The sequence below is a fragment of the Citrus clementina genome, unplaced genomic scaffold (genome assembly GCF_000493195.1).
Source record: "Citrus clementina cultivar Clemenules unplaced genomic scaffold, Citrus_clementina_v1.0 scaffold_7, whole genome shotgun sequence".
NCBI lineage: Eukaryota > Viridiplantae > Streptophyta > Magnoliopsida > Sapindales > Rutaceae > Citrus > Citrus x clementina.
Window position 1 is genome coordinate 18,830,068 of NW_006262075.1, and position 72,089 is coordinate 18,902,156.

General features: G+C 36.3%; 6 protein-coding genes across 12 annotated transcripts; 5 read left to right on the forward strand and 1 right to left on the reverse strand.

The window, feature by feature from the left end:
* Positions 1-7,200: 7,200 nt before the first annotated feature.
* On the forward strand, positions 7,201-9,251 carry LOC112097009. Its single transcript, XM_024181268.1, has 3 exons — positions 7,201-8,070; positions 8,227-8,294; positions 9,119-9,251. The coding sequence occupies exons 1-3, from the start codon at positions 7,201-7,203 to the stop codon at positions 9,249-9,251; spliced, it is 1,071 nt and encodes a 356-aa protein (XP_024037036.1).
* Positions 9,252-11,501: 2,250 nt separating this feature from the next.
* LOC112097010 lies at positions 11,502-14,080 on the forward strand. Its single transcript, XM_024181269.1, has 5 exons — positions 11,502-11,771; positions 12,174-12,365; positions 12,495-13,151; positions 13,239-13,294; positions 13,402-14,080. The coding sequence occupies exons 1-5, from the start codon at positions 11,502-11,504 to the stop codon at positions 14,078-14,080; spliced, it is 1,854 nt and encodes a 617-aa protein (XP_024037037.1).
* Positions 14,081-15,575: 1,495 nt separating this feature from the next.
* Positions 15,576-16,496, forward strand: LOC112097011 (L10-interacting MYB domain-containing protein-like). The gene is made up of 2 exons (XM_024181270.1): positions 15,576-15,893; positions 15,975-16,496. Exons 1-2 carry the CDS (start codon positions 15,576-15,578, stop codon positions 16,494-16,496), a joined length of 840 nt encoding a protein of 279 aa, XP_024037038.1.
* Positions 16,497-16,815: 319 nt separating this feature from the next.
* LOC112097012 lies at positions 16,816-18,184 on the forward strand. Its single transcript, XM_024181271.1, has 3 exons — positions 16,816-17,310; positions 17,395-17,629; positions 17,721-18,184. Exons 1-3 carry the CDS (start codon positions 16,816-16,818, stop codon positions 18,182-18,184), a joined length of 1,194 nt encoding a protein of 397 aa, XP_024037039.1.
* A 9,281-nt stretch (positions 18,185-27,465) lies between these two features.
* LOC18036656 lies at positions 27,466-31,620 on the reverse strand. Its single transcript, XM_024181004.1, has 2 exons — positions 28,555-31,620; positions 27,466-28,419 (listed from the first exon to the last, which is right to left on the reverse strand). Exons 1-2 carry the CDS (start codon positions 31,246-31,248, stop codon positions 27,715-27,717), a joined length of 3,399 nt encoding a protein of 1,132 aa, XP_024036772.1. The 5' UTR covers positions 31,249-31,620; the 3' UTR covers positions 27,466-27,714.
* A 15,742-nt stretch (positions 31,621-47,362) lies between these two features.
* On the forward strand, positions 47,363-52,022 carry LOC112097062. Of its 7 annotated transcripts, XM_024181411.1 has the most exons (12): positions 47,363-47,540; positions 48,216-48,342; positions 48,461-48,518; positions 48,613-49,320; positions 49,575-49,712; positions 49,887-50,121; positions 50,197-50,296; positions 50,440-50,532; positions 50,798-50,893; positions 50,973-51,116; positions 51,243-51,428; positions 51,508-52,022. In XM_024181411.1, the coding sequence occupies exons 2-6, from the start codon at positions 48,218-48,220 to the stop codon at positions 49,974-49,976; spliced, it is 1,119 nt and encodes a 372-aa protein (XP_024037179.1). In that variant the 5' UTR covers positions 47,363-47,540; positions 48,216-48,217; the 3' UTR covers positions 49,977-50,121; positions 50,197-50,296; positions 50,440-50,532; positions 50,798-50,893; positions 50,973-51,116; positions 51,243-51,428; positions 51,508-52,022. The 7 variants fall into 7 exon arrangements, with proteins under 7 accessions (XP_024037179.1, XP_024037174.1, XP_024037181.1 ...); XM_024181406.1 differs by having other exon boundaries at positions 49,887-50,296; XM_024181413.1 differs by having other exon boundaries at positions 49,887-50,296; positions 51,330-51,428.
* Positions 52,023-72,089: the final 20,067 nt, after the last annotated feature.

Here is a 72,089-nt window from a genome sequence, read left to right on the forward strand (position 1 = left end):
GTAGCACGCCAAACTCTGGTCGTTATAGACTGGGATTCCTAGCTAAAATAGTAGTTTTCAATTCCCTTTTAACTTAGATTTGCTAATGAAGAAATCTTCTTAAATTGCCACTCTATACTCTTGCTCTATGAAGTTACACCTGAATGCCTGTTCTACCTCCTCATTGCCGCTGCATTGAAGTTTAAGATCACTGATATATGTACAAAACGCTGACTAAACCCTGACAGTATAAAATAATAAAACTTGCTCATTTTATAAGATCATAAATAGTTTGGTTAATATTTAACTGGGCGGGACAATTCTATGCTGTGCCTTATCTGCCTTCAAAACAGAATAATGATATAAGTGCCGAAACGAGTATAAAAATAAGTATAAAATTTATAAGAGATCGTAAAAAAAATTTCTTGTAGTGAAAAAAAAATTATCATTTAGTGAATATATATACTAATTTTTGTACTTCTATCGCTATTGTTCAAAACATCATGCTAATACTATATTGTGGTTTATTATTAAAAACACAAATCAATGACCTAGCATGCATGACGTTATCCATGCCAGCTGATTGTTTTAGTTCAGGAAACTTATTGTTTATTTCGAAAGTTATAGTAAACTTTTTCATTGAAGTTACTGTAATATTCACTAATTGGACAGTGAGATAAACAATATCATGGCATGGAGATATATATATATATATATAGTGTAAGTAAACGGCGACAAAGTGAGGGAATTAATTTATTAAAACAAAGAAGAAAATACTGAAGAGAAATAAAAATTAAAGGGTTAAATGAGCCTAATCCTAAACACAAATAGAGCAGGAAGCTCCCAAAGAAGCCAATCCCTCGAAGAGATTATAACGCATCGTGAGGCGGAACTATCTCATCCACATGTCAGAAATCCTTAATCGCTTTCTTGATAATAGCTTTTTATTTTTTCTTTCATTGAGATTTACTTTTTATAATTTGGAATCCATCTTCCATTAAAGATTTATTAAGGATAGATGACCACTTGATGCAGTGAGAAAACGACAATCGATACGTTCTACCTCACATCTCAAATACGTGAGAAATGATAGCTTTCAAAAAGAGAAAATGTTCAAATTACTGATAAAGATAAATCTGAAAATGAATAATTTAAAATATTATTAATGAAAGATATTGTCAGGTATCCCAATAAATTATGAATAACAAACTTATTTATTCTAGTAGTTATTAAATCTTAATCCTTTTCATATAAAAAAATAATCTAAGATATTAGATTGGTTGATACTCTAAAAGGGCTTCAGTGGAATATAGGAAATGGAAAGAGGGTCCGCTTTTGGTTGGATTGTTGGGTTACTAAGAACAAACCCTTGAGCTCTTATGCGGTGGCTCCTATTTCTGTCGAGAGTTTAATGAATTTAGTCATCGATTTTGTCGATGCCAATGGCAACTGGCGCTGGGCCTCTTTTGAGCATCTCCTCCCAAATTGCATTATTCTAAGAATCGCAGTTGTTCAACCGCCAATGGAAAGAAAGGGTGATGATAAGTTTTTTGGGGCCAATTCTCAACGGGGGGATTTCTCTGTCAAGTCTGCCTATATGGCTGTTATTGAAAATGAAACTGGTATTGAAAATTCTAGGTGGAACATTGCTTGGAAATAGAAGGGACCGCCTCGTGTGCAGACCTTTATATGGCTTGCACTCCATGATCGATTGAAGACAAAAGTTGAGATTGGACGAAGACACATCCATATTGACTGGACCTGTGACCAGTGTGGGGTGGCGTCAGAGACTACTCTTCATGTTCTCCGTGATTGTTTTATGGCAAGAAGATAATGGAACCAACTTCTCCCAAGTGGGTGGCGACAACCTTTTTTCTCTTCAAATATGAGTGACTGGTTAACTGTTAATTTGCGAAGTAACCAATGCATGGTGAATGGTTTGGAGTGGTCTTATGTGTTTGGAGTCATGATATGGAGACTATGGTTTTGGCGGAATCAGAACCAGTTTAATAAGATATCAACAGATTCAACCAGCATGGCTCAAGATGTTCTTATGCGTGCAGATGAGATCACTAGCTCGAACAAGTCTGGTCTAAATGGTCCCGCTTAAAAAGTGAAAAAATGGATTGGGTGGCAACCCCCTGTATGGCCTTGGTGCAAGCTTAACTCTGATGGGGCATGTAAAGGAAATGGGGGTTCTTTTGCTGGAGGAGTTCTCCGGGACTCCAACGGGAATTGGGTTAGTGGTTTTGCAATGAATATTAGGTATTGTTCGGTCACAGTAGCGGAACTATAGGGGGTTTATCAAGGTTTGGTTATGGCTTGGGACCATGGTGTTCGCTGGCTACTTGTTGAAATCGATAATCAGTGCGTTGTTCAAATGCTGAGTAATCTTAAAGAAATGACTAATGAATACTCTCCGTTGGTGTTGTCCATCAAAGAGCTTATAAACAAGAATTGGCACATTTCTGTGAACCATATTTACAGGGAGGCAAATTATGTTGCTGACTCAATTGTGAATTATGCTTCTGACCTTCCGATTGGCCTTCACAGATTGGATAGTCCCCCGGCTTGTGTTACTCATTTTCTTTTGCATGATATGTATGGGGTGGCTCACCCTTTTTACAATTATATTCTCTCGTTTCTGATGATGAAGATGATTCCAAAACCAACTCTTATACATTGTATTATGGGTTTGTTACTCTTCTTGTTTTCCCACCAAAACCAACTACCTATAACAGCCTCACACACGTGCAAGTATTGTGACTCATTAAGTGACTCCAAAATGCTAATGTCGTTTTGAGCTGTACTTAATGAGTCTTCATTACGTGCTCTGCATGTGTATTATTAAAGCCTTTGTATGACAGCTTCAATCCTGTGGTCTTCAAGTTAAGCACCTGACAGACGACATATCATACACACATACATTAAGCATCCTGCATGTCGGTCGTGAGTATTGAGTTCATACTCCACCAATCTCCACTTTGAACTCAATACTCTAGCTCCACCTCACTACTTTCTTTCTCAATATCTACATTTCCTTAAAGCTTGCAGATTCTTGCTAAGTTCATGCAGAAACTGAACTTGGCAAATGGTACTGCCTTTGTTAGCATATCAATTGGATTCTCTTTAGTGTTTATCTTCAGTAGCTTTACAGTACCTTTTGACACCTTAAGCCTTACAAAATGTAGTCTCACATCAATATGTTTAGTCTTCTCATGATGTGTTTGATTTTTACTGAGATGTATGGCGCTTTGGTTATCATAATACACAGTTATTGAGCCCTATTCGGCCCCTAATTCTACAATCATTCCCCTTAGACAAATAGCCTCTTTGAATGCCTCTGTAGCTGCTGTTTATTCAACTTCTGTAGTTGACAGGGTAACTACACTCTGAAGTGTTGCCCTCCAATTTACAGTATAGCCCCCTAAAGTAAACAAATAGCCAGTTTATGACCTTCTTTTGTCAAGATCCCCAGTAAAGTCAGAATCAATATAGCCAACCAAGACATTTCCTCCCTCATTCAATCCACCATATACTAGACCATACACTAAAGAAGACTTTTTTAACAGAAAACGTTAGTTCTATACTTCAACACAAAATTCCTCTAAAATGCAAAGACCGAGGCTCTCCCACTATCTCATGTAGCATAGGGAACCACACAATTGAGAATGCTTTGATGGATTTACGAGTTAGTGTAAATCTGTTACTTTACTCAGTGTTTGTGAAACTTGGACCAGAAGAATTATACCCAACTCCAGTAGTGTTACAGCTTGCAGATCAGTCCACAAAAATACCTCGCGGTATTGTGGAGGACGTGCTTATCCAAGTAGACAAGTTTTATTTTTCTGTTGATTTCATTGTAATTGACACTCAACCAATACATGATTTAATAAAGCACATCCTCATTATTCTAGGCCGGCCTTTCTTGGCAACTGTCGATACTCTTATTCATGAAAAATTGATGATTGTGAAAGTATTACCGTGGCATGCTGATATAGTTAATTATCTTTTTACAGGTCAACTTCCAAAGCATTGGACCAAGCAAGATAAAGCTAAATTTTTTGTAGAAATAAAGAATTTTTTTTGGGAGAATCCTTATTTGTTCAAGTATTGTGCAGATCAAATTGTTAGACGATGTGTCCTAAAAAGTGAAATTCAGAATATTCTTTCATTCTACCATGAACAAACTTGTGGAGGCCATTTCAGTATTAAGAAAATAGCAACTAAAGTTTTGTAATGTGGTTTCTATTGGCCAACTATATTTCGAGATACTTACAATTTTTGCTCTTTATGTGATAGGTGTCAACAAATGAGGAGTACTACACGAAGGAATATGATGCCACTAAATCCAATTTTAGTGGTTGAGATTTTTTATGTATGGGGTATCGACTTCATGGGACCTTTTCCTCCTTCTTTTGGCAATCAATATATATTGGTTGCTGTTGACTATGTATCGAAATAGGTAGAAACAATTCCATGTAGAACCAATGATCACAAGGTGGTGGTAGGATTTTTGAAAAGCAACATTATTTCACGCTTTGGATTCCCTTGAGAAATAATCAGTGATGGTGGTACCTACTTTTGCAATAAATCATTCAAAGCTCTTTTGACAAAGTATTCAATCACTCACAAAGTGGTGACCCCATATCATCCGCAAACCAATGGCCAAGTTGAGATCTCCAATCGAGAAATAAAGCACATATTAGAAAAGACAGTGAGGCCAGACAAAAAGGATTGGTCATTAAGACTCGATAATGTATTATGGGCATATAGAATGGCTTTCAAGACCCCGATTGAGATGTCACCCTACAGGCTAGTGTATGGAAAAACTTACCACTTACCTGTGGAACTCGAGTATCGTGCGTACTGGGCCATCAATTATCAGAAAATCATTTACTCCAAGTCAGAAAGTGCTTTTATTCAATTCTAGCTTGCACCTATTCTCAAATAAGTTACGCTCTCGATGGTCTGGGCCTTTTATTGTTCACATTGTTTTTCCACATGGGGCAATTGTAATTAATGACCTAAAAAATGGTCTCACTTTTAAAGTTAATGGCCAAAGATTAAAGTCATATCTAGAGTACCAACCACATGGAGAGGACACTGAAATAAATTTGAGTGACCCACCAAATTTGAATTGAAATTTTTCTTTCTTTTCGGTGATTTGATTTGATTTTTTCTCTTTCTTTTTATTAATTTTTTTGCTAATTGAAATAAATTTGTGTGTTTGTTTAACCATTAAGTTTTCTCTTATCATTGTTAATCATGAGTGCTTTGGCTAAACAGATCCTCCTGGATATTCTTAGACCACTTCAACGTGTAAAATTTCATCTCAAAAGGCAGATTCAATTTTGTAAAGGGAAATTTACAGTCGTCTACCTATTTGTTTCGCCTTTTGCAAAAATACACAAACACTTTTTTTTTTCAACGCGCCTCCTGAAGTTACCCTTTTATTTCACTTTTCCACTTCTGTCTAGTCTCCGTTGGAACATTGCTGATGTTAAAGGGGTAAAATCGATATTTCCTTTGGATACTTAAAACTACACCGTATCGCAGTATCCAGCTAAAAGAGTAAAACGATGTCGTTTTACTTCTATGGAAAAATTAAAAAAAAAAAAGAAATCCACAGTCGTTTAATGCAATTGATACATAGAATTTCCTAAGTCCAACAAGTAAGAAACATTTCCTAACATTCCCGGCATCCACCTTTGTCTTTGACCGTGTTGCTTGAAAAAGCTTAATCAAGCTAGTTAATCTCCAATTTCCATCTATTTTCATCAAAGACATAAGCTTGGGTTTGTTCATATGAAGATTCAAAAGTGTTGACGAAACAGACGAATTGTTACAAGCCTGGACGTTTTGATTTAGGAGGTTTCAGCCAAATTTCAAGTGAGTTTCATTGAATTTGTTTGCTATTAAGTCTCAATGTTTTGTTAATTATTATTCCATTGGTGATTCTTGTTAATCATTGTTGTTGGAAACCCTAGAATTTATTTTCACAAAACCAAAAGAACATTTACTATAATACATGTATTTTATAGGATGACACAACTAGATCGTTTAGGATGACACAACTAGAGTTGGTAATATCCTTTAGAGATAAGACGTAGAATTTTAGGTTGCTTGGACCTGATTGTACCATAGCCAAAATAAAGGATGCTGCATTGACGATTACAGGTGCATACGGATTAGGCTCGAGCTCACAGATTCTGTTAAACGTTACAAACCCAAAGAATAAGCTTAAGATTGTGCTAGATTCAGAGTTTAGGTTGGAGTGTTTATTGGCACTATATAAGCGTTTGGGTGCCTGTGTATTTGAAGTTGACGTTGTACTAGTTCTTTGCCCCCAGTTCAAAGATGCTGCTTTATTTCAGGCGTTGTTAACTAACTTAGGAGTTGTATTATCTGATGAGCTTATTACTAAGGTAAATGACTCAATTGAGGGACATGCTTCTATTGAGGAAAATCTTGTTGTTGGGGGGCCATGCTGCTATGGGGGGGCATGCTTCTGTGGTGGAACAAGTTGAGAAAAATATATTTGTTAGGGATGATGAATGTGATGAGGATGCACTGCTATCTGATTGTTCGGACAGAAGGCTTAGTAGTGATGATGATCTTTATGTGAACTTCATGCAAGCTGATCTTGATAGAGCTGTTGATGGAGCTAGTGATGGAGCTACTGAAAGACTTAAAAGCAGTCACTTGGAAACTGATTCAAATGATAATTTATCTGATGTTGATAAAGAGGTAAAAAAGGTGATTAACTCTTCTGATGATGACATTGAGCTTGGCACTGCCCAATTGACTAATTATATAGAGGAACATGAGTACAAAATAGGTGTTGATGGGAAACATAGGCTAAAAGTAGGGCATGTTTTCAGAGATGTAGTTCATTTTAGAAAGATATTAAATGAGGTGATGGTTAGGAAAATGTTCGCTATTAAAATAGTATATAGTGAGCCGAGACGATTTGTGGCTACTTGTAAGCAATCTGGCTGTCCATATTATGTGGTTGGTGCAAAAATGAACTATGGAAGTGGTTTCATATTGCGAGAGTACAAAAAAATGTATAGCTGCAGACTTACTAATAAAACAGTGAAAGTAACTTCCACGTGGGTTGCTGGTAAAATAAAGAATCAAGTTGTTATTGATCCCAATGTAAAGATTGATATCTTGAAGAATTATTTGTAAGAGACTTTTGGGTTGAAGATTGGAAAGATGACATTGTATAGGGCCAGAGCGAAGGCAAGACTTGAGGTATTTGAGGATCATTCCAAGGGATATCAAAAACTGTTTCAGTATGCTGCAGCTATTCAGAAAGTTGATCTAGGAGCAATTTGCAAAGTGTTGTGTGATGTTGTCTCTATACCTGACAAAGTTTTATTCCAAAGGTTTTTTGTTTCCTTTCCTGCACAGAAAAATGCTTTTCTCAATGGCTATAGGCCTTTTATTGAAGTGGATGGATGTCACCTGAAGGGTAAGTATGGTGGAGTGCTATTAGCTGCCGTTGGTATGGATGCTAACAATGGGATTGTTCCGTTGGCATTATGTGTTTGTGAAATTGAGAATACAGAGTCATGCGGCTGGTTTATGGAGCACCTGCATAATTACTTGGATGATGGCAGACTAGTGACATTTATCAGTGACAAACAAAAGGGACTTATTAATGCAATTGCAAATACATGGCCTACTGCCTATCATAGGGCATGTATTAGGCATGTTTATGCAAATTTTTCTAAGTTGTTTGTTGGTTCACAGTTGAAACAACTATTTTGGAGGGCTGCTAAGAGTAGTAACAAGCATGATTTCAACGAGACAATGGCAGAGATCAAGACTGAAAAAGAAGCTGCATATCAGTGGTTGGAAAAAGAGCTTTTGTGGTATAATTGGTCGATGCATACGTATGACAGAAATTGTATGGTAGATCGAACTGATAATAACACATCAGAATGCTTCAAAAGCTGGATATTAGCTTATCGAGACAGACCTTGCTTGACAATACTTGAAGAAATCAGATGTAGACTTATGAAACGGTTTACAAAGAGAAAAAATGAAGCAGCCACTTGGAAAAGCCCTTTGACGCCTAAGGTATTGAAACATCTGGACAAAAAAAGCACAATTGCACAAAAAATGATTGTGCAAGCTTCTGGCGATCTTAATTTTCAAGTAATGGATAAAGCTTATTATCCAGCTAGGAGGTTTGTAGTGATGTTAGAGTGAAGAAAATGTGATTGTGGTTATTAGGAAGTTGCTGGCCTCCCTTGTGCACATGCTATGGCTGCCATGGGATATGCAAGACATGAAGTTCAGGAGTATGTTCTAATGTGCTTCAGCAAACAAGCTTACCTTAGCACGTATTTGTTGATGTTTAATCATATTCCAGACCAGTGTACATGGGGGCCTACTGGAAGACAATTAATTGATCCTTTAATTGTGCAAAGGAAGATTGGAAGGCCCAAGAAATGTAGAAAAAGAGCCACATAAAGAAAAAAGAATTTTTTTTATCATTTGCTCATTCTGTGGTGGATCTAATCATAATGTCAAGTCTTGCCCATTAAGGTCATCCGTTGCAAAGGCAGCTCGAGCTAGAAAAAATAATTCTAATGTATGTTTATACTATTATTATTTATTACAAAAAATTATTAGTATTTATTATGTTTATTGTTCAACATTTACTACATTTATCATGTTTTGCAGGCATCACCAACAACAAATCAGCCACTGAATGCTTCAGAGCAGAGAATGAGAAGGAGAAAACATGTGCATTTCCCATTTTTTATTTATTGTGCATTACTTGTGAAATTCGATACTCATTCACAACATGTTTCCCAGGCATCAGCATCACTTCAATTGCTTCAGGCCAACTAGCAACCTCATCTCAACCAACAACTGCCTCATCCCAAACACTAAGATCATCCCAACCAGCAACCTCATCTCAACCAGTAACTGTCTCATCCCAAGCACTAAGATCATCCCAACCAGCAACCTCATCCCAACCAGCAACCTCATCTCAACCAGCAACTACCTTATCCTAAGCACTAAGAAAGTGAAAACATGTGCATATAAAAATGCTTCCATGTTTTGATATTTTTGTTGTTGTGTTCGAGCTTGTTTAACTAACATTTCATGTATTCAGATACGAAGTGGTCCAGGAGAAACTTTTGAAGCTAGAACAAAGAAAAGAAAGGCTGGATCTAGCGGTGGACATGCTGGAACAAGAGGACGAACAACTTCGGCATGAGCAAAATGGAAGTAAACTTGACTTTTAACTTGTTTTGTAGGCTATTGTTTAAGATTATGATGGTTATTTTGGCTTCAGTTTGGATAATTATGATATGTTACTTTGGAAATCACATAGACTATTTATGATGTCTTAGCAGTTGCCCTCTTGGATAGTTACCATTTTGGATATTATGTTATGATGGAACTTAGTTAAACATTGATTTTGCTTCTTTTCTTACAAGGATTTTGTTGTTGTGTTAAAAAGCTTGCATTTGTTCTCATATGCATTTTTCTAAATCAAGATATGGTAGTGTTGTGCATTTTAGGTAGTGTTCAGTAGTTACATTTTCGAGCTGCATCTGTTAATGCTGTTGATGCTAAAAGTATCACTAATTTATAGCTTATAAAACCAACATGATTGTTGTGGAGTATGCCACTTTTAAGTTTTAAGCTAAATTATAATTGTTTTAGTAAATAAGTAGGTATTACCATGTAACAATTATTTTTAATTGAATACTTTCATTAATTGTCAGTGATAGAAGTTAATTACATTAATGTATATAAAAAGAAGCTACATTACATTTTAAAAAGCACAATTGCACAGACACAAAGCAGCATAATTATGATATATTTAAGCTTCCCCTCAATGAGTTTAAGTCTTTTCTTTATCTTCACTACATCATCATTCAGCTCAATATTTTGATTATCCGTCATTTGATCAATACTAGGGTATATGAGAGCTTCAGTAGTAAACCATTGCCAAAACTTCCATTTATTCAACTTACATGACCAAAACATTGCATTAGGATTCTGTTGTGTAGTAGAAACCATAGCACATTCCTGCACACCACACCAATAGTTCTTAGGAATGCATTTAACTTTTCTATGTGGCTGTCCACTAACTGCAGAACTTGAGCTATAACTCGATGCCATTTGTAAAAGAGAAAAGGAAAAGTTGTGAGCTTGAATGTGTGGATTATGTATAAGCAGGTTTTTAACTTTAATTTGGCTGGTAATGGTTGTAATTAGGACAAATGGATGGCATAATTGTCTGCTTTAATGTGCAGTTATGGGTTTGATGGATTATATGAGGCAGATTAGGTTGATGTATAAGCAAGTTTTTGGTTTCAATTTGGTTGGTTCTGAGCTTTAAAAATGGCAAATGAATGGTATAAATGGTGTGTTTGAAGATGACGTCTTTGAGCATTGTGAGTTGTTTAACATGTTTCTTGTTATTTCTTGTGTTTATATATAGCCGAAATTATAGTCGTTTGAGAGCTAACAGTTACATTTTTTTAATCTCATTTTCTTGTCTTTTATTTCGGTTAAATTATAATTTTCCCTTGAGGGTTAAAAAAGTCATTTCATGAATATTCTATTAACTCTATTAACGGAGACTAGTCGGAAGTGGAAAAGTGAAATAAAAGGGTAACTACAGGTGGCGCGTTGAAAAAAAATGTTTGTATATTTTTGCAAAAGGCTAAACAAATAGGTAGACGGCTGTAAATTTTCCTTTTGTAAAATACATCATATTTGATCTCTACAACCACCAGAGTTAGTATCCCATGTTGAGGATTTAGAAAGCCAGCTCAGAGACATTGAGAGAGGTGTCTACAACATCCAGTTGGAGCTTGAGGTAAATTCAATAAGAGGACGCTTGTATTTTTCTTGGTGTGTTTTAGTTTGTTTTTCTGTTTTTCTGTTTGTGTGCTTTAGTTTGTTACCCCGGTGAAGCAGTGGATAACGGTACTTCGTGACAATCAAGTCGATCACTTCAGTTTCCCATAATAACAGATATTCTGAGGCGAAGGTATGGACAGAAACGAGATGTAGTTTGTGTTTGTGTGCTTTAGTTTGTGTGTTTTAGTTTGTTTTTCTGTTTTTCTGTTTGTGTACTTTAGTTTGTTATCTCGGTGAAGTAGTGGATAACAGTACTCCGTGACAATCAAGTCGGTTATTTCAGTTTCCCATAATAACAGATATTCTGAGGCGAAGGTATGGACAGAAACGAGATTTTAGCAAAGCTTCACAATCGATTCCCTTCACTTCCTCAGAATGCCCTCTTTATAATCTATAAAGCTCGGTCCGAACGCATGCGATTGCTTATGAGGAATAACATATCTGCTGACATCCGTTGGTTAATCGAGGCCAAAGTACGATTGGCAGGTGAGTTACCTCACAAATTTATTGCATACATGCCTAGTTGTGGTAAAAGAAATGCCGTTCGGTCTTAAAAATGCGGGGGCCACATACCAGAGGTTAGTGAACAAAATTTTAAGCCACTGATTGGGAGAACAATGGAGGTGTATGTGGACGACATGATAACCAAATCAAAATTCCCGAAGGAACATGTCGAGCATCTCGAGGAGACATTTGGACTTTTGAGGAAGTATAAGATGAAGCTCAACCCGGAGAAGTGTGCTTTTGGGGTCGAGTCGGGCAAATTCCTCAGGTTCATGGTGAGTCATAGGGGGATCGAGGCGAATCCCGAAAAGATCCAGGCGATCGTGCAGATGAGGTCTCTTCGTAACCTGAAGGAGACGCAGAGCCTTACGGGGAGGTTGGCGGTATTGAGCCGATTCATATCCAAGGCAACAGATAAGTGCCAGCCATTCTTTCAAGTGATAAGGAGAGGAAAGAAAACAGAATGGACCCCATAATGCGAAGAAGCCTTCTACACCTTGAAGCAATAGTTGCAGCAAGTACCTCTGTTGTCCACACCGCGGGATGGGGACATGTTATTCTTATATATAGCGGTATCAGATCATGCCACAAGTTCTGTTCTAGTGAGAGAGGAAGAAGGGGTTCAATATCCGATATACTACACCAACAAGGCCCTGCTTGACGCCGAGACTAGATACCCACCGTTGGAGAAATAGACACTCGCCCTCGTGGTTGCTGCTCGGAAGTTGAGGCTATACTTTCAAGCATTCCCCGTCTGGGTAATAACAAACCAGCCATTGCGGCAGACTCTGCACAAGCCGGATGCTTCTGGTTGGCTCGTGAAGTGGGCTATAGAGTTGAGTAAGTTCGACATAGATTCCAAACCCCGAGCAGCAATAAAGGCCCAGGCAGTTAGCAATGAAGACCGGGTAGGTTTCTCAGAACCCGAAGTAGGTTTTGACCAACTGGATGCTGTAACAGTCAGCAATGAAGACCGGGTATGGCAGATGTCAATGGATGGATCCTCAGGGGAGTAGGGGTCTGGAGCAGGGATTGTTTTGGAAGGCCCAGAAGGGAAGGAAATCTCTTATGCTGTAAAGTTAGAATTCACAGCCACAAATAACCAGGCAGAATATGAAGTTTTAATAGCGGGCTTGGGATTGGCTAAGGCAGTGAAAGCGGATAGGGTGAAAATCCGAACTGATTCTCAGCTGGTTGCAAATCATGTCAGTGAAAGATTTCAACCGAGAGATGGGAAGATGAAGCAGTACCTGAAGAAAGTCAGGCAGATGATGGGGAAGTTCGAAGCGGTTGAGGTGATACAAATCCCAATGGAGCAGAATAGTCGAGCAGATATTCTGGCCAAGATGGTAGCTGTGACAGACCCAAAAATGCCTAAGTCGATCCCTTTGGAGGTGAAGACCAGCCCTAGCATCAAGCAGAATTTGGAGGTGATGCTGATAGAACAGAAATGCTCGTGGATGGACCCGATAATCTCATACATTAGAGACGGAGTATTACCACCAAATAAGCTACGAGCTCGGAAGATCAGAGCTCAGGCCTCAAGGTACACGATGATTGATGGGGTGCTATATCGGCGAGGATATACGCTATCGTTCATTCGGTGTTTGGATGAGGACGACGCGGACTACGTACTGAGAGAAATACATGAAGGAGTTTGCAAAAACCATTCTGGTGCGAGATCCCTTGCCCACAAGGTTCTAAGGCAGGGATATTTCTGGCCGACAATGCACCAGGATGCACAGGAGAAGACCAGGAGCTGCGTAAGCTGCCAGAGTTTTACAAATTTCTCTAACCAACCACCAGAGAAGCTCACCTCTATGGCCTCCCCTTGGCCATTTGCTCAATAGGGAATTGATTTGATCAAGCCATTGCCAAAGGGACGAGGAACAGCAACACATGCAAAGTAGTAATAGACTATTTCACGAAGTAGATAGAGGTAGAAGCCTTCAGCAGGATCACAGAGAAAAAGACAACTGACTTCGTATGGAGAAACCTGGTCTGTTGGTACAGGATCCCTTATGCCTTGAAAACAGATAATGGCAGGCAGTTTGATAACCACAACTTCAGGGATTTTTGTCAAAACCTCGGGATAGAGTTGAAGTATTGCTCGCCTGCTCACCTTCAGTCTAACGGACAAGTAGAAGTAGCCAATAAGACAATCAAGAGGCTTTTGAAAACCAGGCTTGGAGCAAAAAAGTGTGTATGGGTTGATGAGTTATCAGGTGTATTATGGGCATACAAGACAACCCACAAAACAGCAACTGGCAAAACTCCGTTTGCCTTGGCCTTCAGACATGAAGCGGTTGTACAAATCGAGATAGGGATGACCACGCACCGAACAGATCATTTCGATGAGCAGGAGAACAACGACCAGATGTGCTTGAATCCGGATTTGCTAACCAAGAAAAGGGAGCAAACATCGAAGCGATCAGCCGTCTACCAACAAAGGGTTGCTCGGTATTACAACCAGAAGGTGAATATACGGCAGTTCAAGGTCGGAGATTGGGTGTTAAGGAGAGTGAATCAGAACATGAAAGACTCGACTCAAGGAGTACTTAGACCAAATTGGGAGGGGCCATATAGGGTCAAGCAGATAGTTAGACCCGGAGCTTACAAGCTTGTTCGCACGGATGGCCACGAGGTGAAACGCCCATGGAAAGCAGCGCACCTCAAGAAATATTTCCAGTAAGACTTGTTCATGTTTTAAAGTTATTTCTATTTCTCACTCCTTATTATTTATTTTATGTCAAAGCAATCTCGTGTAAGCCGAATTCATCAATTAATGAATCGATGAGGAATTTCAGTCAGCTGTAATGTTACAAAAATTTCTAAGGCACGCAAAAGCTAAGTCTCAAAGCCTGTCTTATGGCAAGACCAGAAGCCAAGCGTGTCAGGATCTGCTCGACCAAGCGAGGGCGAGCAGACCCCCAAGCATTGAAAAGCTTCTAAAGTATGCAAAGGCTCACTAAGTCTCAAAGCCTGTTTTATGGCGAGACCAGAAGCCAAGCATGCCAGGATCTGCTCGACCAAGCGAGGGCGAGCAGACCCCCAAGCATTAAAAAGTTTCTAAGGTATGCAAAGGCTCACTAAGTCTCAAAGCCTATTTTATGGCGAGACCAAAAGCCAAGCGTGCCAGGATCTGCTCGACCAAGGGAAGGCGAGCAGACCCCCAAGCATTGAAAAGTTTTTAAGCCATGCAAAGGCTCACTAAGTCTCAAAGTCTGTTTTATGGCGAGACTAGAAGCCAAGCATGCCAGGATCTGCTCGACCAAGCGAGGGCGAGCAGACCCCCAAGCATTGAAAAGCTTCTAAGGTATGCAAAGGCTCACTAAGGTGGCGTTTGTTTTTTAACTTAATAACTTAAAGTGACTTAACTTAATTAATTAAGTTAATTAGAAGTGTTTGTTTTTATAACTTAATAGGACTTTTTAAATAATTTTGACTTAATAAAATAAGCTAATTTTTTTAGCTTTTTACTGAATGGAAAAATCTGAATTAAGTCAGTTACTTTCTAATGTCAAAAATATCCCTACTTTATAATTTATTTTTCATATCTATCCTAAAACTCACCTAAAAAAATTTATCCCACATAATAATCTTATCATTATTTTTTTAGCCGTCATGCAATCTCCCCTCACTTTGCTTCTCTCGTCCAGTTCTTGAATTTCCCATTAATTTCTCTTGAATCTCCCATTAATTGCTCACCAGGCAAGCACTTGACTTGGGCCTTTCTTTTTTACTTTTCAATTACCTTTTCTAGCATTCACTTTTATTATATTTGACTTTTCAATTACGTTTTCTAGCATTCACTTTTAATAATTAATAGCTTTGCTACTCTTTTTGGATCTGACACACTTCGTTATGCGTTTTGGGTATTGTTTTATTTATATGAATATATTTTGTTAATCTGACAGTGATTTATTTGGGAGAATTTTCGCTCATCTGTTTGATTTCATTTTTCTTTTTTATAATTGAGATGATGTTGTGTATAATCAATTGACTGAATGCAGATATGACATTGCATTTTTTTTTTTAATGTAATTGGTTGAAGTAGTTTTAATAGAGCTATCTTGGGTGGTTACGAATTTTTCAGTCTCCTTGGGTGAAATTAATAATGGCAATTGCTGAAATTAATAATCCACAATTGGTTCCATTTGATTGTTTTTTGCGGAACTTTCTCATAGATGTCGTCACAAGGGGAGAGAGCAAATTGGACTGATCCAACTTATAGGAAATATTTTATTGATCTCTGCATGCGTGAAGCAAACAATGGAAATAGATCTGGGGCAACCTTGAAGCCTACTGCTTGGAATAGGATTTCTCAAGAACTGAAAACATTGACAGGAAAATCTATTACCCCGAAACAACTTAAAAATGGATGGGATTATATGAAAAGGCAATACCTCACATGGCTGAAATTAACAATGACAATAGGACATGGTTACAATTCTACAACTCGTACTTTTGATTGGCCACCTGAAAGATGGGAAGAATACTTGAAGGTAACATTTTTTTTTATTTAAGTAAATTATTTAATATTTTTACATATAAGTATAATCAATTATTATGTTTTGATTGAACAGAAATATCCAGAAGCTAAACAATTTCGCAATAAACCTTTAGCAAATGCTGAAGAGTTGGTGGCATTGTTCTCAGGTGCAGTAGCAACAGGAGCTTATAACTGGAGTTCTGGAATGGAAGGGATACCAGAAATGGGGAATCTATCATCGATGCTATCTGAAACTCCAATTAACGTAGAAGATAATGATTGTGAGGTAAAAACACCAGATTCATACACCAATGTGGATGAACCGCTTTCCGATGACATGCAAAGGTGTAAAAAGAAACAAAAGAAAAGCAAATCGGATGAAACTCGCGAAGATATCAACAAATTAGTGGCTGTATTAGAGAAGACCGATGACAAAGGACCTTCAATTACTCAGTGCATGCCGATTTTGAGAAAGCTACTAACTTATGACAATCCCATGTATTATGTGGCTACTAATGCACTCTGCAATAAGAGAGAGTATCGAGAACTATGGATGGGCATGGAGTGTGATGAAGAACGAATTGGATGGATTTATAGTTTACCAAAAGGGCCTTAATATCTTATTCCTAGTTCATTTGTCAATGTTTTATTTGGTGTGTTTTGGTTATTTGAATATTTAATGAATATCTTGCTGCTCAATGTGTGGTTTACATTGCTTATCTATGTTTTTTTTTTTACTTTATTTTTGTCTTTATAATTTCTTATAAATTTGTTTATATGGTCAGGTTGTTATATCCTATCACAAATAAATTGCAGCCTAAGCAATACTTTGGACTTTAATAGTAGGTATGTCAACATTCAATTAATATTAAATATTCTTCTTTAAATGCTACATATATAATATATATATATATTTTTTTTTTCGTATAATAGATATGGCTATGGCTGACGAAGAAGTTGACATAAAGATTGGGGTTAGACGAATATTACGGAAACAATTGATTATGTTGGTAAAAAAATTATTGAAAGGGTCGACCAAAAGGCAACGAGTATCTACATCATCTCTGACAGGTTCTCTTTACATTCAAGAACTTTTAAATGGATCACCAATAGTCTGCTATGATCTTATGCGGATGGATAAGAATGGGTTCATATCTCTATGTCAATTGTTCAAAGAAAAAGGATGGCTTTCTTATAGTAAGCATTTAACTGTTGAAGAGAAAATGGCTATGTTCTTATTTACAATTAGCCATAATCTTCGAAATCGGTTCATTAAAATTAGATTCCAGCACTCAGGTCATACAGTGCATAGGTATTTTCATGAAGTACTGTCGGCAATGATGAAGTTTTCGAAAGAAATGATCACTCCTCCGTCATTTACAGATAATTCAAGAGGCATCCGTAATACTCGATTAAGGCAAATTTTTAAGGTATAAAACTTTATGTATACTAATATGTTGAAGAATAAAGCTTTTTATTTTGATCATTGAAATAATTTAATTACTAATATGTAGGATTCAATTGGTGCAATTGATGGAACTCTTATTCATGCATGTATTCCAACTGATAAACAAGTGCCATATAGAGGTCGGGGTAGGGGAGAATGCTTTCAAAATGTAATGGCCCTTTGTGATTTTGACATGATATTTAGATATGTTGTTGTTGGATGGGAAGGAACTGCACATGATTCAAGGGTCTTAACTGAAACCATTCGTAATTCAAGAAATAATTTTCCTATTCCACCGCCTGGTATGTCATTATTTATTATTTTACCAATTTATTCATTATAATTTATAATATTATATTTTATTAGTCACTCATGTTGAATGTTTTTTTCTAGATAAATACTATTTAGTTGATGCAGCATATTCACATATAAGAGGTTTCATGGCACCATACCGTCATGTGCGTTATTGGTTAGGTGACTTTCGTAGTGGCGGTCGAGCTAGAGAAAGGGAGGAAATATTCAATCATGCCCATGCTAAATTGAGAAATGTTATTGAACGTGCTTTTGGTGTGCTAAAGGCCCGTTTTCCAATACTAAAAAGGATGGCACCATACTCATTTGATACACAGAGAAAAATAGTGGTGGCATGCATGGCGATTCATAATTTTCTTCGAAAAATATCAGTGGATGATGCATTATTTGCTCAATATGAAAATGATGAAGTTGAGCTAGAAAGTGGTCATGGCAATCAAAACCACACAGCTAATGCTATCAACTCCTCAAGTATGGAAGATCAAAATTACATGCGACAACTTCGAGATGAAATTGCAAATCAACTGTTTCAAACATCTTATTAGTTTTTTCTTTTTTATATTATATACGATAAAATTTCAAATTTATGGTATTTTATATATTAAAATTCCAAAATCAATATGTGTTCACTTAAATATAGTTTTACTTATAAATGTTAAAATATTGTGGTATTTAATATATTATTTATTTGACATTTAAATTTAATAAGGATACAAATGTAAAACTACACATTTTCTGTTTTTTAAGTTGAAAAAAAACAAACAACTTAATACTTATTTTCAGAGATTCAGACGAAAAAACAAACAAATTATTCAGATTCAGACATTTAGATCTATTCAGAATTCAGACTAATTCAGGTCTATTCAGATTTCAGACAAAAAAACAAACGCCACCTAAGTCTCAAAGCCTGTTTTATGGCGAGACCAGAAGCCAAGCATGCCAGGATCTGCTCGACCAAGCAAGGGCGAGCAGACCCCCAGCATTAAAAAGTTTCTAAGGTATGCAAAGGCTCACTAAGTCTCAAAGCCTGTTTTATGGCGAGACCAGAAGCCAAGCGTGCCAGGATCTGCTCGACCAAGGGAAGGCGAGCAGACCCCCAAGCATGGAAAAGTTTTTAAGGCATGCAAAGGCTCACTAAGTCTCAAAGTCTGTTTTATGGCGAGACTAGAAGCCAAGCATGCCAGGATCTGCTCGACCAAGCGAGGGCGAGCAGACCCCCAAGCATTGAAAAGCTTCTAAGGTATGCAAAGGCTCACTAAGTCTCAAAGCCTGTTTTATGGCGAGACCAAAAGCCAAGCATGCCAGGATCTGCTCGACCAAGCGAGGGCGAGCAGACCCCCAAGCATTAAAAAGTTTCTAAGGTATGCAAAGGCTCACTAAGTCTCAAAGCCTGTTTTATGGCGAGACCAGAAGCCAAGCGTGCCAGGATCTGCTCGACCAAGGGAAGGCGAGCAGACCCCCAAGCATTGAAAAGTTTTTAAGGCATGCAAAGGCTCACTAAGTCTCAAAGTCTGTTTTATGGCGAGACTAGAAGCCAAGCATGCCAGGATCTGCTCGACCAAGCGAAGGCGAGCAGACCCCCAAGTATTAAAAAGTTTCTAAGGCATGCAAAGGCTCACTAAGTCTCAAAGCCTGTTTTATGGCGAGACCAGAAGCCAAGCGTGCCAGGATCTGCTCGACCAAGGGAAGGCGAGCAGACCCCCAAGCATTGAAAAGTTTTTAAGGCATGCAAAGGCTCACTAAGTCTCAAAGTCTATTTTATGGCGAGACTAGAAGCCAAGCATGCCAGGATCTGCTCGACCAAGCGAAGGCGAGCAGACCCCCAAGTATTAAAAAGTTTCTAAGGCATGCAAAGGCTCACTAAGTCTCAAAGCCTGTTTTATGGCTAGACCAGAAGCCAAGTGTGCCAGGATCTGCTCGACCAAGCGAAGGCGAGCAGACCCCCAAGCATTGAAAAGTTTCTAAGGCATGCAAAAGCTCACTAAGTCTCCAAGTTTGTTTTATGGCGAGACCAGAAGCCAAGCGTGCCAGGATCTGCTCGACCAAGCGAAGGCGAGCAGACCCCCAAGCGTTGAAAAGTTTCTAAGGCGCGCAAAGGCTAAGTCTCAATGCTTGTCTTATGGCGAGACCAAAAGTCAAGCGTGTCAGAATCTGCTCGACTAGGCGAAGGCGAGCAGACTCCCAGACGCGATAAAAGTTTCTAAGGCACACAAAGGGTAAGTCTCGAAACCTATTCTATGGCGAGACCAGAAGCCAAACATGTCAAGATCTGTTCGACCAAACGAAGGCGAGCAGACTCTCAAAAAAAAAATTAACTACAATTCAAGAAGGCAAGTAAGAACATTCTTATTAATCTGCTGAAAGTTGTAAAGCTGTTAATCCCAACATACAATGTTAAAAAAAAAACATACAACTACAAAAGGAAAACACACTTAAGAGGACGGCGGGTCAGTAAGCTGGTTTCCCTCTACTGGCTGGTCAACTTCAGGGGCAGGAAGAGTGTCACCCGTTGCTCCAAGAGGGGTACTTGCCTCAGCAACATTAGCAGGGACTGCATAAGGAGGAGAGACTCCCTCCTCGGTGGCATTTGGCTCCACCTCCTCGATATCTTCTTTGGCGGCCTCCTCATCCATATACTGAGCAACACCAGCAGCTAGCTCGTCTATCTTCAGATCAGGATGCTACTTCCCAAGGACGGCCTGAAATACTAACAAGGCAACCCAAAAGGGGGGGTGAATTGGGATTTTAAAAAATAAGCTAAGCAAACAACACAACAATCCAATCTAATGCCTTAATAAATTCGAAAACAATAAATTCAATGAAAGCACAATAATAAATGAGCAAGGGAAGAGAAAGCAAACTCAAGAATTTTTACGTGGTTCGGCAATCCCCGCCTACGTCCACGCCTCCAAGCACACCGGGCTTGAGGATTTCACTAAGCTAGCCTCCCAAGGCTTCAAACGCTTACAATTGACTTCCAAGGTGTCAATGGACCTTTACAACAAGAGATTATCCCCAATCTCTTAACCCAAGTGTATCCCAACATTTACAACCTCTCAAGGATAAATATTACAAATGAATTTTCTCTCACACAATGTGTTTGATTGCAAGTGAAAGCTCAATGTGTGAATGAATGAGATGAATACAAGAATTTAAAGCTCAATGAAAGTTGTATTCTCAATATTTTGCTCAATGATGATCGTCGGAATTCTTCTTGTTTGAATTGGATTGAGCATATTTATAGTTGGAGCTGAAAAAACTAGTCGTTATAAACTGTCTGCACGAAAACGGTTCGCCGTTAACCATTAACGGTTAACCGTTTAGGCTGGTCAAAGTTACCGTTGGGCCAATTTTCAAATAAATAGTTTACCGTTTAGGATTACCCTTTCGCCGTTAAGTTCTAGAGACCTGCAAAATAAATTTGGTTTAACCGTTCTTACTAAACAGTTCAAGGTTAGCAATCTGGAAATAATCGGTTAACCATTTTTAGTAAACGGTTCACCGTTATGTTCCAGAATCATCATTTTAACAATACTATGCAGAACATGCTTTCTGAAAATAAACGGTTAGCCGTTTGCTACAGTGATTGCTATAGTGACATTATTTTCTAATTTTATAGTTTGATCCCAAAACTTTATAAAATTATATTATGGCCCAAAACGTTATGAAAGTTTGTAAATAAGTCCAATTTCAGAATTTCTAAATAATGCTTTGTTAATCCCAAAACTTTTTGAAATTATGATATAGCCCAAAATGCTATGAAACTTTTCAAATAAGTCATTCTCCAAAATTTCAAGCAATACTTGTTGATTTCAAAGTTTTCAAAACTCTTTCAATTAAATCATAAACTTGAAAAACAACCAATTTCATAAAATCATTTTTCCATTAAATATAAAACCTTTATAATGTAAAAATAATGATTTATTTAAAATGTATAAAAAATAATTTGAACTTCAAAGATTAATCATTCTTAATCTTATTTGTTATCATCAAAATCAACATTATGAAAACATATATGTTAACACGGCCATGGTGCAACGATAGGAATGCCGAAGCCCCTGGTCATATTGGTTGTCAGCTTCCTTCTCCAGGTTCTCGACCTGAACCTGGTGGGAATCCCGGAGAGACTCGAGCTGAGCCTCGTACATAGCCTTCTGCCTTTGCAGATCCTCCTTGACCTTAGTCAGCTCTTCCTCAAGATTAATGGCCTTTGCTTGAGCAAGAGATTCTCGCTCTATCAACTTCAAATTCTTGAGATTCATGTCTCCTGCTCTCTTCTCGGCAGCATCAGCTTTGGTATTGGTCGATTGAATGTCCTCCTTCATCTTCCGGTCATAGCGGCCGACCTTCGCCTTATAGTAGGTGGCCATGCAGCCGAGGTGAAAGGCATTATACTGTATAGCTCCCACCAGCTCACCTAGGGTGCTGCCGTCAAAATCCTTCAGGTCCTTCTTGCTCACGAGTTTAGAAAACTCATTGATATAGGGGACTAAATGTTCTGCTCGATTGTCAGATAAACGAGGTTTCGCCCCAGCTGGTGGAGAAGAGGAAGCGGGTCAGTGGCTGCTCCGCTAGTTTCTTCGACTTTGGCAGGAAGAGGTGGTAGAGTCTTCAAGGGGGGAACCTGCTGCACAATGTTCACCCGCTTCGCAGTGGGAGCATATTTATTCTGGTCCCGCTTGGCAGTATGAGGTCAAGGACGTTTCCGATTCAGAGCCCCGATCACAGCATCCTCCATCTTATGGCCGGTGGATGTTGAGTGTTAGAAAATGCATATTTATAAAGGAGAAAACCGTCATTTTACATTTCAAGTCTTACTAACAACCCTTACTTTTATGTATTTAACCTTCTTGTGATTTAATTACATGTGTTTTATTTTAATTAAGTATTTTATGTATTTTAGGGGCATTATAGTCATTTCACAATAAAGGAGAAATCAAACGGCAAAACGGACATCACTTTTGAACTCAGGACGGTCAAAAACCTTAGGAGGAGCATAAAAGGAAAAATGACACTATTCACATGTACGGTACTATTCACGTGTACGGTACTGTATACGTTACTGTTCACGACACTGTTCACATAGACGGATGATGACGTGGCATTGACCGATGATGTGGCATTGACTGATGAGGTGTCACGATCCTGTTGGACTAAAATTCTTATGTACTGTTGATGGTGACGTGGCAGCATATCAGTGGACGAAAAATCTCGCATACGGTGCATGCATCACACAGGATTATTTTCAACCAAACCGCGTTACTGTTCATTCGGGTCAAACCGCGTTACTGTTCAAAGTCGGGTCAAACCGTGTTACTGTTCATCCGCGTGGTCAAACCGTGGACTGTTGACTGATGACGTGGCGCAATCCTGAGCGTCCAAACTGTTTTTAATCCGATGGCCATGATTTACTCCATGTATCTATAAAAAGTAGGGATGGCAATGGGGAGGGGAGGGGAGGGGACCAATCTCCCCATACCCATCCCCGATGTTTTGCATATGTCCCCGTCCCCTCCCCGTCCCCGTCAAAATTGCTTGAGAGAATCCCCATCCCCTCCCCGAATAATAACAGGGGATCCCCGAGGGTCCCCGGTCCCCGAATAATTAATAGTCTAATACATTTTTTATTTTCGATTTTAAATTAATCATATTAAAATAAACTCATACCGCTATTGTAAGCTCGTAACCAACTTTGACAGCACATTAAGTCCTCCAATGTGCTTGGATGAAGTTTGTTATGGTATGAGCTCACAACTCTACCACTAGTGTTAAAAGCTGATTCAGAAGCAACTGTTGTAATTGGAATTGCCAAAATATCTCTAGCAATTCGAGCTAATGTAGGATACCTATTAGCATTTGTCTTCCACCAACTCAAAATATTAAAATCTTCCATCCGAGATATAACTTTCTCATCCAAATATGAATCTAATTCATCTGCAACAACTGCACAATCTCCATTGTTTACATAATCATTAAAACCTGTCATCCATTTGGTTGCTTTCTTATAAGAATCCCCTGTAGATCTAGTAGAAGAACTACTACCAGTATAATCAAAGCAATAAACAGTTGGTGAAAACTTCAATTAATACTCTTCAACTAATTCCCGGCAAAGGGTGACCACTTTCCCAACATACAACTATTTTGATATTTATTATTTTTAACAATATTTATAATTTTGTTATTTATTTATTAGTAATTTTAAAAATAAAAATAAAATTAAAAATTAAAATGGGGAAATGGGTAGGGGATGGGGATTCCACCTCATCCCCGTCCCCTCCCCGAATAAAAAGTTGGGTAAAAAATTTTCCCCGTCCCCTCCCCGAAAAAAAAATTGGGTATAAAATTATCCCCGTACCCTCCCCGAATGGGGAAAATCCCCGAGGGTACCCATCCCCGTGGGGATTTTTGCCATCCCTAATAAAAAGGGGGCCTCTCCCCCCTAATTGGATATCTCTGAATCCATTTTCTGTAATTCCTTCTCCATCTTGTATTTTCTTCGTATTTTAATAAATTCCCATTTTGCCCCTAGTTCAATTATGAGTGGCTAATTTTCTTTCAAGCTTGGGTTGAAGGTGAAGTCTCAACATGTGTCATGGGCTTAATTTGGTAAATTTATTTTCTCTTCCCCTCTAGTTTTTGTGGATGTTTTGACTTCTCGTCGACAAATAATAATATTCTTGTCTAGTACCGCCTTGGTTTCACCGGCCCTCTAGTACAAGGTTATTATTATTTGGCACGATAAGCCCTTAGCACCATATTGATTAGAGCGTGGTTCATGAGGTGTGGATTCCCCCCTTATGATTTAATTGGCATTAATACGGATTATTTAGCCCATGATGCATGTTGATACGGATCCAGATACCCAAGTACGTCAATTTAATAGATTTTCTCTTCAATTTATTCTCTCCATTGCAATTCCAATTTTAGAATTTATTCTCGCCATTTTAATTTAAGTATTAGCATATTTCAAATCATTTCCACCATAAATCCAACTACCCATTTACAAAATTAATTCTATATATAATTAAAATCCACCTCCTCGTGGGATCGACACTCGTCACCATTAGTCTATACTACAATAGATTCGTGCGCTTGCGAGTACATTAAAATTTGCACAACAGTGGACACCAAACGAGATTCAACCAAGTTATAAATAGTTAGCATCTCTCGATTCAAACAGGAATTGGCCAGTACAGCCTCGACCCGCTTGAGCTGCTCAGGTTTAAGTGGGTAGTGCACACCCCAAGAACCTGTAATGCGAACAGATATTGGGTTAGAGACAAATCAGCAAAGTGAGAACAACTATGGAGACAAGACACCTAAAGCGAGCAGACAACCTGGGACCACGAAACGGGGTGGGACGCGATAATCATTCCCGTCAATCTGTGCAACTTGACCCCAGAGACCCCCAGCAAAAAAGAATTTTTTTCTTCCAATTCTCATCACCACCAGTTGGAAGATCAATTATGGGTTTCCTGGTCTTGGTACTTAATTGGAAGTCATACCAGTCGGCGTCTTTGGGGCTGCTCTTTAGCTGATACAGGTGCTTCACCTCATCAACTGTGGGCTCGCTTTGGCAACATCTATCCGACAATATAAACAAACCAGAGAGTACTCTCCACCCGTTAGGGTTCAGCTGACCAGGAGCTAAATTTAACCTATTAAGTATTCGGGCAAAATAGGGTTGCAGGGGGTACCTCAGTCCAAGTTTAAAACTCTTCAGAAATAGAGTAACATATCCCCTAGGAGGCCGACTAGGAGTATCCTTCTTTCCTGGGATCTTAAGAGGTATATCATCAGGAATTTCATACCTAACCTGGAGGTCAGTGACTCGTCTACTGTGGTCATGCACGTGATGAAATCAATAGTATAATGCTCTGATAGAGCTCTACCTCCTACTGTGACCCTCCTATTTAGTCGCGATGTTCCTGGTGAGGACATTTCACCAGAATCATCTCCCTGATCCTCACTCAGGGTTTCTTCCGAACCAAAAGATCCCTCGTCGCCGCTATTGCCGCTTGAGGAGGTTATTTGGGAGGGCATCCTCCTAGCACTAGTCCCAACACTAGATCTAATGGGTTCTAAGGGGATCCCAAGGTCAAAGGCAAGATCGGCGAGCAGACTAGGCAAGAAGTCTAACTCGTCGTCATCAATCTCAATGACCTTCTCTTTACCTTTTGACATTCCCTAAACTATAACCAGAGCAGCATCACCAAATACTACACAAGCAAAACAAAGAGAAAAGAAATTGTCTACAACTATCCAAGACCGAAGAAATAGAAATAATACCTGAAGTTGTGACGGAAGGTCGGAGAGAGACAATGAGGGAAGACAAGGATGGAAGCTTTTACGCCAAGGGAGAGGAAGGACCCAGTTGCCGAAGAGACAGAAATGGGATAAAAAACGAGTTTCTCTTTTGGGGATTTTGGTTTCCTAATGAAGAACAAACTCTTGGGCTGCCAGCATTTAACGACACAAATTCCAAGGGTTTCGTAGCCATCGGTTTAAAATTCAAATGGAGGGATAGATTTCTGCCACATCACCTCATCCGCAATTAAATGCGACACGACTCTTCAAAGCCCTTTCCGATCCTACCCGAGTCACGACTGTTGAATTTCTACTGTCGATTCACTGCGTTACTCGACACCAGAAACTGGGGGACCGGTGTTTGGGGGGCGTACACCGACCAGACCAGATATGGTGAGCAGGTATCTGGTAGCAGGATAGTTAGGTATGGTGAGCAAGTATCTGGTGGCAGGATAGCACGAGCGGGAATGTTTCTGCTCGTTCACGAACACATCCTTCACGTGATCACAGCGGGAGCCAGCCTCCTACTACGAGAATAAGGCTGTTCCTGCTAGAGGTCGAGGTGAGGAGACCCTGTCAATGACAGTTGGCAAGACGTCCGTGCACTCCTACCCGAGAATCAAGGCACGAAGTTCATCAAGCCACGACTACGAAAACGGAGCGTCCACTTCCGAGAGTTGGGGGGAGGCAATGGACGTGGGTTGTGGGAAACCGGGACTCAGAGAAAGCCTATAAAAAGGTAGCCAATGAAGGTAAAAGGGTTAGGTTTTTTTACATTGAAATAGAGATAAAGAGAACTCTAGATAATTAATATTAAAAAGAAGCCATAAGATTTTGTGGCTGGTTTTCTCAGGAATCTGAAACCTACATTTCTGACTTAAGCGTCGGAGGGTTTACGCAGGGAAATCACCCGGCGCGCTCTGATTTGTTTCTGTGTACGCAGGAGTCTGTGGAGAAGAAGTGTTACGACGAAAGGTCCTGGTCGTGGTCGAGCAGAGAACCAGAATCTCACATCAACATTATTATTATTATTATTATTATTATTATTATTATTATTGTGTTATTATAGTTATTATTCCTATAAAAAAATTAATAATAATGCTTTGGAAAAAATCAGACTTTCCATCATGGTTTTTGATTGAGTGGGGATGGTTCCTAGAGACGAAACACGTCGCCAGAATCCGATAATGGGAGCTTCTGAAATGTCTTATCTATTGAGAAAGTTTGTGGTGCATTACAACTATCGTATGTGTAATATTTGTAATTGAATTTAAAAAATATATATAACTAATATTTATTCTTTTTAAAATAAATAAATAAATATATATATATATATATATATATATATATATATATATATTTTGTATATCTAACGTAATATTTTTAATATATTCTATAATTCCATCTATCGGTAGTATTGAGATGCCCATCGTTCAAAATATAAATAAACATACAACAGTTAAAAAAACAACAGAAATAATAATAATTAAAAGAAAGTACTCTGATAAACATTTCGCGATAGCATGAGAAAATTCTCCGATTGTGAAAAATTACAGAAAATCAATTAAACGGGGAATTATTGCAAAATGACCACAAATTTCAGATATCTTCGAGCACTCCAGCAGCCACATGATCCCCAAAACTTCATTCAAGCGACTGGCTTCATTTGTCGATTGCTCAGTACCGTGGCTAGTTACGTTGTCTTTTAATTTATTCTTCAAAATTTCATATTTTGCCTTTCGTCCATCAATCTCTTCAGAAAGCAGAGCTAACTCCTTTTGAATCTCGTAAAAGGGCTGCTCCTGATCGAACTTTCATTATTATTCTTTTGAAAAAAATCCAAGCCTATTCTCTTCAACTGATCCAAAGCAAAATCAATTTTAAACCCTGCTCTCTGAACAAGTTTCAAGAGAAACCACCACATGATAAGTGAGGCAACATCGAGGTTCTTTACCTCAGTATTATTCATGATTTCCACAATCGTACAGAATGTGATAAGGGCAATCGTCTTTAGTTTTGGAGTCAACGGGCAACTGGCACCGATATCGTCATACTTTTCAAGCAACTTCTTCAGAACCGGGGCTAACTTCGGATTGATTTTATAATCTCTCACGTTCACGAGCTCAAGCTCTGCTTCTCTAACTTTATGCTCTGCTTCTCTATCTATATATCCTAGTTGCAGTAATCCTTGCGTATGTTCCTTTGCCACATGCTTTAACAGGCCTTTGGCATAAAACCGCACCTTTCCTGAAATTGTGTCATCAATCTCTTCCAGTTCTTTAAAGATATCCACAGGAGTGCGCTCCTGTATCTTTTCCAGCTCTTCAAAGACACCATTTCGAGTGGACTCCATTGTCTTTTTTTCCTCTGAACTTAAGTTTTCAAATATATATTTGTAGCTGTAGGTTAAGCGAGACTTTCCTACAGATCTCAGCTCGACATCTTTGCTCTTTCCTTCAACAAACTGCATTACCTATAAAGCAATACAGGATTATTAATTAAATATTACTTAGATCAACGCGTAACAATGAAGCTCATAGTTGTAAAACAATAAGTTAAGAAAAACTCAAACTAAAATTCTAAAATCCCCAAATATGATTAGATGTACCTCAGAAAACACGCATTCAAGATCAACCACAAAGTTGCAATTTTCGCAGTGATACACACATTCTCGACCGTCTCGTATGGTCTCGCAAAAATCACAATAATACTTGTCGTCATAGCAATGACTAGAAAGTTCAACACACTTATCCTTGAGCGCGAGAGAATGTAAGTGACTATGATGGTCAATGGTTTGTGGCATTTCAAAACACAAAAGGTGCCAATTCTTATTGCATTTCACACAACGTATATAAGAGAGATCTAGTGGGGTCAACTCATCTGGGGGGATATTATAAGACTTGCAGCTTTCGCATTCTGGAGTGCCGTATAACTTCTTGAAGAAAGTAAGAGTATGTTCATGATGAACTGATTCAAGTTTTATTGAAGGGAGGAGAGAAGAACAGTCAAGGTCTAGAATGAAGTCACAATCTTCGCAGAGATAACAGAAGCTATAGATATCCTTACGACAAGCACTGCACTCTTCAGGGCTGTCTGAGAGAAAGAGTGGATGTCGATGGAAGGGATGCTGCCTTTCTCTCGGTAGCTCAGCGCAAGATTTATGAAGATAATAATCGCACTGATCACAACCATATGCTGGTTCGTTTGCCTGGATATCGTTGCCGCATCCATCACAAAAAATATCATCATTCCATTTGTTTTCGTAGAGAAACAACAGATGTTCATGGCTGAAATGTTTCGTCGTCTTCTGCCTTTCATCAACTTGTAGCTCAGTGATTACGCAACCCACATGTGCGTAGTACTCACAATCAGCACAACAATAAGCAGGATGCTCGGGATTTATTTCTTTTCTGCAGACGGTGCAGTAAGATTGATCAGAGTTATCTTCGGCGAGTGTTCCAGTCATTAGAGTCAGACGATGCTCGTGTTGTATCACCATAACAGTTAGTGGTAGTTGGTGAGGGCCACACTGAACGTGAAAATTGAGTTTGCACTCCATACAACGCATAAAGAAAGCACCATCAGTTGTAAGGCCACATGCTGCACATTCTCCGTAGTGGTCCATATTCTCAATAAGAGTAAGAAGATGCTCGTGACCTTTGTACTTAATGTTTGCCTTCAAAGATAAACAGTCAGGATGTAAGTCGAAGTCACACGTGTCACACCGGTATCTAAAACCGTGAATGCCAAAGCGACATGCATCGCACCGATACCTGAACTTCTTAGCGACCAAGAGTGTCAGAGGATGCAGTTGATGGAAAGGATGTCGAACTTCTGTAGGCAACTCACTACATGAAATATGGATGTAGAACTCGCATCCAACACAACCATAACATCGACCATCGATGGTTTTGCAGCAAAACTCGCAATTCAAATTTGTTACCTCCGACTCCGGGATAACATCCAAATGATGCTCGTGGCTAAAATGTCCGATTCTTTCTTGACCTTCGTGGGACTCGCACTTGTCAGTGGATACCATGAGATTTACAGCAGGATGCTCTGAAGCACAGCCAATATCCAGATCGAACTTGTAACAAGTATCACAATGATATGTGAAACCATTGAAAAGCTTACCACAGGCATGGCATGTGATCTGTTTTGAAATATCAGATAATCTGAGTCTCAAATAATGTTCATGCGATTCATGATGAATCTCTCTCGGCAGCTCAACACAGGATTTGTGGAGATAAAACTTGCAAGGATCACAACCATACGTTGGGCCTTGGATAGCCTCCCGGCATCCATGACAAAAAATATCATTATTCTTGGGGATTTCACGGAGAATCAAGATATGCTCGTGACTGAAATGTCTCGATCTCCCTTTATCATCATACTGTATCTCAGTGATCGCACAACGCACATGAGCGAAGTACTCACATTCAACACAGCAGTAGAAGGGATCCTCCGAATTTCTTTTTTGCCCACAAACATAACAGCAATGAAGGGATCCTCCGAATTTGTTGAGAATGAGAGGATGTTCGTGGTCTTTATGCAAAACAGACGGTGGTAGTGGGTCAGAACCACACTGCAAATGGAAATCGAGGTCACATCGCACACAACGCGCAGAGAAAACACCTTCAATACCAAAACCGCAAGCTTCACATATGCTGTAGTCGAACATACCCTCAATGAGTATAAGAAGATGCTGATGGCCTTTGTATTCCACGTTTGGCTTCAGAGATGAACATTCTAGATGCAAGTTAAAGGCACACATGTCACATCGGTACCTCAAACCTTGAATATTGAACTGACAAGCGTCACAATCATATCTGTTCGGCTCCCCATCCAAGAGTTGTAAAGAATGGCGCGGATGAAACGGGTGGCGGATTTCTTGCGGAAATTCATCCCGACATGAATTATGGATGTAAAACTCACACGGAGCACAACCATAGCCTGGGCCGTTGATGCTTTTTGAGCACAACTTGCAATTCATATCAATATCATGCAACTTCATCAAGGTCAAGGGATGCCGATGACTGCAATGCTCGACGTGCTGCTGACCTTGATGGTATTTAATGAGCATTGAAGCACATCCTACACCAATCTGGAAATCGCAATCCCCACAACGGTACTTAAACGATCTGTGTTTTTGCCGACAAAAATCGCATTTTAGCTCTTTCGATTCATCACTAGAATCTCTTTCAAAGTGGAGTACGCAATGTGGACGATAGTGAGTGATACAAATCTCTTCTTGTAAATCAACACACGATTGATGGAAGAGAGGAGGTTCGGGCGAGCACATCTTACAAATGTAGAAACTACCCGAGGTTACTTCTTTGTTGCAAGCAGAGCAGGTGTTGGGATTAAACCCACGGTTGGTGCAGCTGTAGGATTCACCAAAACAAGGCTATTCACAGCCATGGAAAAGAAGTTAGCCATTATTATTATTCTCACAAAGTGTTAAAGGATGCTCGTGGAAAAAGCTTTTGACCTCCATTTCTCTCTTTCGCCCTTTGTGTTTCCCTCCCTACACTCTCTTTTACAAGTTTCGAATAATTTCTCACTTTCTGTTTCCCTTCCCCTCTGTTTTACAAAAGCATCTCTTTCTCTATTTTTCTCCCTATTAATTACGGATCAAGATCGCCAGTGTTTGCTAGTTTGACTCTGCTCAAATTTTGAGACACCTCAGAATAGACTCAAAGCAACAATTTTTCTTTAAAATATTTATATCAATTAAGTTTAAAGAATTACTGAAAAATCGAATTCAAGCCGTATTTTACTGATTTTGCCGAAAACATATTTTTGCAAATGGGTTAAACATAAAAATGATACTTTGGCAAAAAGATCGGCCAACTTATTTTTTTGGGTATTTTTGGTATTTAATGCTATTGAAAAAAAAATTGAGATTGGTAGTTTTTACTTTATTGTCTTATAATAAAAGAAATAACACATTTTATTACTTTTAAGTCTTCAGTGGCACCGGCATTTGTATTCTCATACAAGAATCTACATCCTGAAAATTGAGAGACTTGTTTAAATTCTATCACTAACAAAAAGTTAGTATTAATGTAAGTTGTAATTAAAGAAGAAAATTTGAGCAGAGTTCCATTAGCATTGATGTGGGGTATTTCTTTTTTTATATTTTCATTGGACTTCAAAAGATAAAAAAATTTATTATTTATGCATTTAATGAAATTATTCATTTAAAATTAAAATTAAAGATTTTTATTATTAAGTTAAGACTATTCATTCTACTTCAAAAAATAACAACCGGAAGACAAATTGCTGGCCATGTTGCACATTAATTAAGACGAAGACCAGTCATTACTAAAGCAGAAGTACTGAAACAGAGTAGGGAGAAAGATAGATCGGATGTAGAGATGTGCAAACAAGACATAGATGAAAAGATGATGTGAGTTTTAAAAGTAATTATTATATTTGGTAAATTTTATTGTAAATTATTGTAAAAGTATAAATGGTTGAAATTGATATAATATTGAATAAAATTTATTTATATATTTATGTAGATGTATAAAATAATTTTTTATTGTATATATATAAAAACTGATAATTAAAATAATATTTTAATTTTTTATTTTAATTTTTTATTTTCTTATCTTAATATTAAATAAGGATAATTTTGGATTTTCATAATATACGTGAGGATATATGTGAAATTATAATAAGCGTAAAACTAATTTTTAAAATATAATTTTTTAAAAAATATTCTTTTTCTGCTCATCAAAATATGTTGTAGGATGAAGTAATTTTGTTTAAAATATTTTTTTTAAATAATTTACTAAATATTAAAATTAATTTTTAATTTTTAAGAATTACTTTTAAACTTCTAAAAAATTTAAAACTACAAACCAGTCTAAAAGTGAATTTAGATATGGAAGAAATTGACAATGGGCCTAGAATTAATGCAATGACACAAGAAAGCAGAACTGTGTATGGTAGATAGGTAAAGCAGACATACGCAGCTGGAGAGATAAACATTTTTAGGTGAACGTGATGCGTAACTCAGGGGATTAGTTACCTTATATAATTATTTAAAGTATATAATTTTTCTACAGTGAACATTCAACTGCTATAAAAATGTAAAATAATAAAGTCTTGTTATTTCTATAATGATTAAATTTTTATTAAATAATTATAAAAAATTATGTATCTTATGTAATTATATAAAGTAACCAAATTCCAATAAAAAAAAAATTCAAAAATTTTGCAACCATTCAGCCGAAGCAGTAGATGTGGAGTGGGGTTCGGCTAACTTACATTTTCTGCATGTAACGGTCTATGACATGACCACTCACTCTTTAAAACAATGACACATGCTAAGAAAACCAAAAAGCAAAAAAAGAATGCATGACTGAGGCATCCAATATAGCGCAATAAGTGAAAAGAATAATGCTAAACTCACAAACTGTTACAAATCTACGTTCTACCCGATACATAAACTGAATAATGGCGGTTGTTAAGTCCAACAGTTGTTACCATTAACATAAAAGCATAATTAACAAAAATTATCGTGTTACTGATAGCAATTATTGAATTGACATAATTATATAATTTAATAAAGTCCCCGACTAATATTAAATTTCATTAATCCATATTTTGGATTAGATTATAAAATTTATAATTAATAAAATTATGGATTGAATGTAGATTTGTGTCCGATTTATGTAAATAACCCTACAAGATCACACATGACACCACACAAAATTTAAGAAAATTTAAGCTTGTGTTAAAATATTAAAATTTTGTCATTTTATAATTAGTATGCAAACAAAGGACAGTACAGTGAATAATTAAGTAAATTCATCTTAGATATAACATATTTTTTTTTTATTATTTTAATTATATAATTATGAAAGAATGCTCCCGCCATCTCCAGAATAGCCACCGCCTAAATCTAAAGCTTTAGAATAATTGATAAGAAGGGACACAGTGTTGGGTATGGTGATAAAGGAGAAGCGCCATCATACATGAACCCACAACTTAAATCATCTAATAACATAATTTATTCAAACTTAATTTAATAATTATAACTAAAGTAAAATCTTTATAAAATAATATTATTGAGCCTAATAAAAAATATTATTTTAACAGATAAATAACTTATTGATAAATAAAAATTTATTAATTTAAAAATTGATTTTTTATTTGAAGAAGATTTTTGTCTTGTACATGTATATATTTACTTATAAAAGGGCATAAATCATATTTCTTGAAGTTAATAATATCTTAATTGGAGAAGCCGGGTGAAGAAGACGGGTCAACACGAATCCAGTTAGATTTGGGTTTTGGTGATTCATCAAATTCAAAAGGGACTGAAGGTGATAATTGGAGATCAATTAATGACGCATAAAACAGCCTCTCTCTCTCTCTCTCACTCTCTCTCTCAATGATTCAAGTGATTTTTTTCCTTTTTTTAATACCAGACTGAAGTGAATTTAGAAATAGAGAAAATTGACAATTTGCCTGGAATTAATGGAAGGCCCGCGAACGTAAAGTCGTCGAATAGTTGCTGCGCAAAGTAGACATATACAATTGAAACGATAAACATTTTTGGATAAGGCTTTGGCTATTTTAGAGTTATTTTAAAGTAAAATATGAATCATAATTATATATGTAAAGTAATAAATAATAAAAAATTTATTATAATTTTAATCGTATGATTATAAAAAGATGCTTTATTTTAGAGTGATTATAACATTAACAGACCCTTTGAATAATCGAGATAGGTAACTTTGGAAAAAGAGATTGGAAATTTTTGCAACTAGTCCGGCTAAATTATATTTTCTGTATATAACAGCCTACGATATGATCACTCACTCTTCAAAACGATAACACATGTTAATAAAACAAAAAATACAAGACTGACTTGATCGGTAAATTTGACCGATTATAATTGTGTTTCTTTAAAAACAGGTTCGTGGTAAATGATAACTGACCCACTATAATTGTATTTCTTTAAGAAGAGGTTCGTAGTAAACAATACCAACTAAAGGATTAGCATAAAAAATTGAGTAAAGGTGTGATAAAACATCCAATATAAGGCAGTAGGTTGAAGAATAATGCTACAGTCACATGCTCTCATAAATATACATCCCATTCGATACATATACTGAATAATATTGGATTTCAATGCATTTGAGTTGATTTAAAAATTTTATAATTAGTAAAATTATGGATTTGACAGGGATTTGTGCCCAATTTATACAATAACGTTAGATATTAAACAAAGTCAAAATTTAAAATAATCTAGACTTACGTGTCAAAATATTAAGTCTTTATTGTTTTATAATTTGGATGCAAATGAGGGAAGGTAGAATCAATAAACAAGGAAAACCATATAAGCCATTGAATTGTTTTTATATTAAGATAGTAGATAGGTGGGAGCTACACCACCGTGAAACATTTATTATAACTGTCAAATCATAACAGTAAATATAGATTTGTACAGTTATCATCAATGCTCTACGGTGGAGCATCTTCAACATACATGAATCCTTATATTAAATATAAAGCATGATAATAGTGGATGGGAAAATGAAAAAGGTTGATATTTATTAGGAAATGAGTAATTTATTAATTTATTGATAAATAAGCACTTATTAATTTATAGAAAATTCTTTATTTTGAGAAGGTTTTTTTTAGTATATGTATACCTTTACTTATAAAGCAATACAAATTATACTTCCTCAAGTAAACAATATCTCTTCCAATGAACTTTTGAATTCAAATAATTAAAGTTGTATGAAAAATATTTCTTAATGTTATAAATTTTATATTTTATTCATTATTAATTTTGTATTTGATTAATTATTAATTTTAAATTTTCATTGGGTTCTAAGAATTAAAAAAATTGTCATCTAAGAAAATTATTATCATCTTATGTATTTAAAAAAATTATTAATTTATTACATTCGCCCAAGTTAGGGTCGAACATTTTTATTATTTAATTAAAAATAATTAAATAGACCCAGAGAAAACTAACCATCTGCCTGAAATTAGGGTAACAGAGCTGGGCTCCTGAGGTTAATGTGCGGGCCCACGATAGTAATAATCATCGAATAGTTGATGTGCAAAGTAGACGTATACACTTGGAAGGATAAACATTTTTGGGTAAACGTAAACGAAATGGGTAATTCTAGAAGAAGATACTGAAAATTTTTGCAACCGTTCTGCCGATACAAGCGTTGTGGAGAGAAGGGCCGGCTCCGGCTAGCTTATATTTTCTGCACATAACAAACAGCCCTGACATGACGACTCAGTCATTAAAACAATAACACACGTTAATAATACAAAGAAAAATTGAGGTAAAGATGTGATAAAACATCTAATATATGGCAATAGTTTAAAGAATTAATGTTATACTCACATACTTTTATACAAACCTACATCCTAACCGATGCGCAGACTGAATAATTTTGGATTTCAATACATTGGATTAGAGTAAAACATTTTATTATTAGTAAAACTGTGGACTGGATGTGGTTTATATCGAATTTGCACAAATAACCCCATAATATCACACAAGATATCACTCAAAAATCTATAATAATCTAGATTTATGTGTCAAAATATTAAAACTTTGTTACTTTATAATTTGGATGCGAGTAGAGTCAATAATTAAGGAAATCCATTTAAGCAATTAAACTACCTTTATATTAAATCTAAAGCATGATAATAGTGGATGAGAAAAATGACTGAGTGTTATTATTTATTAGGAAATGAATACTTTATAAATTAATAATATTAAATTAATTTCATATTTAAAATAATATTAAAATTTTAAATTGTTATATTTATTTTAATAATATAGTTAGATTTTATAATTAACAAAATATCTTCCTATTAATAATATTAAAATTATTTTTTACATAGTATTGAAAATAATTTTAATTTATTTATTTTAATATTATGTTCTTATTTATTATTAAAAATTAATTTAATATGATAAAAAAATATTAAAATAGTTTTGAAATATTAAAATTATGTTAAAATGTATATGTTATTACATTTATTTTGATGCGACATTTCTATTTGTTACAAAATTTTGGGCTCATTTTTTTTTTTTTTATAGAGTAAAAGGATATTATAGTTAAAAAGAAGTCTTAATGTTCTTTATTAAAAACTTACGGATCTTTGTAGTTAATTTTTCAAACTTTGTGGTATAGGCGCCCTTCAACCTAAGAAAAAAATTTTTCCAACTGTTATAAATTTTATATTTTATTCATGATTAATTTTGTATTTGATTAATTATTAATTTTAAATTTTTATTGGGTTCTAAAAGATTCAAAAATTATTATCCTATGCATTGAATGAAATTATTAATTTATTACATTCACTTCAATTAGGATCGAATAATTTTATTATTTAATTAAAATTATTCATTTATCGGACATTCGAGTATTTGAAAAATAACAGCTGGACATTAGCAACAAGACAAATTGCTGTTCATGTTTCACATTAATTAAAACGAAAACCACTAAGCAGAAAGACTGCTGGTCATAAATTGATGGCTCATGGACTTTGGCGCGAAGCAGCATTTACTAAAGCAGAAAGATTGAAGCAGAATAGGGAAAAAGAGAGATGGGATGCAGAAATGAGCAAACAAAACACAGTTTCCGTGCCCAAATTGATGCTTCAACCACTGTAAATCGGACAATTCAAATGGAAAAAACGGGTGAAGAATACGGGTCGGCGGGATCCAATTAGATTCGGGTATGGGTGATTCTTTAAATGGGTCCAGCTCTGGTGACACAGTTGTACCTTACCACACATTTCGTCTTTATTCCTCATGGTCGTTGGATACTTCCTTGTTTAATCTAACGGCTGAAATTATTTAGGGGATAATTTAGTCACCGACCATCAGCCGCTGTATCCGGTTGTGTCTTGACCTAAGAGCTGATAACTGAGCGTGGGTTTCAGAAATTTTGAATTAGTAATTTCAGTGAAAAATCGTACACTAATCTTGAGGCAACAAGTAAGACTAAAATTCATGGCAGAGAATCACAAATTGGGTGAGAATTAAAAATTTCCCATCACTATTACATGAAAATGGCCTCTCACATGTAGGCAATCGACGGCAGAATTACAAGTGATCAGGGCAAAGTGTATCCAAAAGCTAGCGGTACTAAAGTTGAGGCATGTATTAAAACAGAGCAAATTTTGCATCACTTTTTGTTTGTCTTTACCTTGGGGAAAGATTGCTGATTCTTACAATTGTTAATTAATCAATTTATTGCATCTTTATTATGTACAAATTCGTGGTCGATGTATCAAACAGTGTATTTATTAACCCTTTTCAACCAATAATGATGTGCTCCCCAACTCTCTTTATCAACCACCCCAGCAGTGGTTCTTGGTGCCGAGATTCTTCTTGGTTTCCTATCAGCCATTTTCTGCCATTTCTTTGCCAATATATGTTATTAGCTTTTTTTGGACTGATCACGTTTCCTCTTGTTAATTTTGATAAAAGATGGTGTGAATTGTGGGAAAATATATTTTATTGGACCTCAAGATTAGTTAAAATGTTATTGGGATAAGGCAAAGGCCGGCATTGGATTGGGAAAGTAGTTATTGGATCTCAAACGTCAGTTAGCTAACCCAACTCCACGCATACTTGCTGTCACTGTTACCCGTCTTCGTTTCTGAATAAATTCGAGGGAGAGAGAGTTTCTAAAGCTTCGACTGACTGCGTGTCCACAACTAACTTGTACAGATCATTTCACTGAAAATCATTAATAATTCCTCCTGAAAGAACTTCAGTAGTTCTCTGAAAATCATTTCACTGAATTTGTACAGATCACCAATTTGCTGTTCGATTACCTTCTAATTTACTAGTACCTTGGACAAAGTTGTTTCTAATATGTAAATGTTTTGTCACTATCGTGTAATTTTACCTGACCTTCAGTTGTTGTTTTCATCCGACCAGCATGTTGTTAACTATCACCACACTTTTGTTTTTAAGCAAGTTTGCTTTTTAATAATCAACTTGACCGGTAAAACGCGTCCATCTTCGTGGAACAAAGACAATGGTTACCGAGAATAAGGACAAAAGAGGGGTACCTTACCACTGCAGCAACATAGACGTGGCCTCTTCAAATTGAAGAAGTAATGAGACGACGGTTGGTGGAGATCAATTAATGCAAGAGTCCACAACGAAAAATTGAATTTGATGGGGAGACCAATGTTTTCTCACATACAGCAGCCTCTCCGTCCCTCTCTCTAAATGATCCAAGTGAATTTAGATGTGGAAAAAATTGACAATACACTTGAAATTAATGGAAGGGCCCATCACATTAAAATTATCGTCCGATGGTAGATGTAAATATTGATATATATAGATGGTAAAATAAATATTTTTTGATAAATACAGTAGGTAATTTTGAAAAAAATTGTTGAAAATATTTGTGAGTGTTCGATCGATATAATAAATGTGGATAAATATTGAAAGAAAAAGTGATACAAAAATATTGATCCAAGTATATTAATTGCAAACCTATTAATTGATAATAGGTTTGAAATTAATTGCAAAGACTCAGGAATAGTAGTTGGGTAAAGCAAACATAAAGAACTAAAAAAAATGATTTTTTAAGAAACGACAAATGTAGTTAAAAAAAAGACATTGGCAATACATTTGAAATTAATGAAAGGCCCATCAAATTAAAATTGTCGTCGGATGGTAGATGTAAATGTTGAGATATACAGTTGGTAAAATAAATATTTTTTGATAAATGCGGTAGGTAACTCTGGAAAAAGTTGTTGAAAATATTTGTGAGTGTTCGGTCGATGTAATAAATGTGGATAAATATTAGAAGGAAAAATGATGCAAAAACATTGATCCAAATATATTCATATGCGGAGGAAATTTGATAATAGGTTTGAAATTAATTGTAAGGACTCAGAAATAGTAGTTGGGTAAAACCGACATATAGAACTAAAAAAAAATGATTTTTGAAAAAACGAGAAATGTAGTTAAAGAAAAAGACATTGAAAATGTTTGCAACTGCTCAGGCAATGAAATAAATGCAGATAATTATTGGAAGAAAAAACGGTGCAGGAAAATGAAATAAATAAATTAGGCCAGGCTGTCCAGTTTTACAAAAAATAGGCCCCTCTCAATGACCTAGGTGGATTGAGATGTGCTGGAAATTGGCAATAGGTTTGGAATTATTGCAAGGGACCAGAAAAGTACAATTTTTACAGAGAATTGAAATCGAATAATGATGGGTGTCGAAATCAATAAAAATAAATTTTTACTCTAAATAAATTATGTGTAGTAATCAAGTAGGGTCGTATCCACAAAGATCAGTAATTATTTAAATCTTTTTAAAACGCAAAACATAAAATGAGGGAATTGTTGACAATAATAAAAATTAAATTAAAATAACAAGAATGCAAATTAAAGTTGTAATTCAAATTGGAGAAAGCTCTGGTTGAATGAATTAACTCAGCTTGATTCAACTACTGATCATTGATTCAAATATAGATTATTATTACTTATGAATAGACCGGTTATAGCTATTAAGACCCTCTAATAGCCAATCTCTCCTTAACTAGTCGATAACCAAGGTACGACCGTTGGATATTTCCCTAATCAATAGACAACCCTAGATACGATCATAGGATTTAATCAATCGACAGCCTGAAAAACCAGAGAGACCCAAATCCTAATAAACACATATGATGATTTATTTAAATTAGATTGTTTATTCTTACAACACAACTCTCTGCTATATTATTTGTCACAAACATTAAATTCTTCATACGATGAATCCTTTAATTGACAATAGATTAAGTTGATAATTAAATAATGGCCAATTACCTAATTAACAAACATAATCATGAAAATAATTCAGAGAATAAACAAATACCCAAAAAGCAATAAAACAATTAAAGCACAAGAAAGATCTCACAATAGTGATGTATCAAAGCTTCATTATCCTTCAACCAGAAAAATAGGTTTAGTTCTTCATAGAAAGAAGAGAAAAATTAAGATCTAGGGTTTTTTTCTTTTCTCCCAATCCAAATCCCCTTTTTCACAATAGATTCCTCCCTTAAATACTCTCTCTCTCTTCTCCTTTAGAATTTTATTTAAAATAAAATACTAATATCTGAAATATTAAATTCGTAATTACAAAAATAACCAAAAATACAAAACACGTTAAACTAAAAACTGCAGGTTCGCAGTTGACAGCACGCGCCCACGCCTTATCAACAAAGTTCTTCTGCCGCTCATAATTTCTCCAAGAGAACAATCATCCTTAAACATCATCTTGTAGCTCAATTTTATCACTAATCAATAGAATTGCACCTACAAAAATAAAACACAAGTAAATCACTATTATTAAGTACAAAATATCGATATTAAGAGAAGTAAACAATGCAAAACTAGTGCATAAATTGCACTATAACAAATAATTAAAGTTGTAAGAAAATATTTATAAATTTTGTATTTTATTTATCATTAATTTTATATTTGAGTAATTATTAATTTTAAATTTTCATTAAGGTATAAGGGATTAAAAAATATTTTATCTTATGAATTTAACAAAATTATTAATTTTTCGCCTTTACTCAAATTAGGATCGAAGAATTTTATTTTTTTAATTAAAATTATTAATTTATCAGACATTACTGTATTTGAAATGTAACAACCGGACATTAGCATCAAGGCAAATTGCTGGTCAAAAGTTGTTGGCTCATGGACGTTGGCTCAAAGCAGTTCCTAAAACGCACAAAGATTGAACGGCAAATTGTGGGCTTGACCGAGTTTTTTTAAGCCCAAGAAATTTAAAAGTTCATATAAATTTTGACGGACCGGACTTGAGTTTTTTCATTAATTACGAAATAATTTTTAATAAAGTAAAAAAAATAAAATTAAAAATAATCATCTAATATAAAATAAAATAATAGTTTAATATATTCAACACAATAAATCACAATTACTAATATAAAAAATTATATTAACTTAATATTTTGAGCTTTTTATTTAAATTTAATTTATTTTTTTATTTATAAATAGGCTCAGATTTTTTTCCTGGATCTTTATTCTTACTCAAATCTATACAGACTTTATATTTTTCGGCCCATATTTAACCCACTCATGCGGGGCGAACCGGGCTTTTCTGCCAACACTAAGTGCCATGCGGAGATGAGCAAACGATACACAGAATTCCAAGCCCAAATTGATGCTCCAACCTCCGCAAATTGAAATTGAAGAAGTAATGAGACGACGGTCGCTGGAGATCAATTAATACAAGGGTCCACAAAGAAAAGTTGAATTTGATGGGGAGAGCAGTGTTTTCTCACATACAGCAGCCTCTCCGTCCCTCTCTCTAAATGATCCAAGTGAATTTGGATGTGGAAAAAATTGACAATACTTTTGAAATTAATGAAAGGACCCATCAAATTAAAATTGTCGTCCAATGGCAGATATAAATATTGATATATACAGTTGATAAAATAAATATTTTTTGATAAATGGGGTAGGTAACTCTGGAAAAAGTTATTGAAAATATTTGTGAGTGTTCGGTTGATATAATAAATGTGGATAAATATTAGAAGGAAAAATGATGCAAAAACATTGATCCAGGAATATTAATTGCAAACCTATTAATTGATAATAGGTTTGAAATTAATTGCAAGGACTCAGGAATAGTAGTTGGGTAAAGCAGACATATAGAACTAAAAAAAAATAATTTTTTGAGAAACGAGAAATGTAGGAAAAAAAAAAGGGTCGATAATACGTTTGAAATTAATGAAAGGCCCATCAAATTAAAATTGTTATAGGATGGTAGATGTAAACGTCGACATATACAGTTGGTAAAATAAATATTTTTTGATAAATACGGTAGGTAACTCTAAAAAAAGACATTGAAAATATTTGTGAGTGTTCGAATAGCAACTGGATAAAAAAAATAGATTTAACTAAAAAGGAAAATATTCTTACAGAAACAAGAGTTGTAGTGGAAAAAGGACACAAGATTATTTTCAACCGTTCAGCAAATGTTATAACTATGGATAAATGTTCGAAAGAAAATGGTGCATGAAAGTGAAAAAAATAAATTAGGCTAGGCTACCACAGTTTCATAAAAAAATAGCCTTCTCTCAATGACCCAAGTGAATTAAAATGTAGAAAAAATTAACAATAAGTTTGAAATTATTGCAAGGTCTCAGGAAAGTACGATTATCGAATAATAACTGGGTAAAGCAGACAGATACAACTATCAAGGAAAATATTCTTGGAGAAACAAGAAATTTAGTGGAAAAAGCCAATGAAAAATAAAAAGGTGCAGGAAAATGGAATATTTAAATTGGGCTCGAATTTTCACGGTTTCACAAAAAACAGTCCCTTGCTCAATGACCCCATTGATCCAGAAATCGACAATGGCCTTGGTATTGATAAACTTAAGCCCAATAGGATAAAATGGATGTAGCTAGCCCGAAATTTGGAAGGGGCAACTGAAACACTGGAAGAGTCGAGCTTTTAACACCCACTCTACGACTCTAAACCCTTATAATACACTTTTTAAATGTCAATTTCTAAAATACTCTAATTTAACTTATAAAGTATAAATCATATATTAAAATTAATCATCATGCCATAAAAGTTCACCGTAAAATTTTTCTTTTAAAGTTTTCAACACCCTCTCCTTTAATTACAATAATTATCAAATTATTACATATTATTTTAATTCGCTAATTTTAAAAATCACAAAATTATTCTCAATTAGACATTTTTCTCTTTACGGTAACAACAGTCAAATCCAAAACCAATTTTTTTCTCTTTCATATTTTTTAGATGAATTTTAATTCACCCTCCGTAAGAATAACAATCTTTAATTTTACCTTCAATAGTGTGAAAACGTTTATTTACACCTTATTTATCATAATCGTGTGTTACTTTTAACATCTAAAAAGATCGAATCGCATCTGAATTATGGTCAACCAGCTAAAAAATCCAAAATTTTATCTTTTGTGCAATTTTATATAAGTTAATAATTTCAATATGCACTATCATAATCGTGTGTTACTTTTAACATCTAAAAAGATCGAATCGCATCTGAATTATGGTCAACCAGCTAAAAAATCCAAAATTTTATCTTTTGTGCAATTTTATATAAGTTAATAATTTCAATATGCACTATAATTTTTTTTTAACAAATTTCACCTTTCCCCCAATTTGATAATTTATAATTTTATATTTTCTATGGAAACGAATTTTTGTTTTTATTTCTTAAGATTATGGTTAGCAAAAGGGCCCAAGTCAAGCGCGTGGACTTAGGCTTGATCCTCTACACGAGGGCATGAATAAAGACTTAAAAATAGAATGTCTCGACTAGGCCTAGTCCTTTATTATCATTTTTTTTATAAATTTATAAATTTAAACAATAAATTAAAATAGAAATAGAAAATTTGAATCCCTAATTCTTAAATCAGTGATGATTCAAAAACCCTAAATTATATTATTAAACTCATTCTTATGTTTTAATTAATTAAGAGAGAGCTTGAATTAGCAAATCAAATATTAAAAATAATTGTTCACTTCATTTTCTTTATTTATTATTTTATTTTGAAATAATCATTTTCTTTAATGCATTATTAATTAGAACTTATTGATTATTTACTCATTAAAATTTTACAACAATTAAAAAAATAAAAAAAAATATGTAAAAGCCTAAGTCCAACTTCAGCCGAGGGCAAGCCCACAATAAAATCGGCCCAGGCCCATAAACATTCCCCAAGATTGGCATAGAAAAATCAAGCCCAACCCCACAATTTACCATGAAAACATATTTTTTGTTTCACTTTTTGTTTTCTTTTCTTAGTCTTCATGCTTCCATCTATAGATTATAAATCCCATAAAATTTAAACTTTAACTTTTAATAATTATAAAAACTTATATTTTAATTAAAAATAATGATAGCCCACAACCTAAAATATTTTCTATTCTAAAAAATATGATTAATTCTTCCAGTTTCTATAATAATAGTAGAGCGAACATTTGCAGTAATGAAACTCATGAAGAATCATCTTTGAAATTGGATAGGATAAATGATAATTTGGTTATTTGTATAGGAAATAATAAATTTAATAGTATTGATAATGAGTCTATCGCATAACATTTTTAAACTATGAAAATGCGTAGAGAATAATTATAAATGTATTAGCAAATATTTTATATATTCAACATTTTAATTTTTTATATTTTACTATTATCTAATTTAGCCCCCGATAAATTATTTTTCTAGATCTGCCACTGCAGGTGGAGGTTGTAGAAACTAGATTTTAAAGTGGTTGTGGAGTTGTTATCTGTGCAACAATTAGGAAAAAAAAAAGAGTGAAGAAGAAGATGAATAGGGAAAAGAAAGAAAAATATCAAGAAGAAAATAGGAAAAAAAGGAACGAAGAAGAAGATGAACAGGGAAAGGAACCGAAGAAGATAAGAAAAAAAAAAAGAAATGAAGAAGAAGATGAACAAGGAAAGTAATGAAGAAGATGAAAAAGAAAGAAGCAGAGAGACAAAAACAATTAATTTTTTTGATCTTTTGATTGTCTCACAAACCTAATTTTGATTACAGTAACATTGATTGTTGGCTAATGCATAGAATTATTTGATTTTTGTTATTTTAATTCTAATCAATTTTAGGAAAATTATCATTATACCTCATTTTTTTCATATGTTTATTCAACCACCACAAAGTTATAATATGTTCTCTGCACCATCTTTCTTTTTAAATTTGTATCAATTAGCCACTTTTACACTAATACACTTAAATAATTTAAACGAAATGACAATTTTACCCCTAAATAAATTAAAAGATCATTTTATCTTTTAAAAGTTTTGAAAATAAAATTTTTTTACATTATGAAAATACTTCTAAATTTAATAAAAAATAAATCCCGAATAAAGGTGTTCAGCCTATTTTTATTAAATTTAGATTTTATAAAATTTTAATAATTTTTTTAATAAAAAATTATAATTTTGCAAAATTTTATTAAAAGAATTGAATTTACCTATTAAAAAAAATCCCAAAATTTTAGTAATTTAGGGGATTTTTATTAAATTCCAAAGTTTTGCAATTATTTTTATAATTATAATTTTTATTAAAAATAAAAATTTTAATTTTGAAATTTATTTTTATTAAATTTAGGGGTATTTTTATAATTATAATTTTTTATTTTTAAATTTTTTTTATAAAATAAAATGATCTTTTAATTTATTTAGGGGTAAAATTTTCATTTCATTTAAATTATTTAACAGTGTTAGTGCAAAAGTGGGTAGTTGATACAAATTTAAAAAGAAAGGTGGTACAAATAACATGTTAGAATTTTGTGGTGGTTGGATGAACATAAGGTAAAATAGAGGTGATGTAATGATAATTTTCCTTAATTTTAATATATTTTTATTGTTAGTTTAATTTGAGGTAGAGAAAAAAAAAACAAAGAACAAAGTAGAAATTTTCATTTATTCTATTATTATTGAGATTTTAAATTTAGTTTTTAAAGGAGTAGAGGGTATTCTTTTGTCAATGTTGTAGATAAAGTTTTGATTAATTTTATCTCATAAAACAAAATGGGAATAAAGGATATATGCTCCACCAATGGCTGTTTGGTCATTCTTTCTTATTTCACTACTTTATAACTAGTTAGGATGTTATAATAGTTTACAAAGAGCTTCACAAAAGACTCTTCTAATTTAACTCTTCAAATACTTATTAGTTTATCTATGTTGTAAATAGAAGAATGAAAAAATTAATCATCTTTCAAAACACTTTTCAAATAAAAATATTTATTAGCTTATCTATTTTGACCGAACATTATTAGACTTAGTTTATGAAGCATGTATTTTATATATTGATAATTAATTTCATGTCAATATTGGATGATATAAATCACATATTTTTTATGAATAAAAAATTGTACACAGTCATTAATGAATTGGACATGTCATTATGAAGTAATTTTATACCTTTCCTATCTCTACAATGAGTGATTTTTTTTTTTATCGCTAAATTGGAGATTTCAAGTAGAAAAGTTAACTCGCTGTCAATATAATGGTAATACATATGGTGCCAACAATGAAACATAACAATCATTTCCTTTGGTATCCTTATAGAAAAATCTCTATGATAAACTGGAACATTTAAAATCTTAAGTGTTTATAAAATGGGTCCAGCTACTGTGCATACGTGATTTGGAATCACATATTTTTGTCTTTTTCCTATGTGGCCGTTAGATTGGAAAGAGGAAAATCCAACGGCTCTAAACTAACATATGCTAATAAAGATGTTAACTGGTCACCGGCATAACCAGTTAACATCTAAAAAAAAATTAGGGTTAGAAAGATCGTTGGGCGGGGCCCTGTCGTCAAGGGGTTTCTGGCGGCAATTGTTTAATCAGGCATTTCATATCCACACGTTGGGGTAATAGAGGAGAAGGTAAAAAAGTGAAATAAATCCATCAATAAGCTGAGAAGAGAACTGCAGAAGAGCCGTCATGAAGGGGATTTTATGAAGATGAAATTGTCGGTGGAGAATCATTTGCTGGTGATTGAACGCGCAAGTGAAGATTGAGGTGCGCTTTTCATAAGAGTTGCAAACTTTACGGTCGTAGTTAGCATGCTTGTGAATAATTTATTTGTGTAATTTTACAGTGGCTATATTGGGGTCCTGAAACTATACAATGGGATGAAATTATATAATTGGATACACACAATATAGGGGTATTTGCTTGGGCAATGTTGATGTAAGTTGGGTTTAATTTGACCTTCCTGTACATTTAAATTTATTCTCTCGATTGTTTCTTGACGGATGCTTTCGGAACAGTTTTTACCGGATGATAAAAGCTTAACAATTAAATAAGTGTCTTCGTATATGAGTGGTTTTATGTCGATTGTGATGGATATTGTCTTCCATACACTTCAAACTGAGTCGTTCTTGCTTATTTCTTGGAGGTTAGACACCGTCAAGTTAATTTGGTTGAATGAATTTCAATATGCACGTTGAAGTGCGTGACGACAACCATTGAAATTGGGTTAGCTGTGTTACCCGTTTGAACTATCCTCGTTATGTCACTATAGATTGTATAATGTAGATAATATAACAATTTTCAATGAATAGATGGAAATTTAATTGGTAATGGTTATATGAAATGTAATAATTAAGTTTTATGTGAGTGGCCTGAAGCGGTGAAAGAAGACAGTAAAAGTTAAAGCGATATTTTTGATCCATGTGGAGTTGCCTAATACAGGTATGGATTTGGAAAGAAATCATAAGTGGAAGGCTTGTGATTATGACAGCCATATTGAATTAGTGAGCACTGTGAATGGTGAAGGACAGGAAGGGACGCAAAGTAGCTATGGATTTGTGAGCTACTTGTAAGTTTGTGACTAAACCAATACTGCATGGATAAATAAATAATTTTTTCTAACATACAAGAGTTAAGTTGGTTTTTGGCTAAACGAGATGTTTTCCTTGAAATGTGTAAATGCTCAGTGGGGAAGCTGTACGTCGGATGAAGGCAAATGATAAAAGAGCATGCATTACAAGAGAGGTTAGTAAGATAGAAGTGTTGTTTTAATTGATTTAGCTATAATTTTCATATTGCTACAAACGATAGGTAATATTATTCTATTCAATTCCGGTAGGTTCGAAAAGAACTAGGATTGGAATTTAAGAACTTACCTCCGGCTGAAAAAAGCAAATATGTAAGTCAGCAGCACAGAGTTGACAAAGTTGCTCACGATGAGGCAAAATTTTTGACCCGGTGCGCGCCTGATAGGTTTGAAGTTGTTGTGGGACAACTGACAGATAAGCAGAGGGAAGTAGTTTGTGAAATGGGATTGGACAACCTCATTAAGCTAAATTGTGGCAGGCTGAAGAGGAAACTATGCTGCTGGCTTGTTGAGAGGACAGACGTGGCTAGGTGTGTGATAGAATTGAATGGTAGTGAGTTACAAATTAGTGCCAATAGTTTTCGGTACATAATGGGGGTAACTGATGGGGGATTACCGCTCCTGTTAGAGGGTGATAGGTCACACGTGGCAGCATATCTAGAGAAGTACAATGTAACATCAAGTGGAATTAACATCAAGACATTGGCAGATATCCTGCAAAATTCAAGGGAGGCTAACGAGGAATTTAAAGTTACATTTATGTTATTTACCTTGTGCACGGTATTGTGTCCTCCCATTGGAGTACACATAAGTTCATCATTCTTATTTTCTTTGAAGGACACTCAGTTAATAAATAAGAGGAATTGGGTAACATTTTGCTACAACAAATTAATTCAAGGTATTACTAGGTACAAGGTGGACCATCTTGCGTATGTTGGTGGCTGTGTGCTATACCTGGAGGTAAATTTCACATTATTTAATTACAGGTTAGTGTATAATTAATACAATTTTATATAATGAAAAATGTAACATTAGGGCGTACGAAGAATACCACATATTGATTTATCACTACAAGACATTGTTTCGAGAAATATGAAAAAATATAGGTTCCTGTAGCATTCGTTTTGCAATTCTGCAATGTGATCATGCAACAAATTATTTTCAAGTACCGATAGAAGTGAACTAATTTTATGTATTACTGTCGTTGGGTGTAGATATTGTTCTTTAATTCAATTGTATACGGGGGACTACGTAGAGATAGATCGATATGTCTGGTTGCACTATGGAACAGCTGCGAGATGAAGAGGTTAATAAAGTGGGTAGAAAAGAAAGGTGGTTATGGGAGCATTAAGGTTTGTTAATTATATATGTCATACAATGCGTAGTTGGTGTTTTATGATTGATGATCTGATAAATAATTCTATTTTAAATGTATGAGTATTTGTTGTTGCAATGGTGTGTCATCAGCATACTTGTAAACTACTTGATGCATTAAAATGTTAATGTCCGAAACCTTTTTGTGTCAGGTGTCGGTCCCTGTAAACGCAGGTGCAGTGACGAGTTACCTGGGGGCAGTTGTATTTCAGTGGAAGAAGATTGCAATAATAATGCATTGATTTGTCAGCACACTAACATAGTTGATGACCACTTGAAGAATGGAATCCATCAGCACAGGGCTGGACCTTTTATTGTTCCTATGTCCGTGGAGCTTAGAGATGTTAAGTTAATTACATACATCATGGATGAAGACTTAGATGAAGGGTATGCACTAAACAACATTGTGTAACCTAACAAAGGTGTTACGGTTTATCCGAAATTAATATTAATGTAATTAAGGTAACAAACATGTAAGGAGACCATTGTGAAGACGAGCAAGCATTGTTTAAGTAGGAAATGCATGCTGTCCTTAGCACCCCAACGCCTGATCAATATAGAGGTTAGTAACAGAGATTATGGTTATGGTAATGTTAATTTTGCATTTATTCATTTCATTCCACGTTATGTGCAATTGAGATTATAGTAATTGGGACGTAGACTGTATAAATGATGTCGACAGTCACGTACTTATATATCTTGCAGATTATCTCTGTCGTGTCTGAGCTACTATCTACAAGGCAGAAAAACAAGGGGAATAAGCTAATGTACAATTGGTTTCTACCAGTGCTTAATGCTGTAAGCGACCGGTCACCACTATTCATTCATTTAATGGGCTGCTCAGTTTTTTTTAGCTCTGTCGATCTAGTAGTTGTTGGAATAAATGGTTACTTGCTGGGTATTTGCTATCTTGATATACAACACACAATTTTTTTCTTTCGCGCAATACGTGTCAGTTGCCTCTTTATCCCACTACAGGCATCTGCAAACGTAATTATGATTAAATAGATATGTGAATTGGTCAAGAAGTTATGGTATTAATATATGAAAGCGTCAATTGCAGCAGCAGACAGTGTGTGGAGAGGGACTCCTACAGAAGTGGGTTGAGGAACATGTCAGTATAAATCAAGAGATAATGGAACTTCGTACATATGAGAGGGTAGGGATAAATAAGGTGCTTTAAATTTGGTTTTATATTTACTATTCAAAAATGCGTGAATGAAAGTGAAATCAATTAGTTACAGATTATTATCCCGGTGAGCCATGGATTCGCACATTGGTACTTGTTAGTTGTTTCAGTACAAGAGCATTGTGCCGAGATATGGGACCCAGTGCCAAGTTCGATGATGTCAAACATCTTTGTGACAGAAGTCCAAAAAATTGTAAGCTATATTTGGTTTATTTTAATGGAAGAGCTGGTATTTCCATATTATTAATGTGATTTTCAGTTGACTTGTTTGTCATTATTTGTTTGCACTTCACTGCATGACAAGTTGCTTGATTTTTAGCTTACTTGTCTTGACACGGTTCTGAATGAGGAGATCAGCCAAATATTTGGTCGCACATTTAAATTTCGCACCTTCTCCATTTTCCAGCCGTATTTTGTTGTGAAGGATTGAGAAGCACACGACTATGCCCTTTGCATTGCTACCTTAATGAAGGACATTGGGCAAACTCAACAACCTCAGACACAGGTAGTATCTATCATTTTTGACATAAGTTTTTGAGCCACATATATAATGGTGATGTTGATATACTTTGATATCGGTACAGATTGGTTCTGATTCACACGGAGAACGTTTACGACTTATGTTGCTGTTGGTCCACTTTGAGGATAATTGTGTGAGGGATAAAGTTTTTGAAAGTGCAAACATTTATCGTCGGGGAATAGAAAAAGATGCTGTGATTCGAGATCAAGATTTGGCAATCCGGCTGAGGGCTAATAGACTGAAGTAAAGGAAAATGGGACATGGGCCACGGAAATAACTACAGTAGATGGATATTTATGTTTAGTTGAGGATTTAATCGGGTAGTAAACTTATGCCTTATTGGCAATTTAGGTTATGAGTTGGCTAGGTTTATGGGTTATATACCAATCAATTGTAGTCATAAATTGTGGAGTTTTAAGATGTTTTACCTCATTTTCTGGACTGCAAGTAATTCGAGGGTGCACTAAAGTGGGGTGAATTGGGTATTTGAAAAAATATGCCAGTGTACCACGCACCTGGGATGTAACTAATTGTATCAACCAATTTTATTAAAATAAAAATTGCCGCATAAGCACAAAATGAGATACATAAAAGAAATAGCAAGTTAGCCACGCTTTTATAGTTTGTAGGTGGTTGGACAAATTTCTCCGTCGTGCACGCCTCCAAATTAGCGGCACTTGAGGATTTTGTTTACTAAACCTCTTAAGGTCTGAACCTCTCTTACAATTGATGATGACGACGATATATCTCAGTCATAATATCACTGTTACTGATTACTTTAAATGTAGCTGTATTGATTTCTATTGTTTTTTAACGAGTCGATTACCCGGTAAAAAATATCGGATAGCCGTGTAGTCTCTAGAATCGACAAAAAAAATTCAGAAAAATCGGTTGTCCCGTTGTAACAATTGTTGCCGTGTCTATTGTAATTTATAACGAGTCGGTTACCCGGTTAAAAATACCGAATACCCGCTTAGTCTCTGGAATCGACAAAAAAAATTCAGAAAAATCGATTGTCCCGTTGTAACAACTGCAGCCATGTCTATTGTAATTTATAACGAGTCAGTTACCTGGTTAAAAATACCAGATACCCGCTTAGTCTCTGAAATCGACACAAAACTTTCAGACAAAGCGGTTGGCCGCTTGTATCAACCGGGTAGCCGAACAATTCGTGGAATCTCTAATCTGCAATGATTTACTTCATTCGGTTAGCTGGTATATAGTAGCGGTTAACCGATTACGTAAATTTTTTCATGGGTTGTTGTAATTCCGCAACATTTTGTTTAGTTACACTTTGGCAAAACAATTAATGTAATTATTTAAAAAAATGCTTTAAAAGTTACGAACTCCACAAGTTCCAACCCATAATTTATGAACTTTTATTAATGTGATTTTCATAGATTGATTTTCTTTCCAACCATAAAACCGTAGTTACTGCATAATATGTACTACTTAAGGATGACGAAGAGTATCTGGATCTTATGAAAAAAATGACACGTCAACCATATTGGAAATTTCAATACCTTGAGAATTAATATGAAATAGATTAGTTACAGGAGTGATGCATGGTAATTCTAGTTTGATATCACAACCACTACTACAATTAGTTATAGTTAGTTGTTTATAACGTTACACTATTATCAATGGTGGAGTATAAGTAAGGTGAAACAACGGCAAATCATGTCCTATGAGACATTATTTGTAGATGGATGGGACAACTGAATTAAAAGTTAATATTACAACCTGCACTCACGATACCATTATCCTTGCGGCCTCCAGATGTGGCCGTAGTTTGTAGCATATGTTGATGTACTACAGACGCCTAGATCATAATTAGGTAAGAAGCCTTGGATACTTGTGTCTTCATTTGACTCATTATCTGTGCCGACGTGAAATTGTTGGTACCATGCCTCTGAATCGCTGTCAATGCTAAAGTCATTGGTACTATGTGTCCTTGTGAATTCTGCATTTACGCGGTTGTTTACTACCGGAGTTTCCCCACTTATTCTCACGCCGTGTCCTCTTGAACTCATTACTGAATAATTTTGACACATGAATTGATTGCTTTGTGTTGTACAATTAACATTTGTTTGCATTGGTCCTTTCGTAGCTTTGCACTTTCGGACTGTGTGTCCGGGTTGGCTGCACCTGCTGCATCTTCTTTTATGCGGAGGCCCAATTTTCTTCTTCTTCTTTCGACAACCTTTCGTCAACACTATAACCGGGTCTTGGACATGATTTCTTACTCCTAAATCGCCCTTCGATTTTCCTTTTCCTTTATCACATTTGAGGGCTTCCAAGCGTAGAGTCAAGCTGTGTATTTCTGCGATGGCAGTATGAAATGCCTGATCACTGTTGTACGCAAGCCGCTGGAGGTTTCGACAAGCTGCATGTAGCAATCCTAGTCGTGCCTCCATGCTCATATATGCCGCAGTCGATATTTCACTCGTCTTCTGTGAACAGACCTCGAGCTTTGCCTCCTTAGTCCATCTCGTGGATACTATACATTTGGGAATTGCTTTCATGTTTTCTGCCTTCATCACTGAAAAAATATGCGAACACGGAATGCCTACAGTCTCGAGCATCAGACAATCGCATGAAACACAATCCCAAGAGCCCTTAATTTGGACCATCCACTCATTATCTGCAACATTATATTTTTATACTCGAAATACTCTAATTCCATCGTTGTTGCTCACCTGTGATGATATAAGGATGCCTTCCTTGTGAATCTACTCTCTTATAATTCGAAACATAGCTCTCGTGTAAATGTCTCCTATTTGCTCTTCGTATGCCTTCATGTGAGTTCTCAATACGGGCCTGCCATCGTTGCTATCAAAGTCATCCTTGCCTTCAGCTTCCCGCTGCCTATCCATTAACTTATCCATTTGCTTGACAAAAGAGATGAGTCTAAGTCTGACACTAACATAGTGATTTAGAAACGCGTTCATACTTTCCGATCGCTGGGTGCTCCTCATTCCACCTGAGAACTTCCCTTTTAAAAATGCCTCTGCCCACATGTGCTTGTCACTGTACACCTTCTTCACCCATTCATGGTTTTGAACATGATGGTTGGCCACTAATTCTTCCCACTTCTGCTCGAATTGGTCTTCGGTGTAGTGTTTCAGCATGCACCTTTGAAATCCATTAGTGAAGTCTTTACTGTTAATGTTTGCTTGCGCATTTCTAGCTAGATGCCAACAACAAAGTCTATGCACTGATTTTGGGAAATGCTTCGATATTGCATTTCTCATTGCCCTGTCGCCATCTGTTAGAACAGTCTTTGGCTGCTTACCCTCCACCGCTTTGAGGAAAGTTTCCAATAACCATGTGTACATATGTTCGGTCTCATCCGAAAGTAATGCAAATCCAAATACAATTGTCCGCGTATGATGATTCACTCCTAATAACACAACAAAAGGTTTTTGGTATGCATTTGTCCGATAAGTTGCATCAAACGCAACAACATCGCCAAAGATGGCGTAATTTGCACAGGCTCCTCCATCACACCAAAATAAGTCTCCCAATTTGTTCTCCTCATTAACTGTGTAGGAAAAAAAATGCTGGATCATCACTCTTTTTCGCTTCTAGGTATGATAGGCAAGTTTCGGCATCCGATTCCCTCAGTTGTTTTCTAAATTGTGAGTCCAATCCATTCTGTATATCCTTCCGCATATATCCCACATTATTGTACCCTCCTGACATCTCAACTATATACTCGTGTATTTGGGAGGGTTTCACCCCAACCTTACGTAGAGATGACACAACAGCCAAGTCTGATGTAGAAACCTTCCGATGAGACCTTATATAGTGCACATGCAGCGCTGGCATTAGAGTGTGATTGTGCCTGGCATTGAATTGTGTACATATCTAGGTGCTGTTTTCATCCATTCGTTTAATCTTAAACGCGGCGTGGCAACCTGTTCGGGTAAGTGGTTTTGGCTCTCTTTTCCTATTTTGCTGATCAATAAACCTCCTTGCTTTGTATCTTTCTCGACTGCAGACCCACTTTCTTCCAGTGAGCACACCCTTAGTGTTCCATCTCTTATTATGGCGACGAACACCGAAACCCATTGACTTGGCGTATTGACAATAAAAAGCTTCAGCTGCTTCATCAGACAGGAACTCCCTACCTAATACATCTTCCATCTCAGTCGGTCATAAGTCTGGTTCGACATCAGCAACATTACTTGTCATGCCATCCGTAACTTCGTCATCCACACTCTGCGCCGTTTCCATACATGTCTGACCTGTGTCTTTGTTGGTCTCATATATTCCATCGGCCTCATTGTTCACCCTGTTAATGTTATTGTCTACGTACATTTCACTATCTGATAGGTGTAGCACTTGGTAATTTATATCACTTTCACTGTGAGAACTCGTGTCTGAAGACATGTTGTAGATCCAACCCACCTTGAACATGCAAACAAAATTATTTTGTTAAGGTTTACTGTCATGAACATTGTAGTTAATATGCTAACTAGATACAGTCCAATATCGTTACATGATATTTGTTCCAAGTTTTCCCACAGTCATGGTTAACAATATCTGATTACCTGAACCTGTCATCTTAACCCACCTTAAGTACAAAATAAAACGTTCGAAATGGTGTGGTGATAAAAGGCTTGTGTCAAGAACTTTGAATGTGCATAGGCAAATTCATTGTAAGCGAAATAACATATAACAACTTACTTAGGTTAGCAGCGCGTTTTGTTTGTCTCCTTGCCAATGGGTCGATGCGAAGATACACCTTACAGTGCTTCCTATTTAGGCATCTACAGCAACCATTATTTTTCCACCATATTTGTGCATATAACCTTAATGAAGTGCCACAAACTAAAACGTTATAATATTTAGCCTTTCTCTACAGGCAGCAAATGTCAACGACAAAACCAAACTAATAATCATTACCCTTAAAAGGAGGACTTATTTACTTTTCTCCCACCTTTTGTTACTACTTAAATTTTTTAAACAGTCAAAAAAGTAACTTTTTTGAATAGTTGTTTGGCGTCATCATTTTTTAACTTTTCAGGTTTGACCTTAAGTCCATCCATCACACTGTCCCAAAATTAAATTGATGTCGGCTCCTTTTTTATGGGGTTTTACCCTTGCAACCCCTGTACTTTGGTTAACTCAGAAAACACTTTGATATGATTAATGTGCTCTCCCTCCCCACATTTACTTATCGTGATCTCTCATTCTTGCTAAGCCTGTCTGTGCTATCTGGCTTTTCGTAATGTAACCCCTCCTTTGATAAATACTTCCAACCGTGTGGTACAAATATTAGTGCAAGCTGAGAGGCTCAAAGAGAAGCAATGTTGTTTCACACTACAGTTTCATATGATTGGCAAGCTTTGAATTAGCGTATAACCTTAAATAAATGAAGTATAACTATCAAAATATTGCCCGTTCCCCAGCATCTATTGTGCCAAGTGTTTCGAACATAATTTCACTTTCTTCAAGTTGAAACATAACATTATACATTCATTTCTACTGATCGTCCACAATTTCCGAAACGAGGATAAAAAATTCTATTACATCATAGTCATGGGCACTTAATCCATGCGAGCATTCCACATCTAAGACATTAATTTAACAATAACTGCAGTAATAACAGCAGTTACACCCACAACTACTCCAACTTCCAGCCATCGGCGGTTTGTGAGTGCACTGTCATTTTGCCTTGCGAGGAAGGCTGCCGATGTTTCTCTGTTTCCTTCTTATGCCCTCTGCATAATTTGTGATGTTGAAACTTCTTTGCAAGCAGCACAATGCTCTTCATATGCCTTTTGAGCAGATTCAAGTGATTTGTACTACTTAAATGAGTTCCCAGTGAACCCATTCACTAGCAAGTGACATTTAGCCCACGAATCATAAACCCCCGGTTTCCATCCAACAAACACCACATAATATTTCGTGCGGCCCATTGCGATCCAAAACCTGTCATTATGGTTACACACAAGTCAGTCGTGGATACGAACAGCAACAACATTCTGTAATGGTCATTGAAATTGAAAAGCACAGCAATTGATAATGAACATCTATTTCACGCATCACAATCAGCCACTTACAAGCTTAGTCACCGCTTAACTTGAAGACGTAAATGTTGAATTAGACCCACCCTCTTGTCTACTATCCTCACGCCCCCCCCCCCCGCGCACACAACATATGGGTATCAGTGGAGGAGCTTTTTTCAGTTGTATGAGCAAAAATCTTATTACCCAAACGGCTAGCTTCCCGGCATCGAAGCCGGTTCCTAAAGGCTTATTTGGGTTTGGGAATAGTCATATGGCCACATCGATGGTTGTTTGACTTGCCTACAGGATAGCGGGAGGCGGCAGTCGCGGCACGGCTAGGGTTTTTCACTTTTTCTTATGTAATCGCGATTTGTGATGGAAAATAGAAAGAATGAAAGATAGAAAAAAAATGAATCGCGATTTCTTAGGGTTTTTTTTCTTATGTTTCTATTTATATTCATTAATAAAAATAATATTAAAAAATGAATCCGAGTCCGAGTTTCGGATTTACGAGTTACCCCAAACCCGGACCCGGATTAATCTGGGTTATTAAAATTCATTCCGAATCTATATTTTTTTATACTCCGGTTCGGGTTCAACCCGGCCCAGATTATCCGGGTCCGGGTTATTTTGCCATCCCTAGCACACATGTGGCTTAACACAAGCTTCATGGGTGTGATTGATTTTGTTATAACAAGATTAGTTGATCAAACAGAGTCGTAGTGTTAATTGATCAAACAGAGTCATTTATATATATATACCAGTAAGAAATATACATATACATATATATATATATATATATATATATATATATATATATATATATATATATATATCTATCTATCTATCTAATCCATACATCTGCGGATCAGATGCAAATTTAACTCAATCCATATCTAATCCACTATTTTGCGCATTAGTTCTCTCCAACTAGTGAAATAAAAAAAACTAATATAAAAATAATTTTGCTACCAATTAAATTTAAAATTGAATAAAATTTTAAATTTTAATTATTTAAATGAAGTGAAATTAATACATTTAAAGTTTCAAAATAAAACACATCGAGACTAATTATTCAAATAAAGCTACAATAATACGTTCTAAGTTCCCTATAATAACACAGCAAGCTTAATTATTCAAATAAAGTTACAATAATACGTTAATATAACACTGAAATTAATTATTCAAATAAAGCCACAATTAAATGAAATGACGAAGTTTCTGAAACCAAACACATTCTGATCCAACACCTGGGCTGTTGCACCTGTCGAAAAGTGGTGATTACTTAGCTGTCCACGATGGGAACCAGGAGAAGTCGTACGGGTGGCGATCTTGAAGGTTGTGATAGTGAAATTGTTCAGCTGGAACCAGTGAATGTGAAGTGGCTCGATGGACTTGGGAAAGAAGATGGTTTGCTCTCGCCGGGATCATGCGGCCGATGTCCTTCAAATCCGTGTCGAGAGTGTATCCAACCAGTATTGAGTGTTTCTAGTGTGTGTGACGGCGGGGAAGCTTAGGGTTTTTTGTTTGCAAATTGTTGGTGACTTGACGTCATGTTACTTTGCTTTTGATGTAGAGGAGTTCCAAATTGTTGGTGACTTGGCGTTAGGTTATTTTGCTTTTGCTAGTGCGTGTGACTTTGCTTTTATTTTGTTTTACAATTTTTACAAGTTATATTTGTATATTTGATTATTTAATTATTTTTCATTTTATATTATTACTGGATAATGGCTAAGATATGTTATAGTGCTTATGTAACTATGTAATGTCACATTTATAATTTTTTAATTAAATTTATAATAATTTTGTAATTATAAATATATGTATATATATATTTATGTAATTATAAATAAATAAATATATATATATATATTTTGTAATTATAAATTATAATATATATATATAAATATCAGAAGTGAAATGAGTAAGAATGTGCGTAATTAATTAAAAGGAACTTAATGGAATATTGTCCAACTTATTACGGACAAATATATTAATTAATAGTATAATATATAATAAGCCAATTATAACAATCGCATTATCAAATATTGTCCTACATTTTGTAATGTTAATAATATATTAATATCTTACTAGACAGTAGTAATTATATTAAAGTGGTGATTAATTTAATGAATGCAAATTATTATTATTAATAAAAAATATTGTTAATTATAATAATTAAATTAATAATATAGTTTGCAAATTGTTAACAATAATTCACCTAGTAGTATTTGTCATTATAACCACTAAAAATTGTTGTTACGACTTATTTTGTTTCACATTCTTTTTTACAGCGGCTGACCGCTACAATATCGCGGATATCCGGATTGTTCGCGCTAAACCCTAGACAGATGGTTCTTCTTCTTACACACGCGGGCAGCCGCTTGTTTCTGGCTGTGAACCCAAATCATTAGGCTCACTATTTCCCGTTCAAATTCCCCCTTTTTCCCTCACTTTGTCCGCCGATAACGTCATCAAAATCATGTCCCCGATAGTATTGTTCATCGTCTGAAGATATTTTCACCATACAATCGTGGATACTGGTGATTCCCAAATGTGCCATTTTCCCCAAAACGCTCGTGAAGCCCGATTTTGACAAAATTGAACCCGTAAACTCTCTATACTCACTGACTTTCGCTTTATTACCGGTGAAATTTAGCCATTTTTTGTTTAAATCGTTGCATCCAAGTGCCTGTATCAGTGTCAATGGGGAGGTCCAAGCAAACGTCCCGAAAGCGAAAGGAACCCGAAACTGAACAGCACGAGTTCTTCACGACTCACTTCGGTAGCCAACGATTACGAAAGCGTTATTACGAACAATTTATGACAAGGTCAGATATAACCTCCTATTTTGTTAATCTAGATTTTCTTGACCATTTAGCAATATGTGATAAAACTCTTAGGGATTTGGTGGAGGCTATGGGTTGGGCAAACTTGTTGACACTGAGGGAACCCATTTATCCTAGTTTGGTCAAGGTTTTTTATTCTAATATGTTGATTTCGGACACTGCTCCTAACAAGATTTTCACCAACGTTGGTGGGGTTGAAATTGCTTTTGATGTTGAGGAGTTGAATAGGATACTCATGATTCCAAATGAAGGGTTCCAAGTTTTCTCATCTAGGAAAAAAATTCAAAAGCCTTGGTTTAATGTTGTGGATGCTGTGCGGAACATATGTAGGAGATCCGATTTATCAGAATTCTTCTGTAATGCGTCTTTTAAAGCTCAAGCATTACCACTTCAAGTTAGAGTGTTGCACAGTATTATACAACACTTCATTAGCATTAGAACGGGGCACTTTGATGAGGTCACTCGTTTGGACGTGCGTTTGTTGGATAGCATTCTTGTGGACAGGAAGGTAGATGTAGGGTATATTCTTGTGCAGCACATGCTAGACACCCCTGACAACAAAAGCCGATCTCTGCCCTACAGTAGTATCATCACCCGAGTCCTTAAGTATTTTAAAGTTCCTATCACTGAACCACCGCTCGATGAGTGTAAAGAATTAGGAGAGGAGATTATTACTAGCTTAGGGTTTCAGTGGAATGTTAACTATGACGTATGGTGAAAGAATCAGAATTTGAACATCAAACCAACTGTCATGGCTCCTACAGATCTTCAGATGTTTAATGATGTCATGCCTCCCGATAAGCTTCTCGATCTGCACATCTACTTGCGGGGAGCGTCTCGTTCATCCCGTGCAAATGTGTCTAAACCTCGTCGCCGGGGTGATGATCCTTTATCTTCTTCTGCTGACGCTGCAATACAAATGCTGTTATCCAAGGTCTGTACCATACCCAGCCAGATTGCCACAATTCAATCAAAACAGCAACATCTTGTTGACCAACAGCAGCAACTCTTTCAATCACAGGAGCATCTATGTACATAGCAGCAACAGATTTTGGATGGACAGTAGCTTATCTTTAGGAATCTGGGCACCTCCCTGGTCTCTTCGTCGTTCTCACATCCGCAGCCTCATCCGCCTCCTACTGAATAGTCATAATGTTTTTTTTCACAATTTATGCTTCTGTAAGCATTAAACGCTTTGTACTGACATGTGCTTGTTTATACATTGAGGAGATCAGTTGCTTCGGTCTCCACCGTTTTGGAAAGTTTTTAAATGTTTTCAAATTAGTTTTTAAATTGTGCATTGTTGTTATTCATCATTTCATGAATCAATGTTTTAATATTATCAATTGTGGACTAAATAACGCAAAACAAAAAGTTTATAAAGTCACATTTGTAAAATAGAGCAATGTCTCCATGGATCTTTGGCTAAACCATTTTTCATCGGGATTGACTAATAATTCCAGAGGCTTTGCGGTTAGCCGCTTACGTAATCCGGCTAACCGGTGTAATTACAGAAGTAGAGAAAAAATGATTCCAGAGGTTTCACGGCTAGCCGCAAACATAGTCCGGCTAGCCGGTCAAAATATGGAGTTTTGATTACAGAGAGTTAGCAGCCATCCGCATAAATAAACCGGCTAGCCGGTCGAATAGGGATATCGAGTCACCGATTATAGAGGGTTAGCGACCAGTCGGTGATAGGGAGTCGGCTGGCCGCCTTAAAGACAATTTTGTGTCAGAGAGTTAGCGGATAGCCAGTCATATGTTGCGGCTAACCGCCTATATAAAACATTCGACAGAAGATTCCAGTGGCCAAGCGGCTAACCGATTAGTTTGAGCGGCGACCGGATTTGTGCTTGTGTTCATTGCAAGGGGATCCGTATAAGTAATCGAGCTTGTTTGTTTGGACCGGCTTATTATTGTTAATACATTCACCACAAACGGGTTGTTGTTGACCCCAACATGAATGGCTTACTATTGACAATAGTTTGGTTCCTTGAGTAAAAATCGTATGCATAAATTGGGGTGCTGTGTGGTTGAGCAACAGAGCAAACCATGAATTCTTCATTCAATTGCGAGATATTGTACAAGGTAATTAACTGAAATGACCGATCACATATGTCACAAGGCATAGACACCTAGTACATGACATGGAACACCAACAAAACATGATAATCAAAAGCTCATAACAAGAGCGTTGAAGACATATTCCGGCGAGAGAACTTTCAAGGAGTCAGTTACCGTCAAAAGTGGTGCATAGTGGGATAAAAACATAACATCATCGCCTTGCATGAACTCATGGTTTTGCTCAATTGTTAATTTTAAGCTGACTTAGCCTGCAGTGCATCCCCATGCATCATATGCGGGAATGCTGCACTGTCCCCACTGTGTCCAGTTTCAGCCATTGTCGTAGCCTACGACAGAACACATTAATGAATTAAAATCGATAAATGGCCGTCACCATAGCTAGTTATAGCAATATCAGTGATATCTCACAACTAAAATTAATAAGTTAGGGATGTGCGTGTTTTTTCTTACCGCAGTGGATGTTGAACCTTCAGGCCTTGTTGCTATAGGCTTAGCTATCTTGCAAAAGCGCTTGTTGTGTCCAATCCCTTCGCACTTGTGACACTTGTATGCGCGTTTTGCGCTGGACGATGGCGTCTCAGAGCTTGCATGGATTGGCTTGTAAACTGTGTTACTCCCTATATGTGGTTGCGATGGTGGAGGAGTGCGGACAGCTTCCATCAGATGTTGGGCCGGAGCGTTATGAGACATATGAAATTCTTGCAACTGAGGTGATGCTTGCATGATGCCTTGAGGTGGTGCATGGACATGCATATGAGTTGCACCTCCCACCTGAACCCCATTCACAACTAGAGAAGACATTGCAGTGGGCATAGGAACGCAAATGGGCCCGCCATTTACCGGCATTCCAGATAGGGGTAGTGACGGTACTGCTTGGGTACCTAGGTCTGCCATTTCAGGAGGAGCCAGGGCCGGGACAGGAACGGTGTGATGGCCAATGGGATGGCGAAAGCGGCCTCCCATGTCCACAATTACAGGGTTATCAACCCCCATACCAATGTTTGGTGTTGGTGGTTCTCGTCGATGGGCACCAATAAGTGTGAAATTCACCAAAATATGAAGTGAGTGCTCCCCTCTCTTCATGCTCTCATGGATCACCACTTCAAGTACGTTGTCGGAGAATAATCTAACCATACGACCCAGCCAAGATGGTACACACGTGGGCTGGAACAGATGATTTGGAGGCGAATCCTCATTTTACAGGGCTGAAAAAGCTATGAAGCACAGGTTCAGAAGCTTGAAGCAGGTGGGACGAACAGTTTGAATGCTAAGCCTCTCACCCATATACTCCAAAATGTACGTGAAGTGAGTGCGTGACTCGTAACCAGTACCAGTAGGCTGAACCATCTGAAAATAATAAATAGTCAGCGAAATTATAAAAGGAACAACTTCATGCAACGAACATGAAAAGATTAAATGCTGAAGTGTAAAATATGCTGGGAATGAGGTTGCCATGACTATTTGCAGACAAAAAATTGGGTATTATATTGCTGAAAATGGTGTTGTGTGTGTGCTGGAGCACATACAATACTTTTTATTTCATTTTATTCACTCGGAGGAGCAAAAAAACACATGAAAGAACATATGATGTGTGAATCACAAGTGAACATGAAATAAATAACCGAATAAGTAAACAAAAGTAAACTGCGAAAGTATTCACGAAAAGCTACCTTATGCAGTTGTTCCAATCTTGCACAGATCAATGGATATATGCAACTCTTATACTGCAATGGTGGAGGTAGGAGGCAGAAATACATCACGTGATCCATGTATGATAGGACATTTGGCTACAATATCGAGACAATAACATTTGTCCTGTGATCCCTCTACTTTCAAACTTTGACAATTATGATTCCAAACCTTCTCCATTTGCATACGCACACTCACAAGAGTTGTGCGTTAAATGTTAAAAAACTTCAAATACTTAGTGCTTATTACCAGCCGTTTCTTCAATGGATGAAGAATAAATCAGCATACCTCGTAGTCTAATAGTGGAGGGGTTAAACTTCGATAAGTTCAATAGGTAATTAGTAAACCGTATGTGTAAACATAACACATGACGACCGCGAACTATCGTCAAATAATACTGTTTCCGTTCGGGGATAGTCACTACTCAGTGCATACAAGGGCTCTATTGCAAAGTATTAAGGTTTGATGAGTTAGATATCATTGAATGGCACCGATAAACTCACACGAACCGCAAAATAAACTGCAATACGAGAAGCAGGAACACTGCTGCAAACTAATAAGGTTAGTAGGTAGCGTTATCAAATCCCATTTTAAAAAACATATCGCTTGAAATGACTTGATTTATTTAACGCGACATGACGTTTTGACTTTTTTTTTGAGTTGTCTGAAAACACGGAGGGTTGTTGGGGTAATCATGACACATTTACTTGTCAAATCAAAAAACTTCTGTGCCCTATCAAAGCGTCATTGGATAAGAAAGTTACCTATCATTCCCCACGTGCCATTACTTTCCTTCCAAGCTCCCCTAATCCATATCCAAGGACGGTTGCTAGCCAAAGACATTAAATAATCACAATTGAGGACATGGCTAAGGTGAGAACGTTGCAAGTAACAGCTTCTCACTTTCCCATTTCCATCACCTTGCATTAGGACCTCTTTCTCTCTCCTCTAGCACCGATGGAAGTTCCCCACTAGCTGCTGTTACTAAAGCTGTAACATAGATTTCTCTCCCACAATTGAAATTGAAAACATGTTGACATGCTTTGAGCGGAAGCAGGCCACTGTAGTATCAAGGCATTAATAACGGCACCCACATTGTCATGGCGGGGACCACAATAAAGTAATTAGTCAATAAATAGTACATTGATTGAGACATTCGCTTTTTTTATGAGCATTAGTCCTTCTTTTGCAAAAAGTCAACGTCCCGTCATCCGAACAAGCCTCAAACAAAAAGGATGTAGGTGCTGATTTTGGTTTCAAAGATTTCAAAAGTTTCATCCGCGTTCGCCAATTCCTTCGACAACGCCTCCAATGAGTGGGAGAGCAGCACCATTCACTTAAATCGATTACTGCAACCACTCTTGTTCTAGAGTGTCTATAACTAAAATCAGTTAGGTAATTAATTAATTACTTTTTTCATTCAAGTAATACTACTACTAATAGTACAATTATAACTATATAAACAACAACAACTACTACTACTAATTATACTAATAATAACAATAATAACAACAACTCAATTATATATAGTATTATTAAAAAAAGTCAATAATATATATATACAAATAATCAGACTAATGTTAATACTAATCTCCTATACTACAACGATAATCTCCATACATTGAATGAGGACATTAAGCATGTCTGTTGATGGTCGATTTTCTAACCCCAGTATCGACTTTCAATTTTCAACTTACCTAACTCCACAGAAAATAGTTTTGGGCCTTTTAGAGACTTTTGCGGGCCTGAATATTATGAGTTGCATTACCTTTACAAGCCTGGATGCGGCAAGTTACATTGTAATAGTTGCCTTAAAAAGTCAATTCAACCCGCTCACACAGTGAGTCCACACACGGGGAAAACCCTCTAACATAACAACAAATAAAATGATGAACACAACCTTTGGTCAAAGTAGCTGGGTCCTCTAATAAAAGAAGTCTATGTAAACAGTTAGATGATCATGATGTTGCAAATGGTCCTATACGATGGTGCCACCTGCTAGTTCGTGGGCGAACTTCCATATCTCACAAATGTAAAATACGAATATTGCACAACTTCTCGCTCTCTCCCAAGTTTAAGGATTTTATAAAGGTTCTATTGCAAAGAGACCATACCACGCATGGAAACAACATAATGTACAAACGGAGGTACTATTTCAATCTAGAAGAATATTAGCTCCCAGGAACGAGCAACCTGCAAATTTATTCAACCTTCGGTGGTTGAAGGGATAGATAGCCGGTATATAGTAGTAGCACGGCCGATTTAATCCACGAAATCGTTGACTATCCAAAAAGCAAATTGATGAACAACCGGCAACACAACCTGCGGAAAAAGTCAAAGACCGCGCTAATGAGGTATTCGGTGTACGCATGAACTAAACTAATAATCGTTTAAATCATCTCTCAAAAAACACCACGCCTGAATAATGTAGTATTATTTGGCCAAAGTAGAAGAACATGAGAAAATGCGGAGAAAAAAATTTTCATACGTGTGCACTTTTTGAGTGTTATTATATTCTTTTCAAAAGCCAGGGTGTATATTATACATTTTCTATATATTCATACAAAATATTATCTGTGTATATTTTCAATGGTTATTGCATGGAATTGTTCAGGGAACCCAAAATTTTGCGGACTTCCCCAAGGTCGGTTGATAATATTCCGTGGAATATTGAAGATGTTGAATCAGCTACCTGTGCATTGAAGATGATAGCAAATGGTATGCGTAGAAGACACGTTGCCCGGGTATTGTTTCCAGATACGAAAACATCAGTAAATGAGGGATGTTCCAATGTTGAGGGTCTTCAATGCCAAGGGCATGAGGAGGACGGATCACCTCATAGATGTCAGCTACAGCTGCCTAACCATCACAATCCCCTGGTAAATAATTCAAAACATGTGTCTCAACAGATGAGGGGAGGATATATATCGGACACTGAGGTAGCAGATGCCCTAATTAATGTGGATGAGGTTAATAATTAAGATGAAACTATCGACAATAGTTTACACTCTTCTATTAACCTTTTTGTAAAGGTAGTTATGGGAGAAGAACCACCTTGGATGTCGTGTAATAATCAGTGGCATGCAGCTGACTTCTCCAAAGATGGGATTGTGGCTTTGAGTGACAACAGTGAAGATGACATGGCACTACAGAAGTCATGGGTTGGATACGAGGATGATTTATTTGAAATGGCAGTTTTAATCAAACGGGAAAGATCTTCAGTTGATGGGTTTGTATTCGAACAAGGGGGAAGCAACGTTATGATAATGAAGCCATGCCAAAGATTTAAAGATGAATTTCAGTTTCGAAGAGCTGTGGAGATTCAGGCAATGCAGAATGGTATCAAACTCTGTGTAATGGAGAATACAAGTACCGTCATAAGCTGCGAGTGTTCTGACCTTATTTGTGATTGGAAAGTTAGAGCAACCAAGGTCCGAAAAGGCAATGTTTTCGTATTGCAGGAAATATTCCCTCAGCATACATGCAAGAAACGCAATTGTTCCCGTGGGGGACAGAGTGGAGTGCTGCAAAATTTTTGCATTGCTGCGTACAAAACCCAGACCTTGATTTGGATACATTAAGGTATCAAATTGAAAGAAATTATGGTCTGAAATACCCCACATGGAAGTTGGAGGCCATGGACAAAAAGGTAAAATTCTGGCTACGAAAAGATCATATGTATGGGTATGAACGCCTGCACCAATATAAAAGTGAAATGTTGAAGCTTAACAACCAAAACATTGTCACAATCCAAGTAAAAGCACTCGACGACCCAGCTGGTCCGAAATTTGACCGGATGTTTGTTCTATTCGCTGACTGTTCATATGCTTTCAAGACAACATGTCGAAGACTACTAATTGTAGATGGATGGGAGATTGACAGTCCATACAAGGCTGTGATGCTTGTTGCAGTGTGTCGTGATGGTAATGATGATGTGCTCCCTATCGCTTTTTGTGAAGTGGAAGAAGAGAACCTGCATTCATGGTTCTTTTTCCTTAAGAATCCGTATGACGGCCTTCGTATAGACTACATGGATTATGGAAAGGGTATTTGCATCTTGTGTGATGGGGATAATGGAGTTGATGAGGCAGTGTCAGAGTTTCTTCCCTACGCTCATTATAGACAGTGTTGTTTCAGCCTTTGGAAAAAGCTTATGGAGCAATTTCCACATGCACCTGTCTATTCATTATTTTGGGCTGCTTGCAGGAGCACAAACAAGGATACATTCGAAAACCAAATGAATCTATTACGCAAAGAAAGCAAGGACTGTCATAATTGGCTTATTGCTATAAAATGCCATAGTTGGCCACTTCACTGCATGCCTGAATGGATTAAGAGCACCGACATAACTATAAGTGCCACAGAACAACTTAGGATTTGGTTGATGAAATACCTTGATATGAACGTGGCAAATAGATTTGCTGCAATAACACAGGAAACTGCAAAAGTGATTGAAAAAAGGTACTTGGCTGGGTGGGATTGGGTACATGATAAAGTAACACCAGCAGCATGACAACAACTCATACAAAATGCCATTGAAGGTGGTGGGTGGAGAGTTGGAACTGGTGCAGACCCAAATCTTGCAGTTGTCACAATGAATGGAATTAGCTTTATAGTTAACAAACAATTGTTGGTCTGCTCTTGTGGCTTATGGCAAATTTCTGGAATACCATGTCCCCATGCTTGCCAATGCATCAGCCATTGGGCTGAAACATATGATGACTATGTACACGAATTCATGACAGTGGAGTCTTACAGGTCAACGTATAGACCAGGAATGAAAGAGCTTCCTGAAATTTTAAAGTGGGAGCCTCAGATCGCAAACGTCATTCAACCACCGCCGAAAAGGTTTCTGGAACCTATAAATGTAGACAATAAAATAGAGGTACCATCCGAGTAACTATATAATACGTTGTCAATATACTTCATTCAATTTTTTTACTATGGATATACAAAAATAACTTTGAAGTTGTTTATTGTTGGTGTTTAATTACACCATCGCAGCAGAGCCTGACACCTCTGTTACAATCCGACAGCCTCAGCGTTCACAGCAATAGCAGCTCCGACGGATCAATTAGTAAGTGGGATAACTTGATCCAAATGCTATAGTCAAAAGAATTTATTGTACACGTTTTCGTTTATTTCTCTGTGCACGTATTTTAAATTAGTTTCAACAATCTCATTAAGATGTTATCGTTTTTTTGTCTCTATGCAGGCCTGTAGAAATGGTTTCACCTATCATGCCATTATCGTTGACTATATAACTACCTTCTTATATGATTGCTTTCGTCTTTAATGCATGTGCTCTGATTTTGTTTTGGCTTCAATCCAGAACCTTATCTCGTGCTCTTTAGTTCGGTGGTGACGTTGATTATTTCTTAAAGATATGCCATTTTCAGTTAAATTAAAAAATCCTTCTCTGATTGGTCATTGCAAATGCCTGAGGTCTGGGACTCTTTTTTGTTATCGTGGTGTGTAATCGTACATTTTCTAGGTTATTCTATCGTTGCCAGTGGTTTATGTATTGCCAACAATGTTCTGCCTGGATTTAATGCTTATGCTTATGTTAAACAATATCATTACTCAGTATTAAACGGTTTATTAGCCTACATCGCTCATGAATAACGATGATGGTTCGGTCAATAAACTCATTGCAGCCTTTCTCTCTTGCTGGGATGTGACATTACTCAGCTATACCATTATTTGCTCCATTTCCTTGTGTCAAGCATTTTCTTACTTAAGTTTCTGAATATGAGTAAAAAAATTCACAGATTATTCTTTGTTACACTACAGCTATAGAGTTAAAATTTGAGTAAAAAAATTTAAATGGACTTAAAAATTGAGTAAACAAAATTTTAACAGCCAAAAACATCAGGAAAGAGAGCAGAATACCAAACTGAACTTTATTATTTTACTAGTAAATTACTTGACAATGTAGTTCACTACATTTATCGGAACTGAATAACAGTGCGAGTATAGTCCTCTACACAAAATGGCCCATCTTTTGAAGGTGATAAAAAAAAAATTCGAATGAGTTGATGTAACAGTGCCAAGGACAGAAAGATGCACCCTTCTAAGTAGCTTAACATCAGATACATGTTTGCAAATGCACACGCTACTCAATATTTTGTTTTATCCCACAAGTGATAAGTGCCAGATTAAAATGAAGAATAACATTCATGAATCTGTAACTTGCTTCCTTGCCTGTTGCTGCTGCTCATGCTTAGATACTTTATATTCTACAATTTCGCGGGATCAGTGTTTGAGCATCACATGATTCTCACTTCCATAAACAGCTGCTTGCACGCTTGCCATTAACTCTGCAATCAAATTGCCGCCTACAAATTCCTTCTGTTATTACTGCAGCTTCTAATAACGTGTCAATTATCAACACCACTATACTTGTCCAAAGAGAGCTTTAGGAGCTTCAATCATTCATCTTCACTCTGCTTACGAACTTCCAGACCTTCAACATTATGATGCGCAATGGCTGAATCACGTCAGCACTGCAATTACATTTGCCCTTCACTCTTGGAAAATTTTTAATAAAAAAGACACTTTTCATATTCACCTCAACATATCCTCATCTACAGCAGGCAAATCCCACACATATTTATGAAACACTACAACCAGAGCAATCGCTCCCCCAACATCACCAACCAGCTTACTTTAACAATTGATATGGCTTGTAAACCCCAGCACATCACAGATACATATGTTCACAAAAACTTTGTCTGTCATACCCTCTAAATATGTGACATCATAACAACATCAAGCATGGTATAGCATATCTCCTCTTTAGCAATAGAATAGTATTCATATGTGGTAGTCCGGTCACAATTTAGTATAACAAAAATTATCAACATACACATGTTCTCCTAATTGCATTCAAATAATAAATGGACTGTCATTAAATCAGGTACCAATTCCTCTGATATTGAATTAGCCATGAATTAAAAACCTTACTGTTATTGTGCTGCTGAAGAACTCCGTAAAACGGTTCCAACGTTTGGTCAGTCAAAGCTTCGCGGGAGGTTATTTTCCCATCTCAGATTCCTGCAGTAAAATTGAATTTAAAACATACAAATATCACTCTAAAGTGCCAGGACTGGCTTGCTAGTACAAAAACTTTGTATAATTGACTCCCCCCTTTGTCTGTCAATTCACTTGAGGAGGTTGATTTACAAACAAGTTTATATAAAAAATTACTAACTAAGCGAACCCCAAAACATAAAACAAAGCTTTGCAAGTTACTTCTTTCTCTAAACTCAATTACTACCACCGACTTAAATTGAAAAATTTGCCTCAGCTTCAATTATCAAAATGACAAGTTCTTGCAGCTCCAAAAATTTTTTCTTGTAAGTCCACTGCAACAAGAAATATATTCTTAAAAAACCTCGGCCCTAAATAAGGATTGCAGTTAAGAAGTTATCATCTTACATTTTTTTGCTTCGGCCTTCAAACTATCCTATTCGGACAGCATTTGCAGCTACTTCCGTTTGTTTTGTTTCTTCTTGTTTTTTCATTAATTGAAAAGCCTACATGACTATATATCTGTGTGTGTGTGTGTGTGTGTGTGTGTGTGTGTGTGTGTGTGTGTGTGTGTGAATCATCCAAGTACACATATGTTTGTAAACCTCGTGTACAGGGATTTTAAATCGCCTCAAATAAAGTATGAAATTAGATACATTTTTGACATTACGCTAGGCGCTTACCTCCCGCAAGAGCTTGCCATCACGCTCCATCGGATCCAAATTAAAGCCGCCAGCGGTCGTTCTGAGATGGTCATTCTTAATCTTCGCGAGGGGAAGGAGCTGAACTGGACTCATCTACAGCCGTTGTTGCAAATCGTTAAGGCAATTTGGAAGATTCGGATTGACCTGATTGGGAAGAAGTTCGTGCGAGAGCAGGAACAATCGGGCCACTGATGAAATTTACACTACTTTATACGCTTTCCCTAATTTATATCCTTCTATTCCCCCGTCCCCCCAAAAGAAAATTGCAGT

Excerpts from the sequence above, each read along its gene's own strand:
- LOC112097009 (XM_024181268.1), top strand. The coding sequence starts at position 7,201 with ATGACATTGTATAGGGCCAGAGCGAAGGCAAGACTTGAGGTATTTGAG. Across the intron at positions 8,071-8,226 it reads AAAGCCCTTTGACGCCTAAG|GAAGTTGCTGGCCTCCCTTG; the intron begins GTATTGAAACAT and ends TGTGGTTATTAG. Across the intron at positions 8,295-9,118 it reads GCAAGACATGAAGTTCAGGA|ATACGAAGTGGTCCAGGAGA; the intron begins GTATGTTCTAAT and ends TCATGTATTCAG.
- LOC112097010 (XM_024181269.1), top strand. The coding sequence starts at position 11,502 with ATGGAGGTGTATGTGGACGACATGATAACCAAATCAAAATTCCCGAAG. Across the intron at positions 11,772-12,173 it reads GCCTTACGGGGAGGTTGGCG|ACTCTGCACAAGCCGGATGC; the intron begins GTATTGAGCCGA and ends CCATTGCGGCAG. Across the intron at positions 13,295-13,401 it reads GGAACAGCAACACATGCAAA|GATCCCTTATGCCTTGAAAA; the intron begins GTAGTAATAGAC and ends CTGTTGGTACAG.
- LOC112097011 (XM_024181270.1), top strand. The coding sequence starts at position 15,576 with ATGTCGTCACAAGGGGAGAGAGCAAATTGGACTGATCCAACTTATAGG. Across the intron at positions 15,894-15,974 it reads GATGGGAAGAATACTTGAAG|AAATATCCAGAAGCTAAACA; the intron begins GTAACATTTTTT and ends TTGATTGAACAG.
- LOC112097012 (XM_024181271.1), top strand. The coding sequence starts at position 16,816 with ATGGCTATGGCTGACGAAGAAGTTGACATAAAGATTGGGGTTAGACGA. Across the intron at positions 17,311-17,394 it reads GATTAAGGCAAATTTTTAAG|GATTCAATTGGTGCAATTGA; the intron begins GTATAAAACTTT and ends ACTAATATGTAG. Across the intron at positions 17,630-17,720 it reads TTTTCCTATTCCACCGCCTG|ATAAATACTATTTAGTTGAT; the intron begins GTATGTCATTAT and ends GTTTTTTTCTAG.
- LOC18036656 (XM_024181004.1), bottom strand. The coding sequence starts at position 31,248 with ATGTGCTCGCCCGAACCTCCTCTCTTCCATCAATCGTGTGTTGATTTA. Across the intron at positions 28,420-28,554 it reads TTGAATGCGTGTTTTCTGAG|GTAATGCAGTTTGTTGAAGG; the intron begins GTACATCTAATC and ends ATTGCTTTATAG.
- LOC112097062 (XM_024181406.1), top strand. The coding sequence starts at position 48,218 with ATGGATTTGGAAAGAAATCATAAGTGGAAGGCTTGTGATTATGACAGC. Across the intron at positions 48,343-48,460 it reads TATGGATTTGTGAGCTACTT|TGGGGAAGCTGTACGTCGGA; the intron begins GTAAGTTTGTGA and ends GTAAATGCTCAG. Across the intron at positions 49,321-49,574 it reads GCTGTGTGCTATACCTGGAG|ATATTGTTCTTTAATTCAAT; the intron begins GTAAATTTCACA and ends CGTTGGGTGTAG.